The sequence below is a fragment of the Tamandua tetradactyla genome, chromosome 24 (genome assembly GCF_023851605.1).
Source record: "Tamandua tetradactyla isolate mTamTet1 chromosome 24, mTamTet1.pri, whole genome shotgun sequence".
Lineage (NCBI taxonomy): Eukaryota > Metazoa > Chordata > Mammalia > Pilosa > Myrmecophagidae > Tamandua > Tamandua tetradactyla.
Genome location: NC_135350.1, coordinates 5,180,521 through 5,252,609, shown reverse-complemented (window position 1 = coordinate 5,252,609; position 72,089 = coordinate 5,180,521). Strand labels below are relative to the sequence as shown.

The following is a 72,089-nucleotide window of genomic DNA, read 5'->3' as shown; positions in this document are numbered from 1 at the left end:
CCCTCCAAAAAAAATAAGTAAACATCACTCAACTAGCATATCTGTCCCTCCTCAATGTTCCCGCAGTCATTATTTGGATGTGAGCAAAGGGAGGCAAAAGTTAGCAGATTAAGAAAACAGTTTAAACACCATGAATGAGAAGTTTTTATGGGATTTTCCCATGCTTAACAAAATTTTCAACAACTCATAGGTAATATATTCATTCTATATTTTCCAAGAGATGTGAGTGTATTTCTTTCTTTCATAGGGTATATGGATGTGAAAGTGAAGGTGAGGATTGGCTTTTTCAACACATCTAATTTCAAACAGTCAATTTTCTAATCTTTACAAACAGGCAGAGAAGACATCCAAAAAAACTGAAAAATAAACTTAGATTCATGAGGAACAGAGAGAAGAGTGAGTAAATAACTCTTTATAACTGTCTCTTATCAAGCCACTACATCTGTTCCCAAAACAAAATTACAGCCCACCAGACATATGTCTATTGCTTAAATAGTTACTACGTAAATAACAGTGAAAACAGGAATACAGAATGAAGAATGAAATTAAAAGCAAACTGAATATATAAATGATAATATTCAACCAAGAGGAACACACTATAATATAACAAGATAAACAATCTCAGAATATTATTTAAATGAATTTAATTTACTGAGTGGTGAAAATTGTTACCAACCAGCATTTATATATAAAAAAAAAAAATACCTGCAAAGCATAATGCATTGTATTTCTCTTTAGAGTAAGTAAAGATGTGTGGATCTTGTTAAATGTTCCACTATGTAATTTTATATTTACTGAAGATTTCTTCTAACTCATACAACATAATATTTAGATAACCAAGCTGGGGCTTTTATTCTGAACATTTGGAAGCTGCTTCAAAGAGAAATTACTTTCTCAAAGTAAATTGCTGAGAACATATGCTAGCAAAGCAGAAGAAGTACCAAATCAGATTTTACATTTTATGCAAAAAGAGGAATGCATTTAGAGAGTAATCCCTTGAAGTCATTTTTAAAATCCCATTTTACACTCATAGGATTTTGCCTATGGGAAGACATAAGACAAAATATGTCTTCCTTGCAAAAAAACAGTTACGGTAACAATCTTGTCTTAGGCAGATGTTGTTGCAGATGCAGAAGAAGATTTAGAATGTGTTCTGGCTATGCACCTCTGAAATTACTCTCACAGATGAGTAAGCATCCATACCAAATGCACTGTCACCAGCTTTGTATTTCCGTGTAACAGATAATGAAAAACCATCTGTCCATTGCAGTAATTTGCCAAGAGGGCAACCCAGCATGCTATTTGACTTCACTACAGTGAAAAACTAAATAACAAACAGTATTTCTTAATAGAGTTCTTTTTTTTTTGCGATATTTGAAATAAAGCATACTCTGAATAATTGGCAAAAGCCAGTAAAAGGAAATAGAAAATATTCTGATTCATGATGAAAAATGAAATGTTTAATTTCAACCCAAATGAAAAGATGGCATGTTTTGATTAAGCTTTTACCTCTGATATTTATTTATTTATTTTCCTTTATGTCTGTACCATGTGGGTCTATTTTATGCACAGACACACAAACATACACATATGCACACTCACACATTATGTGTTTTATGTGTTTGTATAATAAAAACACAAGCATGATAAAACACATATGATGTATAATATAAAATATATGTATCCACAAATAATCCATTAATTCAGCAGATATTCTTTTGGTACTATTTGTTATCCTTGTTTTTCAGTGTTGTGAGGAATATAGAGAATAATCAAATGTAAGATTTGTATTAAATATTTTTTCATCTTGTATAAATTTAGCTTCAACTCAGATGCTGATATGTACCCTATAGAGGACACAGAAAATATTTTAGAGATGTGAGTAAGTGAATCCCAGATAATGGGGTATCTGTGAGCAGAAATTAGGGAATAAATCAGAGGATAGCTGCACTTTAAATGAACTTAGTATGTGCGATGAGATTAGCAGTATACACTGTTAGAAAGATGGATGGACAATTTGTGCAAAACTGTGAATACTGAGCAAAAACACATGGAAGAATGAGATTCTTCTGTGCTTTTAAAAGTTAGTCAATTACCACTAACTTTATTTTTTACTTTGAAAGATATTACTTCAAAAGATTTTACAAATGCTTTGAAGTAATGCTTTTAACAAAGGTAATACAGATTTTACAAACTGGCTGGTTAATTATGATTCATTTACAATTTTATCAAATTATAATAGAATCATTATTAGCAGATTTTCACAAGATTAGTGATTCAATCTGTTAAAGTAAACTTGCTTACTATTTTAACAAATTCAAGTAGGGACCCAGCAATATGCTATACTTCTATTTATCTGAGAATATCTTAATCTCTCCCTTAATTTTCAAACAAAGTCTTGCTATATATAAAATCTTTGGTTGGCAATTTTGGCTTTCATAACTCTCCTTTTTTTTTTTTTTTTTTCATTTGAAAGTGTGATCAATATATGATAGGATATATTTTTCTTCATGTTTATTCTGGTTTCTCTGGGCTTCTTAGATGTGCATATTCACAGATTTTGCTAAATTTGGGAAGTTTTCTGTCATTAATTTTTGAATATTCCTCTGTCCATTTCTTTCTTCTTCTAAGTCTCCCATAAGGTTTGTCTGGGTATGTTTGATAATCTCCAACAGGTCTCTTAGGCTATTTCTGATTTTCATAATTATTTTATTTTTTTGTTCCTCAGCCTGACTCATTTTAATTGTCTTGTTCATTAATTCTTCACTGATCCTTTCTTCTGCTTGACCCCTTCTGCTCTTGAAATTATCCTGGGAACTTTTCATTTCAGCTATTGTGGACTTAAACTTCAGTAATTCTGTTTGAATCCTTTTTAAAATTTCCATCTCTTTATTGAGTTCTTATATTGTTTACTCACTGTTTTACTGATATCCTTTAATTATTTCTCTGAACTTTCCTTCATATCCTTGAACATATTGTTTTCTGGGTGTCCTTTAGTTCTTTCTCTGTACTTTCCTTCATCTCCTTAACTGTATTGAAGATCATTTTTAAATACTTTGTAAATATGCCCACAGTCTGGATTTCTTTGTTGATATTTTCTGGAATTTTATCCAATTCCTTTGAACAAGCAATGATTTCTTTTTTCTTTGTTTGTCTTGTAATCTTTTTGTGCCCTGAACTCGTATCCAGCTATTGACATATCTCAAATTTTCTTGAGTGTCAGAAGCTAAGAAAATCAAGCAAACCTAAGCACAAAAACACCTTTCACAGATTTTGCAAATTGGTTTCGCATTGGCTGGTGCTCTCTGTCAGACTTCAGTCCTCATATAAAGAAGATCAGCCCAAAATGAGTGCAGAGGATCAGTTCTAAATGCATGAGCAGTGAAGTGTGTTCCCTGCCTTCTCTTGGCCAGTGTCTTGTCCTGGGCGTGTGTTTCCTAGGCACAGGTGTTCCCCTGTTTATAGGAAATGTAATGGCCCTTTTCTCCCCAGACCCCAGACCTTCTCCCTATCCAGAGCTCCTCTGCAGGACTTAAAGCAGGCAAGCTTTTACCCCGGCCACCCAACTCGATTGTTTCTAGCTCTGCTTTTGCTGTCTCATCCTACTATTGCCTAGAGGGAAAACTGTGAGAGGAGGAGCTCACCAGAGGTGAATTTCCAAGGTCAGTCTTTTCCAGTCAAAACACGACCACAAAGGGACTACTGGCTGGCTTTTATTTGCCATGGGGGGGGGGGAGTGGCCAGGAAGGGCACTAGGGGTGTCTCCCACAGCTCCCCAAACTACAGTTTCTTATTTCTGCATCTGCCCAGTGCAAGCAGCCCTTCATCTGTCCTGTGGAATTCTGAGGACGTGTACAAGTTGAAGTCGCTCCATTTTCCTTGTCCAAGACTGGGTGGAACATTAACCACCCTCTTAGGTGGCACCCAGCGATTTGAAGTAGCCGATCAAAAGTAGTGATCAGCCATCAGACTGTATGCTCCCAATCTTGGAGAACCGTGTTTTTATGTCCCACTCTGGCACAAGCAAGCTGGGCCAGTGTCTTACTGATGTTTCGTGAGGTTGGGGCGATAAGCATCAGTTGCCGTGGAGTGCAAATCACTGGTATTTACAAAAATTTGTCTACCTTTTCCTCTTGCTCTTCCTCTAATACTGCACAATATTCGCCAGGAATTGGGAACTTTGAAATATTTGATTCAGATAGTTCTTGCCTATTTAACAGTTGTCCTGGTAGAAAGACATTGTTCCCTAAAGGTGGCTGAAATGAGCATTTTGTTCGCACACACTGGGGATTTTCTAACAATTAATAACAGCCGACCAATTCCACAATCATGAAAATATCAGTGTCTCTATATTTTTTGAGCAAACGTGCTACTATTTATGTCTGTATAGCCCCTTCCACCTGTACTTCATGCCAACCCACTGGAGATGAGAGTCTTAATAATTTTGGTACTAACAACATATCAGGTATTAACACACACCACTTAGCCTCCACAATGTGATAGTTATTGACACCTGGCTGGCAAGTGATCGTATGTAATGATCTCATCCTGAGCATAAACTTTCGGGAGCATTTCAGATGCCAAATGTCTTAGTTTGGGTCCTGCCAGACACAGACCCTATGATGAAGATTTAAGTGTATGTATTGTATTTGGGAAGTAGTTATAGTAATCACCAATAGGTGACTGGAGAAATAAAAAAGATAAAACAAAGTAAATTAATTCAAGATATGCTAATAAGCATGTACTAAGTGATGTATAATATGCCGTAGTCCTTCTTCTTATGGACATGGGATAAAGGATATTTTTATCTTTAAATAAAGGATACAAATAAAGATACAGAATATCTTTATCTGTATCTTTATCCAAGCAGAGATAAAGGATAAATACCTTGTTTTAAGTATTTATATGATAGATATACAATAAAGCAAGAAAAATCACAAATATAAATAATTAGAAAAAGTATCTCAGCTTACAAAAGACTTTACAATAAATTTATTAGACAATAGTATTAGGCATAAGACATCACAGTTTATATTTTCTTTCCCAAGCAGAGCATTACAGTACTTAATTAATCAGCTGAGTAGAAAAATCATTGAAAATCACATCATTATTCACTTTGAGTTTTAGAATATTTATATTATTATTCAACTGTTAAAAGCCTTCTTTATTATCTACAAATTTAAAACATATTTTCAGGTATAAACTGTTTTATTTACTATAATATTTTCACCAGGTTTATTGCAATAAATATTGATTTAACTTATTTTATCTGAGTAAAATATATAAAATGTATATTACATTCTTTGTCCAAACGTTACTTCAGAATATATAAACCAAGACAAAAAATTTAACAGTGTGGTTACTTTTCCATATTTCAATGTGAAATCTAAATTTATAATAAGGACTTTAAATATTGACCCTAACTGAAGCCCAATTCATCTGTGTTTAAACTTGTTTTATGTGGTTATGTTTGAAACAGTTGCTTTCAGTAGCAATTAATTTGAATGAATGGCAAGAAACAGTTCCTTATGAGACCTGGTTATCAGATCCTTACCATTTCAAAGCAAATGTTTTTCACACACAGAAAATGAAGTTCCACAAGGGAGGTTATGGATTAAATAGGTGTAACAAGATTGACTGGATCCTTTTCTTTGTTTTCTGTTATCGTCCATTAAGTAGAATTATAGTGGAAGTGACAAGTATGAAACACTTGCCATGTTTCTCCTTGTTAAATTTCACCTTGAAAGCAGAATGAGTTAATAAATTAGCGCAGGTACAGACAACCAAAGCTCTACTTTGGGGATAGTCATTAGCCAATCGTAAAGCAATAATCATCCAATCAACCACAACGATTGTAATTGTTGAACAGGAGTGCCTAGAAATAGTGATCAAATTGGAAAATGTGGTTTTGCTAAGACTGATTTCATACTACAGGGAAGAAAAAAGAACTCCCTAATACAAATCTTGAAGATTTTGTATTCTTGAGTTTCCCTGATAATTCAGACCTGTTTCCCATATTCCAGTCACTTCCCCGAATCTTGGTGAACCAGATATCAAGCTCCTTTTAGATTACAAGCCTAACCCTACATACAAATAAATCTTACCTAATTTATATTGAGTATAACAACATTACTAAAATTCATAAAAATTGGGCAAAATTAAGAAAGACAGTAGTTTTTTTTTTTTTTTAAACACTCTTCCTAATAAAACTTTTAGTCACTACCATGAGGTGTACCTTGCTGACCCCTCACTTGTTTATATTCCTTTTTGACCTACTCTCTCTTTCCATCTTTGTTTTATTATCTTCCCTTTCTTTCCATCACAGGGAAAAAAGAATCGTATTTTCTTCCCCCCTCACTATTTGTCTTATACATCAGTTTAGCCATTCTTGTCTCTTTCCTTGACTGTTATATTGTCTTAAATCCTCAGGTCTTACCTCCTGTTTTAGTTTCCTAGGACTTCCATAACAAATTACCACAAACTTGATGGCTTGAAACAGCAGAAATTTATTCTCTTGAAGTTCTCAATTCTGGAGGGCAGAGCATATGTCAGGTCAAGGTGTTTGCAGGGCTCCCTCTGAAGATTCTGGAGAAGAATCCTTCCTTGTCTCTTCCACTTGCTGGTGAGTCCAGGTTTTCCTTTGCTTCTGACTCTGTAACTCCAATCTTTGCTTTCATCTTCTGGTGGACTTCTTTGTCCCTGAGTATTCTTCTGTTCTGTCTCTTGTAATGACAACAGGCATTGGATTTAGGGCTCATACTGATATTGCAAGATGATATCATCTTAAGATGCCTAACAATTATATCTGCAAAGATTTTTTTCCACAAAGGGTCATATTCACGGGTTTGCAGTGTTAGCACACAGACATATCTTTTGGAGGCCCATCATTCAACCTACTACATTTCTTTTTTCGAGTGAATATTCAAGGAAGGCTTCAAAGGTGATTTCCTCCCAAAGAAGGACCTATATGCCAGCACCAGATTCATAATACTCTCTCTCTCTCTCTTCCTGGCTAGGCAGAGGAAGGAATACTATTACCAGAATGAGGCAGCAAGTCCTGTGGCGGTTGCTGAGAGGTAATGTGCCCATGGCTGCTAAACCAAAGAGTCTCCAGTGTTTATATAAATGGCAATGAAGACCGTGCTGGTGGATTCAGAGCTTTAAGTGAACCAAAGAAAACCAGCAGAAGTTCATTTGGTCAACTGTTCAAGAAGTGAACTCCTCTTATTTGAATTTGACTTCTGCCACAGCTTGACTTTGCTGGAAATGGGAAAGCTCAGTAGTAACTGAACTTTGAGACTACAGGACAAATGTAGCGGCATGCATGGGGGGAAAAGAAAGATCTATGGGCTTGGATGGTGTTTGGAGGCTGGGGGGTACGCAAGGGGGAAATTTGCCCTAAGCCGGAAAAAAATACTCTTGTGTCTGTCACCTCCTGAGAGCTTGTTTCTCAGACCTCTCTGCTCTCCTCTTACTCCCAGTCAGAGAGCTGTTTCTGTCAACCCAAAATGTGCACAACTGTTAGGCACTTAAGTCTGCATACCCATATGGGAAAACAATATCCAAATTTCACCAATGGGGTTTAGAAGGAGTTGCTGGTGGATAAATTAATGTGACCTCGGGGATATACTCTTTGAGACAATCAAATGCATGGCTGTTGCGGCTTCCATAATTGAACGTATGATTGGCATTGACACATTACTTCCTCGCATTTCCTTATAACATAGATGTCAAAGGGGATTGTTTCATTCATGGACTGCTGACCCTGGAGGAAGGGATGGGATTTAGAAACATAAATCTCTCCCCAGACTTATTTCTGGTCTCCTCCCCTCTCTCAGGTGGTCTTTCAGACATGATATACAATCCCAGAATGGAGAAAAGAAAATCACAGAACTTAGGTTTTGAAAACTGTCACGATACTCACTGTTAGTCCAACAGTGCCACCTGCCTGCCACAGCCACAAAGTACATACCTTTTTTTTAAGAAGGCAGCTCTTAACCTCCTTGAGCGCTTGCTGAAGCTGAATGCCTGATGCAGGTACTCCTTGTGGACTCCCCAGCTTGAAAAAATCCAAATTTTGGAATAGGTCACCTCAGGTTTGATGAAAAACAAGGTAAGATGTGAGCAGTTGCGTTGCTAGTCCTATGGAAATGACACATCCAAAAAAGAGCCATCCTGACCCTTGGGCCATCTGTTTCATATGAACATTTTGCAGTTTTCCATTTGCAGGAAATTTTATTACCCATTCCACCTCCCGAAGCAAAGATGCTGGCTCAGTGAGGCCCATGATTGACAGAGGTTCTTTTTACTGCCTTGTTCTGGTTCACTGATGATTTGACTAAGTTGACAGCTGATGATAGTCACTGAGCTGTAGAAGCCGCTGTCCAGCCAGTACTACAGCTTTTGAAGTCTAGCTGTATGACGGGCCTGCCAGTACAATGGGCTTAAATTGAAAGCTTTTGCCTTTGCTTAGACCAGCGAGCTAAGAATGTTTTTTATATTTTTAAAGAAATCCAAAGGACACACACACACGCACAAATAAGAAGAATGTTCAACTTAGATTATATGTGGCCTGCAACACCCAATGTATTTATTAATTTACTATACGGCCCTGCATAGAGAAAGTTTGTTGACTCTCATTTGGTAAGACTTATAAGTAATTTTTTTTAATGGGAATTAAGAATCTTTTTGGCATATTATCTAAAGCTGGACTATGGGGATGGTCACCCAACTCAATAAATTTACTAAAAAACATTGAATCTTACACTTGAAATGGATAAATTGTATGATATATAAATTGTCTTTTAATATAACTGCTTTCAAAATGACAAAATTAAGATACTTCTCTCTGTAATTTAGAAACTAATTCTTACTGCTGATAAGATAGTCTGGATCACCTATGTAGATGCCAATGATATCTGCCCAATTCTCTTAAGACATTGACCAGAGTAAAACTGCCGGTCAAGTCTGAGCCACATAGATGGCTAACATTGTCACTTGAATCCATCATCTAACCAAACATGACAACTCATCCGTAGTCATATATTGGGCACAAAGTAAAGAATATTTCTGATTCAGAACTCACCACTGTCTTTCAGATTTGCATCTCCTACCAGTAAATTTCTTTGTCTCTGAGCCAGGAACCTCTTATCTCCTTTCCACATCCTTGAAACAGTGACAGGCTAACTTACATGTTCGCAGTTAGCAGTCAAACATGCATTACGTGTTTGTAATAGCAGTCAAATTTGAGACCCAGCAACTTTTATATGCGAGCCAGGAATTTGGTGCCCTTTCTGAAGGTTTCTGCCAATTTCAGTAGAAGGGATTATCTATGATTGAACTAAAAATTCCCTCAGAATCTGAGACATTTAGGAGAATTTTGACAAAATTAGGGGCTAAGGAGACACACACACAAAAAAACCACAACAGGACCCCAAAGTAGGCAAACACAATGCGAATGAAAGGAGATAGATGCCAAAGAGTAATACTGTGTGATTTCATCCATATGAAGCTTATGGACCTTCCACCTAATTCACAATATTAGATGTTAAGACCACTATTATACTTGGGTAGGATGTAGAAAGATAATGTAATCTATTTCTTCATATGGCTGGTAGGAACATGCATGCATTCACTTTAAGACAATTCATAGAGTTGTATACTTAAGATTCGAACTTCTCTGTATGAATATAAAGTTAAATTTTAAAAGAATCACAATTAATGCATATTAAATATCCAAATCAATTGCTTAAAAGCAATTGTTGTGTTCTTGCTTATGTTTTTTATTGACCTCTAGCTAAAGTTTCTAAGCAAGCTTATTGAAAAATCATTTTCATATTTTTGAAACTGAAACCGAGTTTGCTGTGAAGAGCACAAATTCACTCACCGTTATTTTCCCTTTATAATTAATGTCTTTTAAAAAGATACTAACTCTGCTAGCCATACACATACCTTGCACCCAGATTATAGTTTCTGATGTCATCACTCAATGAAAGGAACCCATACTCTTTAAAGAAGTGGCTGATTCTAGGACTGAGCAAGATGAGGCATGGCACATCTTTTAGTGCCAGAAAGTAAGGAAGTGTTCAAATTCACACACATTTGTAAAAATACATAATTTGTGTACAAACCTTACCCTCAAGAAGGTGGAGCACAACTCGCTACTCCTGAAGTGTTGCAAAATTCTAGTAACTTTGTTCCAAAAAGTACAGGCTGGAAAGAAGGAATAAAAATAATTTTCTATTGGAAAAAATATGTCAAATAGCAACAGTGATAAGTCAAGATGACAATATGTATCCCTGACATGATCTGATGAAAATGGCACTTTATTTTTGTGGCTTTTCTCCCCAATATTTATAATAACAGTCTAATAAAAAAGTCAGATAAATCTACTTGAGGAACATTCTAAAAAATACATAACCAGTAATTCTAAAAACTGTCAAAGTTATCAAAAACAAGGAAAGGCTGAAAAACTGTGGCAGTCTGGATAACTGCAAGGACACATGATGCCTAAATATAATGTGGTGTCATGTTTGGGATCCTGGACAGAAAATGGACATTTGGTGAAAAACAAGGAAATCTGAAGATGGCATTGACTTTTGTTAATAATACATCAATATTGGTTCAACAAGGGTGACAAATACACCAGACTAATGTAGATGGGTATAGTGTATAGGGGAATGTTCTATATGTGCAATTTTTCTGTAAATCTAAAATTTTTTAAAATAAATTTATTAAAATTCCATCATGCAAGTTACCTCCAGCTAGTGACTAGGGACAAGCCTGTAATATATAAATTCACTGCATGCTAGTATTCAAATAACCAAAATATAAATTGGCACTTAGGTACTAATAATAGGTGTATGTGGATTGTAAATAAAGAATGGTATAATGAGAATAAAGGTGAAAGCATTTTTGAAATAATAAAAGTGCATGTGAGAACATAAGTTAAGGAAAAATGTAAAATGATTAAAAGGAAATGAAATGCTTTTTTGTGGAAATATCATTTTCGGAAAACCTTTTCATTTCATTCACAATTTCAGGTTAACTGATACTATTTAAGCCTAATCAGCCAACATGACAGATAAATCAAAGAAAACTTGCAGAATGGTTAAAATAATTTAAACAAGATTATGCTATCAGTTAATATATGTGTGTGTTCACATGTATTTCATCATCAAGTAATTAGACAAAGCAAAATCCATCCTTGTACTTTAATCCTCTATGACTAAAACATACTTCTAGTTACTTCAATGTTGCTTTCTAGGGTTTCAAATTGCTTTCTCTGAACTATATATGAGGTAGAAGTGCATTGTTCCACACCCATTCACTCAAGATAGATTCCCTTTGAACTTATATTTTTTAAATTAATTTCATGTATTCAGGTAGCTAAGTTTGTAAAAGACAATGTTTTTGAACTATGTGCTTTATTTAAATATGTCAAATATTCGCACTTCGTGTATACTGAGACAAATAAATCAGGGTTACTGGTATAGAACACATAGAAAATGCATTCCAATAATGGACTTCAAATATTAATTCTGCCCTTCTTATAAATGTAGTTTCTCAATTGAGTTGTAACTGTAAAGTTTTAGTCCACTCAACACTGATATAATCTGAAACATGGGTTGACTGTTGATCACATGAAGATAGCTCCCCTTCGGGCCAAACAATGTGAGTGGGTTGGGTACATGCTAAACAGGAGGGACCATTGTGTGCTTATCATAAAAATAAGAGAGAAAAATGAAGAGGGAGACAGAAACACAGAGAGTGAGAAATCAGGAAACACAGGATGTGAGAATATTGTATTAAAAACTATGTCACAAAAATGGCCTGGTGCAAGTGCTAAAGACACGGAAACCGAAAAATAAAGTAAAATGCGGGCAAGGTGGACAGGAGAGTAGCTAAAGAGAAAACACCAGGAAAGCTGAGGTGTTGCTTCTATGTACAGCTCTTTATGTGAACATTAATCGGCAATGTGTAAACCCAGTTTGGGCATCTTCTGAAATTTACTTGGTTCATCTTAAACTCATGTTAATTCGAAATCTCATTTGTAACTGAAAAAAGAGAATCAATATATTTGATGCATATTTGAGTGTCATATTTAAATTATATTCTTAGATTTCATAATGGCATTCATTTTTATGCAGAAATATTACTTCTAATTGCTAGTAATTGTTGATTGATACATGCTAATAATATCAATAAAAAGTCTATTCTTGTTCCTACTGTTTGAAAACCCCAAACCTTTTTTATGTGCATTTGTATATCACTTTTAAAACTACAAACTACCTAAATTATGTGATTTATTTCTTATGTATTACAATGTGGGCAGGTAAAGAACTTCGTCGTGAAAGGGTGGATCTTTGTCCAAAGTCATAAAGATATTAAGAGTTTGAGTCCACAGATTCTGACTTCCACGTCACAGACCTGTCTACATCAATGTTTTTTCCTTAAAATTAACTCTAATAGGGAAATCAAATACAAATAATTCTTTGTGGAAAAAAATCTGTGCTAGTTTATCTTGGTGGCTATTTTAATAATTTTTAGAGAATTGCCTAGTTACTCAGTTTGCCTCACATAGCATTCCCTTAAAGTTAAATGTACTTTTCATAAATATTATATAATGTCTCTTATACTACACTATATATTGTATTAATGAGCTCTGTAATCCTGCAACTTTGCTTCTTTTTAACCCTAGTAATGACCTTATTACTTATATCTATATTAATAGAAGGATGTATTACTTGTAATTATCTGCATATGAACCATTTAAACTTAGGAAATACATGATGTCTTTAAAATATTGCCTTAATGCTGGCTTCTACGTTTTTTTCTTACTAGTTAATTATGCAGCTATAGTAGTTAACCTTTGGATTGGTTTTCAATGACTTTTTATTGGAGTGACTACATAATTATCATTTAGAGATGTTTCTGCATATATTCCTTTGGACTCAACAAAGTACTTGTTTATCTGTGTTGTTGTCGGGATAATTCTTTTTTTCAAAGAAGACATAAAGTAAGTAAACTTATACTAGTAGCTTCCAACCAGTCATCTGTAATAAAAGTGCTGAAATAAAGCTACTGATATTTCTTACAAAATTGCTATCATTTTAATTTAATATTTTATACTCTGTTCAATTATATCTAATTGTAATGATTGGTATGAGACACGATAAATAATAATGGACAAAGGATACTTTTATGATATCATTAATCATGAAATTAGGATGTCAGATTTTTAGATATCCAATTCCTTAAATTGTTTTATATGAGATATAGGACTCTAAACTTTGTTCACACGTAGAAAGTCTTGTCATTTATGTATCTCATGACTCCACTTTTATTCACAATAAAATACATATTTACTTGTAGAGTTTTCAGGCTCTTTGGCTGCAACTATATCTTACTTAAGGTCATTTTTTCCATCTAGTAATCAACTTTGACTTTACCCCTTACTAAAATTGTTTGCTGTTTCTACTCATATTTGCCATGCCATATTTTCCTTCCATGCATACGGTAGGCTCTTTTTGTGAATAAAATATATTCTTCAGTGTTTTTAAAAAACTTTAACTTCTTTGTGAGACCAAAGGTAGAGATTTTTATTTGGTGCAAAATTTATATTTTCGGTAACGTACTATCTAACTTAATTTCTATGTTAAACTTGTTCAAACACTGTAATTACTTGGAATCTTGGAGAGGGAGTGAGATCTTGGTTCACACACGTTGTTGTGATGCCCTGATACATCTCAGAGTATTCTGGGCAGAAGATAAAAAAAGTACCTGCAAATTTACCTTGAGAGACTAGGGAAAAAGTGAGAAATATTGAACTTCCCCACTTGGGGAAGCCCTGGTATTCTCACAAGCATTGGGGACTGCCAATCTGATGACCAGGTCCTCACTCTTGGGCTTGCCCTTATGGAACTTACTCATGCAAAAGAGAAGCTCGGCCTACTTATGAATATGCCTAAGAATCACCAGCCAAGAACTTCCTTTGTTGCTCAGGAGTGGTCTATCTCTTTAAGCCAACCCTGCAGGTGAGTTCACTGTCCTCCCTGCTATGTGGACATCACTCCCAGGAGAGTCAATCTCCCTGGCAACGTGGGACAGAACTCCTGCGGATGAATGGGGACCCAGCATCATGGGATTGAGCAAGTCTTCTGGACCAAAATGGAGAAGAAAAATGAAAGAAAATAAAGTTTCAAGGGCTGAACAATTTCAAATAGAGTCAAGAGGTTCTTCTGGAAGTTATTCTTACGAAATATACAGATATCCCTTTTCAATTTTTAGTGTATTGGAGTAGATAGAGAGAAATACCTGAAACTTCTGAACTGTAATACAATAACCTTGATTCTTGAAGATGACTGAATAAATAACTATAGAGCTTTTAAGATATGACCATGGGATTGTGAAAACCTTGCGTCTGATGCTCCCTTTATCCAGTGTATGGAAAGATGAGTAAGAAAATAAAGATGAAAAATAAATAAGCAATAGGAGGCATGAGGATATGTGATGTTTTGGATGTTCTTTTTATTTTAATTTTTATTCTTATTCATACTTTTCTGAAGTAATAAAAATGTTAAAAATACATCTGATGTTACTCTATGGAGCATTATGTTCTTTACACTCTTCTAAAGTTGTATATTGTCTGTTGTCAAAGCACAATCAACATTACATGTATAGAAACACATTGCTAACAGGACCAGTTTAGAGACATAAAGCTGAAACAAGCATGAATTAATGAGAATCAAAGGCGAAGGCAGCACAAATTCAAAAATTGAAACAGAAGCAAATGTTCTCATGCAGTCAGATTCCTAGCCACCAGATATATCCAAACAGGACAAAGAGGGTTGCCTGGCAATAAGAGTTTAGCAATCTATTAAGCATGTTTTTAATCACTGTCAGTAAACGTATTAAATCAGTAATGATGTGAAAAAACTACACTCCATTTATTTCTGAAGAGTTAGCCCATCTTTTAGAATCACATATTAATGCTTTTATCTAGGTCTAATTTTGCCATTGAAATTAAAATGAAATTGAGGCAGACTGTTTTTATATGTGAACAATTTTTTTGGGGGGATGGGGTGCATGGTCGGGGAATCGAACCCAGGTCCCCTGCATGGAAGGCGGGTATTTTAACCACTGACCTACCGGTGCACCCAAGCAATATTTTAAATAAAAGCAATACCACCATTAAATAAAAAATCAAAGGCCATGTGAAAATATAATTGACCAAGGCCTTCCTATTAACATAAGATTATTTGGGCATGAATTGTAGTTCTGGGGTTCCAAGTAGCCAAGGGAAATTTGCATGTTCCCCACAGAACTGGTAAAGATCCTGAAGTAATCCATCCTATATTATACACATTATACATTAGAAATGCATAGAAAAGTATCTGCAACATTCCAGTAACAGAAAATACTCTGCAGCTTTCTCTGTACCTCATTCTTCCTCTTTCCTGAGCCTCAAAAATAAATTTGATTCAGAAAGATTCAACTGAACCTTCGTTCTCCTCCTCTCTCTCTCCTGGGCAATTGGTTTACTTTTCATAGGAATGATACATGAATTAGTTCCACTGAACCAATTCAAATAGTCTTGCCAAACAAATCTTAATTTTTAAAAATTTTTTTGGTGGCAAACAAATGTTAGTCTCTATGCCTTTTGTGCTTTCATAAAACACTTTTCTCAATGTATTGTAATCATTTCCTTAATTATCTACCTTTCCATTAACCTGTGTTCTTTGTGGAAAAGAACAATGTATTCATTTAAAAAATTCTCAGTATTTTACATAGTACCTAGTACATAATAGATGAAAATAACAAAATTGTTAAATGAATCTGTGGATATATCCCCGTGAGTTCTTACATATATTCTCTTAAATTTCTTATTTTATAACTCTATTACGGGCAAACATTTAAAAATCCAGTATTTAAGCTTTTATTTCAATTATCTGTGGTCATATTTAATTCAACAGATAATCAGTAAATATCCATTATGCAAGCATAGAATTATATTGCAATGTAAATGTTATTAGGATATTATTTTACCTTAAATTAGCTAAATATGGGAAGAATATGAATAGAATACTAATAAAAGGTTGAAAGTCTTACAATAGAGTAATAAATGAAATAAAAATTTAAAATATTTTAGATATTTTTCTAAATGGTATCCAAAATGAAATTTAAAATGCCAGTGCAGAGTGAGAACGACCTCTGGACCAACCAAAGAAAGCATACCACTGCATCCCTGTGTCCAGCGCCTATGTCCCACCGTCGTCGCCACCCTGCACAAGAGGAAGGGTAAAGGGGATTCTAAAGGAGATTAAACCAAGGTAAAAGACAAACCACAGAGAAGATCCGCTGCAAGGTTATGTGCTAAACGTGCTCCTCCAAAGCCAGAACGCAAGCCTAAAAAGGCCCCTGCAAAGAAGGGAGAGAAGGTATCCAAAGGGAAATAAAGGAAAACTGATAGTGGCAAGGATGGAAATAACCCTGCAGAAACTGAAGATGCCAAAACTTAGGCACAAAAAGCCAAAGATGCTGAGGATGGCAGGTGAAATGTGTGCATTTTTTGTAACGGTGTATGTCTGGTGACTGCACAGTTTAAATAACATTTTGTATCAAATTTTATGAAAATGCAGAATTTTGTTTTACTTTTTTTTAAAGCTATGCTGTTAGTACACAAAATCCTTCATTGTTGTTTTTTGGGGAAGGGGCAATTGTCACTAATAGAATATCTCCAAAGCTGGATTAATAGGAGAGAAAACACCTTTCCCCTCTAGTTTTGAGCAACTTCTTTACTCCCAGGATATTGGATTCCCTGATGTTAATACACATTACCATTTTGGCACAAATGTCTCATGATATGGAAAAACAAAGTTTGTTATGTCCTCTTCTCCCACTCAGCCTTCAGCATAGAGTTGACTCCCTTAAATCTGTTGGGGCCTGATAATGTCAGGCAATCTGGACTTTCCAGTTATGCCCCTGTGATGGCATCCCACAAAAGAGCTTCGAGCCCTTGTTTAGTTCGTGGATCTTCAAACTGATAATTCTGCCATTTTCATTTTATTTCCTGAAAGTCAGGATAAAAGTGGTCAAACAACGTGCTAAATGTGAAAATGTCAACCCTCACTCTAAACTTTCCTTGTTCAGAGCGTCAGGTGAAGACTTCGTTGGGTTCTTTAGTGGCATTCTGATTTTGGTAGTCCATTGAAGAAGGGAGTTTGGAAGTTGTTGTATTCTGTTAATGATTGTCTGCCATATCCTGTCTGAAATACCCTGATTGTTTATGAAAAGTATCTTTAATAAAGCTGGATACAGTTTGGCTTGGGAAAAAAAAAATGCCACTGCAAGAAAAAATGGAGAATGTAAAAGCACTCTATTTCTTAAGCAACAGTTGCCCACTACATGAACACAGAAAAGAGCCATTATTTCTCTTTGTAAATATTGCTGGAACCTACTTATATAGGTTGTCTAGGTGTGATTGTGATGGTAAAAATTACTGCAATAGTGGAAAGAATTCCAGATATTTGATCAAGGTACAACTATATTAAATACATTGAATTTTCAGACTATTGCAATACTATGACTGTTATTATTCTAAAGAGTGTCACTGGAATGTGAAAAGAGAACAGATATGAGTTGAGTCTGGAAAGAAAGGAAAGGCATCTGGCAACTTTTGTTAAGAACTTGTTCAATTAGAATAGATCATATTTAAATAACTGTATTAATCAGCAAACAAAAGACACAAAAGCTTCCTATACCTCTAAATTTATGGTGTGTAATATATGTGTGAGTATGTATGGTTTTGTGTGAAGTTACGGAAGTTCAATTCTCATAGTTTGCATGTGTGTGTTGGTGTGCATACATAAATACATAAACTGTGTGGATTAATATAATAATGTATATATAATGTGTGTGTGTATATGTATACACATACTGGAAATATGATGTGCAGAAAGTACACTTATAGCAATTTAATAAACAAATGATGTTGAAAGCTGCATTAGTTAGGGTTCTCCAGAGAAACAGAATCAACAGGAAACACTCACAAATATGAAATTTATAGAAGTGTCTCACATAACCATGGGAATGCAGAGTCCAAAATTCACAGGGCAGGCTGTGGAACTGACGATTCCGATGGAGAGTCTGGACAAACTCCACAGGAGAAGCTTGCTGGCCAAAGCAGGAAGAGAGCCTGTCTTTTCTGAATCCTCCTTAAAAGGCTTCCTGTGATTAGATTAAGAATCACTCATTGCAGAAGACACTCCCCTTGGCTGATTACAAATGAAATCAGCTGTGGATGAAGCTGACATGATCATGATTTAATTCTATGAAGTGTCCTTATCGCAACAGACAGGCCAGCACCTGCACAACCAGACTAACAGGTACCACCACTTGGCCAAGTTGACACATGAACCTGACAATGACAAAAGCTATATAAAGTATTTTGTTTTTAAAATTATTATGTATTTTAAATTTAAAACTATTACCAAAGTATAGGCCAGCCAGTTCAGCAAGATTTTATATTTGTATGCACAACCAGGATCTTTACACAATACATATTTTATATACATATTTTTTATATAAAACCTAAATACCACCTTAGTTATTTAAACACATTCTTTCATTTATCATGTAAAATGAAAATATAGCTCTCAATTATGATAGATTTTTCACAAAGGAAAATATATTCTAAAATATATTAAAATGTAATTTTCATCTTTTAAATGAATTCTGTCCATGTGAAATCAGTTAAAAAAATTCTAGACACATTCAGAGAAGAAAAAGACATGATTACAAATGGATAGTTTTTCTTCAAGGGAAACTATGCATGAATATTTCGAATTGAAAACAGTTTTTACTATTACAGACTATTTTGACAAAATTCTTACTTAAATGTATTTATTTTCATAAATATTTATCTGGATTTGTTATTTTTGAAAAATTCCTCTAAAATCCAAACTTTTAAACATCAACTACTTATTGACTTTCTTTCCTATACACTATTCTGTTTTGAATTTTAAGTTCAAAGAGTAATAGAGAAATAATGTAAGCAAAAGAGGAGTAGCAAACAACATGAAGTCCTTATTTTCTCTCTCTCTCTTCTTTGTCTTTCCATCAATGCTTTTATTAAGGAAGTTAACCCTTAACTCTTAGAACGACATAGGATAGTAAATTAAAGCAGAAAAATTTTGGTGATGACCTGTTAAAATTAGCTTTGTATGATTAACACTTTTTTTCCTTCCACCTCTTCTCCTTCTCCTGGACCTAACATTTTGGAGACTTCTGGTACATTTTCACATGATTATGCCACCTCTCCAACAATCTGATTCATCTGACTGACAGAGGCTGGGAATAAATCCGTTCAATTTGCCTCATACAGTGTTTAATTACCAATTCTATCAATACAATTTCAAGCAGCAGGATGAGGCCAATCTACAATATTAACCTCAGTCATGCCTCCAGAGTCCCATACACAGCCAACACTGAATAAGTCTCAGGAGATGTAGGCACGTCTTATTTCACACAAGGATGTAGGCTGTGGTTTGTCTATCATCCATGATGATACAAGCAAGGAAGTTTACACTGACCTATTTCTCTTTGATGTCATTGCTAATACTTAGAGGGGTCAAGGCATGGACTGATAAATAAACCCCAACTCTAATAGAGAGACAGACTCATGGGTGAGTCACTCCCATTTCCATATACAAATAAACCAAAGGGGTACAGATCACACCTGTTCAGGATTTGTTATTGAATTTCATTTTTAATCACTATTCTATTGGTTTTGTTAAACCACATGGGCGATGTTACCAAGTAGTTGCATCTTCAATGTCCATATACATAAGAAGCCAAGGCTGCTTATACATCAGAAGCATGTGTATCTGTATCAGTCAGTGTCATGGTTAGGGACACGTGTCAACTTGGCCAAGCTGTGGTACCTGTTTATCTGATTGGGCAAGCGCTGGCTTGTCTGTTGCAATGAAGACATTTCATAGGATTAGGTCACGATCACGTCAGCTGCATCCATAGCTGATTCCATTTGTAATCAGCCAAAGGGGAGTGTCTTCTGCAATTAGTGATGCTAAATGTAATCATGGGAAGCCTTTTAAGGAGGACTCAGAGGAGACAGGTTCCATTCCTGCTTTGGCTGGTGAGCCTCTCCTGTGGAGTTCATCCAGGCCATCCATTGGAGTCATCGGCTTCGCAGCCTGCCCTGTGGATTTTGGACTCGGCGTTCCTACGGTCTCGTGAGACACTTTTATAAATTTTATATTTGCAAGTGTTCCCTGTTGATTCTGTTTCTCTAGAGAACCCTAACTAATACAGTCAGATTGAAATAGATTTGTGCCATTCATTGTATTTCTACACTCTAAAATGGAATCCGTGTTTGTGACTTGCCATTAGTGATGTCATGCACAATAGAATGGGACTGGCTGTGCCAATATGAGTTATTATTTTGTTAGAATTTCCAGTAGCATCTGCTCTGTGTTTGTTTTGCCAGGCTATAGTGCTGGGTCTGGAGGACAAAACGTTAACTATTTCTCTATTCCCTGTACTCATAAGGTACAAAATTCCCTCTCCAGGTACTAGAGATATTGTTCTCCCTTTACGTCCCCCATGGTTTGTTAAGTCAGCAAACTAAGAATCTCTCCCAGGCAAATCACATTTTTCTTGGCATAATAGATAGAAGGGGGAAGTTCAATAAGAAGTCTCAGATTGGTTATGAATTTTAAGGGACCATCAGAAACCTGAAGGTGCATTGGCCCATCACTGTCAACAACCTATGCAAGGAGTAGCTTGACTGTTGGCAATTTTGTTTCTTCCATGAAAGGGAGATAAGCCCTGGTGGGGCACAGCCTACCACTAGAGAGTCACTTGTCATCTCTAGGCTGCAGGAAGAATGATGACTGAGTTATTTGCTTCCCAATAGGTTTTCCAAGGTGTGATGTCAGATCTAGTGATAGGTCAGATTACTTTCCACTGACTGGATCAGATGGGAAAAGGTATTTTTTTCCAGATTGTTACCATACTGAGTCTGAAAAAACATGAGGGAGGAGAAGAAACCAATCTTGACAGGGGGATTGTGAAACCACTTCCCATTGGAAGCACTTTTCTTGACCTAATTTTAGTAATTTCACTTTTTTTCTCTAAGGTCATTTACTGTTTGTCCCTTGTCTTGAGCTTTTTGATGTACCTCATCTTTTACCCATTGATCTGAGAGCCTTGCCTATACCTTCCAATCCACTTCCACCTCATCCTAATTGGTGGGAGTTTTCTGGACTCCTCAAAGGTATTCCATCACCATTCTCAAGGATACCCAAACCAGGGGTCTGCATCATCCATGTGCTAGGCTCCATGGTTCCACTCCATAGGCCATCTTCTGCCTGATGACCCTAAACTTCCATCATGCTGAGAATCGTGTAGAAGGGCTAATGGTATAAAAAGCAGCATAATCCCTTATCAGTAGCTGAAAAGGAGATTTTTGGTCACCTTTCAGGGCTAATCCTCATCTTGATGGATGCACAATTAGATGCACAACAAACCCTGGTATCTCTCCCATCTTTTTCCCCTCCTTGTGCTAGGAATTGGGAGAAAGCTATGTTTCTTTTTTGCAGAACATCTGAGTTCATCCTCCTGAGGGACCAAGTAAGGTGGAAAGCACATCTAGTAAGAGACTTGACAGGACGTAGATGCCAATATTGCGTTTTCAGGTGGTCTTTAAAGTTCTCCAAAATGCCAGCTGCCCATGCATGGTGAGTGATGTGGAAAATACGTCTAATTCTTTGAGTCTGGACCCAACATTGAGTTGATTTTGCAGTAAGGTGGGACCCATGGTCAGAAGAGATGTCACCTGGGTACCTGAAGGGGTGTCAGAGCCAAATTTGCAAGGTATCTCATTTATGTACCGCATCTGCACAACAAACTTGAAAGGCAAGGCCATAACCTGGACTTGTGTTTACTGTGATGAAGGCATAGGACAGACGTTGTGATGGTGGGAGAGGACTATTGTAGTCCACTTTCCATGAATGGCCTGTCTATTCCTTTGGGAATAGTCCCTAAATGTACTTTTCAGGCCTTAGCTTGCAGTTGACATCTCTCACATTGGTAAATAATAGAATGTGCCTCTTTTAATGAGAGAGGTGCACCATAATTCCGGGCTCATACATTCATGGTCTTGAAATGTCCATGTCCATCTAGATGGTGGCTTCATCCAGCTATTTATTTTATAGATGCAAATGAAGGTAAGTTCATCATTGTCATCTGCCAGACATAGCTCATCTTCTGCCTCTACAGCTTTGTCAAAATTATTTTCTAGGTCATTTCAATGATGTTCATCATGATACACGTTCTTGCTATGCATATCACCATGGGTGCATAGATGGTGACTTTCCACTCCACCAATTGTTTCCAAAGGTCCCTCCCTGAAAATAGGGAAACTGTGATTCTCCAATCGCATTACCTACAGAAATCTGACCAGATTGCTAAGCTACTGGTGATTGCCATGCATCAGTGAACAGGTACATGGGGATGTTTGGGTCTGAGTATTCCAAGGATAAGAGAACCATTCACATTTCAGTCTACTGGGTACTTCTTCCAGTGCCAAAGTTATATTCAGTTTTTCCAAGGCAAGGAAATCAGTGGTTGTTACTGAATGGATGCCATATAGGCTTCAACTTGGCCAACCCATTTATAAACCCTCATTGAGCATCTGATGGGGCATCCTTAAGTCAGGGTCCCCGGGATGCCAATGCAGGGAGGTTTCACAACAAGATCGTTGTTAAGAGGGGCCTGTGTTACCCATCATACATATGTGTCACTCCCTGTGGGCCCAGGTGAGCATGATCTTGAATACACCCAGAGGTAGGCTGCTTGGAATGGTTGCTTTTACTTCTTACAGGGCCTGCTCCTCCTCTGTTCCTCAGTTGAGAGCACTCGTTTTCTGTGTCACCCAATATGGGGGTGCCAGGAGGATATCAAGCTGAAGAATATTCTGATGTCAGTATACAAATGCCATGATGTCTGGGACTACTAGCGCCAAAGGGGACAATTCTATATTTAGGCCTATATGCAAGCCAGTATTCTAAAGTTAGCCACCATCTGTTTCTCTTGCCACATTGGACTATTATAGCCAGAGATAGTGGGGCAGAGGAAGTTTCTTTATGAATTCGGTAATGTCCTTCTCCCTACCAGTGAGGTGCTGTTGCCAATGTTGGGCAATGTGGTGAGGAGATGGTAGCACTGAGGATAAGTGGGCAATCACTCATCCAGCAATGAAGAATGAAATTCACTGAAATGGGAGAACATCTCACTGTAATCACTGCTGGGATGAACAGTGGTGCAGGATGTCAACCCTTATAGTGCATTCTCTGGTAGGAAACACAAAAACAAGGGTGGTGAAAGAGCCAAAGGAACCAACACACAGGAAGCAGTAAAATGCCATAGTGATACCCATTTGCAATGCCTGAAACTGCCCCATTTTATTCACTGCCTCCTCAGCTCAGTATCTTCCAGAATGATGATGACCTGTGTACCTGTATGCAAGAGCATCATAAAAGTTTATTCAGTGCCCTCGCTACCTATACTAGGGAATATCATCTTCAGTCCCTGGGGGATGGCCGAGGACCTTGAACCCAACCTTAGGCCATGTTCAATTTACCCAAATTTAGATAAAGTGCCCCCTCTTGGAAACCAGGCTTTTAGTCATGCCAACTAAAGAGGTGAGAGATCTTCTGGGTCCTCCTCTCTTCTACCCATATCTGGGGATTGTGGGAAGGGTTTGGTCAGGAACACATTGTCCTTGTTTATCCCATGCACCTCCTTTAGTTTATTTTTTGCCCAAAGTTCTCCAATGGTGATCCCATCCATGTGTTCCTCAGGAACCCTTGCTCTAGTAGCCATAAGAACATAGCTAAGTGAGTAATGTCCCAGAGAGGAAGAGATGGCTGCTGAACTATCCTGTGGGTCTTATTGCCTGGCTCCTTTGCCAGTTATTACAGGGGACAGCATTCCAATACAGGAAATCTTGCCCCAAGCAGGAAGAGTATTATGAATCCACTCAATCATGCCTCACAGAGGAAGACTTGGAGTGCTGAGGAGAATTAGCTTGTTGCCCGATTCACAAGGCCCTTTCTGATAAAATCTTCAATGACAAAATGGAAACCTGGTGGAGGGTGAAAATCCTTCCATTGATAGTAGAATATCCATGTGCCAACACCCAGTTTTCACCATGTTATGGAGAAGTAGATATGGCCATGTGACTTCCTCCTCATTGCCACAAATTTTAGTAGGAATTCCAGGGAGCTCACTCAAAGTGGGACATGCTTGTTAGAATCCCTAAACCCTCCAGTGAAACAGAGGCTGGGGCCCTAACTTGCCTGCAGCTATACCATCAGCATTTACTGTGCCCTCTCCCACACCACTCCAATTCCTCCATTAACTCCAACTAAGTAAGAGTCTGTTGGAGGTCAGGGTTGGATGTATGATGATCAAGAGTCTTCCTTTCATCTAAGTTGATCAGGATAAAGTCTGGACAGCCATGAAAGGAGATCCTCTCCACTTTTCTATCCATAAATGCCTTTCATATCATATATCCCCTTCTCCATAAAAGCTTGTACTTTTGTTATTACCTCAGATCTCCATCCTAAGTTCTAGTAGTCAGTTGACTAATGACTAACCTCATACTAACCTCAAGATCAGTCTGAGTTGCCTGAGAATAGATATAAAAGGCCATGACCAGGGGAGTGTATGCAAAGTGATGGAAGCCCCAAGCCTATTGATCTCAGCATGGAACCAGCTAGCCAACTCCCTGGTAATCATGGGAGGATTCTTAAAGTCTCACTTTATGGCCATTCTTTCCCCATAAGATGGGAATAGATGCCATAGGTCCACCAGTCAAAGGTTGCTACCTCTGCTCAGGCAGATAAGGTAAGACAACATTTCATTTTAGCCTACAAAGACATGAGTCCTATGATGTCCAAGATGTTCCTTTATAAAGGAATGCAAGAGCAATTAAAAGAATAAGCCAAAAATGATCAGCTCACTCCTTACTTCCCTGCGCTCCTTGCTTGAGGCATCAAAATCTGTGAATCAAGTTGTTATATACTACATTGCCATAATACAGGGTCAGGTACAATGGAAATTTCAGCAAATTATTGCTTTATTAACTACAAAGCACAATGAGTCCAAAAGTGCAGTGCAAGACAGCCAGTTCCCAAGGGAGGCCAAGTGCTCTGGTCAGATTCAGTGGATGGCAGCTCTGCATACTCCAATTTGTGTCAGAGAAAAGAAAGTCATGTACTGCCAGAGAGTAGGTATTTATACTCCAGGGGTAGGGGACCCTGTCACTGAATGAAAATCAAGTATTAGTCAACATCTGTGCAGAGTTTCGTCTGTGATTATTAGCTGGGTATGCTTGTTTTCCTTTTGAGTTTAAGTTGTGGTCACACCACTCCATTCCACCAAATGTCTCTTCCAGTCTACAAGATGGAAACATATTGAAAGATTTGGACACAAAGCAAAGGAAGGTAGTAGGCAAGGGCTGGGATATGGACCTTGAGCCTGTCAATGACTTCTCCAACATTAATTACTATTATTACTGTGTAAAAATGCAAGCAAAATCACTTCATAAATACTTTTCTCATTATGTCAAAATTGATGCCACTTTCAACTTAAAATATACAGTCTCAGAGATTCAACTTTTAAGAATTTAAAATGGCAAAAATAACTGAAAATTAATGAGCTCCTAGAGATGGTGCCTAATTAATAAATATGTCTCGTTTTTAGCATAAAATATAAATTAGAATATGAATATAAAATAAGGTATGATATTAGATGGCCAGTTAAGTTAAAAAAAAGAGGCCTAGAGTGATTACAGATTGGAATTACAAACCTCTGCATTCCTCAAACAGGTTGGTTTTGCAGTTAAATTACATCTATAATATTCGTAATACAAAATGTTGGAAAAAGATATTTCACACCCAGCAACCAGAAAAGAGTTAGCAAGAAGCTAGAATTCACATATATAACAATTAAACAAGACAAAGATGGGCACTATATATTAATAGAAGAGACAACTCATCAAGAAGGCAGCACAGTCATAAATATGTATTCACTGAGCCAGAGAGTCCCAAATTACATGGCACAAACACTGAAAACACTGAAGGAAGAGGTAGACACCACTACAATAATATTTGCAGACTACAATACACCACTCTTATCAATAACTAAAATGTCTGGACCAAGGATCAATAGGGAAACAAAGATCTTCAATAATAGGATAAATGAGCTAGACTTAATAGACATTTATACAACATTGCACCCCAATAGCAGGATACACAGTTTTCTCAAGTGCTCATGGATCACTCATGAGGATAGATCGCATGTTCTGTCACAAAGTGGTTTCAATATATTTAAAAGGATCAAAATTCTACAAAACACTTTCTCAGATCATAGTGGAAATCAATAACAGGTGGAAGACTGGAAAATTCACAAATATACAGAGGATAAACAAGACAATCTTAAACAACTAGCGGGTCAAGGAAGAAATCCCAAGACATATCAGTCAATATCTTGAGGCAAATGAAAATGAAAACATATCATATCAAAACTTATGGGGCATAGTAAGGCAGTGCTGAAAGGAAAATGTATTGGCCTCAATGCTTATATTAAAAAAAAGAATAAAAATTGAAGAAGTAACTGCTCACTTGGAGGAACTAGAGAAAGAAGAGCAAACTAACTTAAAAGCAAACAAAGGAAAGAAGTAACAAAGATTGGAGCAGAAATAAATGAAATTTAGAATATGAAAACAATAAAGAGAATCAACAAAATCAGGAATTGGTTCTTTGAGAAAGCAAAAAATATAGAAGGACCCTTAGCTAGGCTGACAAAGAAAAAAAAAGAGAGAGGATACAAATAAGCAGAATCAGAAATGGGAGTGGGGAAGTAACTATTGACCCTGCAGAAATAAGGGAGATAATGAGAGGATAATAGGGCAATTATATGCTAAAAAACTAGTCAACTTAAATGGACAACTTCCTAGAAAAATATGAACAGCTAAGATTGACTCAAGAAGAAATAGAAGACCTCAACAAACATCACAAGTAAAGAGATTGAATCAGTCATCAAAACCTCCCCAAAAGAAAAGTCCAAGACTTTTGGCCTAACATGTGAATTCTATCAAGCATTCAAGGAAGAATTAGTACCAATTCTGTTCAAACCCTTCAAAAAATTTGAAGAGGAGGGAAAGCTAATTATCTCATTCTATGAAGCCAGCATCACCCAGACAAAGATACTACAAGATACTACAAGAAAAGAACATTTCAGACCAGAGTGGTTCAGCTATTAAGGAAGAAAGTATAGGACCCATGAGAAGAAGCATCAGGAGAACCTTGACATAGAAACCTTTGAAGGGCAAGAAAAGGTTTCAAAGGACACAAATCATGAGTACTCAGAAACTTAGTGAAGTGCAAATTCACAAAAGCTAAGGCAAAAATTAGTCAATAGGACATTATGAACAAATATTATCATTCAAGAGTCCTGTTTGACTCCCTTTTCTTTCCTACATCCATTCCATTAGGAAATCTTCTTGGCTGTATCTTCATATGTTATCACCAAACCAACTTCTTCTCATTTCCACTTGTACCTTCTTGGTCTGAGCCACTATCGTCTCTTACCTAGATAACTGCAATATGCCTCCTAACTCATCTGTCTGCTTTCATCCATGTCTTTTTGGAGCACAAACAATCCTTTTAAAATCTAAGTCAGATCATGTTATTCTTCTGTTTAAAACTTGCAAAAATGTACCATTGAAGTACCATTCTATCATCTCATAGTTTTCCTACTAGTTGCTCCAAAACATTGGAAGCTGGAAGAAATATTAATAGAGTGATTTAACAGCCATACTCATTTTTTAAATTCCATTTTCTCCATTATAAAGTCTCCTTCTCCTGTAATAACTCTCCCACTCTATAGGGATCCTTGGGGAATGTGCATCCCAATCCTTTCATGCTGAGAAAGGGTGTCCACACTGAAGAACAGGGAGATGTAATCAATAGATAATCTGGAGAGGCTGGTCCCTCTGGGTTTCAGAATTTGTCTGAACTAGTAACTCTCTGGGAAGTATATGTTCCAGGAGGGCAAAAAAATAAAATCTTTGTAGAGTCTCAGTTCAAGCCCAAGGTGCTCATAAGAGACAATGAGAGTGATGTTGATTTGGTTTAGCAAACTATGACCATTAGCACTAACTGCCTGTTAACTATTGGCCATAGTATGCATTTTTAGTTTCTCCCTATAACCCTCTACCATTGACTCTTTGTCCACTATCGAACCATTGAAATCGTTCATGTGAGTACTTATTTATAAGTCTGGGATCTGCTTGTTGAAGTGTGCTTTGAAAATTATTTCTTTTCCCTTTCTTTGCTTTGTATATATGTTGCAGTTTACAATAAAAAAGTAAAAAAATAAAAATAATATACCTTTGTATTGATGCAAATATTAAAGAATTTACGATCATCCAAAAGTCCCTATATGACATGTGTACTATCCAAGCCATTCAGCCTCTTACCTTTCTCCTGCTACTCTATCCCTCACTCACTGTTCCGAATTAGTTAAGTTGGAATTTAAATTTCGGTCCAAGTGGAGGTCAGGTGCAACATAGTGGGAAACTGAAACCATAATTCATGAGAAGAGTTTGTTACTCACAGGACCCAGAGAGAGAGACAGAGAGAGACAGGGAGAGAAACAGAGATTCCATGAGAGGTCAATGGCAAGTGTATTTGGCTTGGGGGTCTCAACCAGCAGGTGGGCAGCACATAAGCAGAGCAAGAGGAACTGCTGGGCTTGTGCCTTTATTGTGGTCCAGGGGTGGAAGTTAGTAGATTTCCTGTGGGAGTCAGGATTGGCTAATTTAAATAAAATGGCCGAAAAAGGGAAAGGGACTGGGGGTTTCAATGACGTTAGGGATGTTTAGCTTATCATTCGGGACTAGACAAAGGTCTTCACTGAGGTGTGTGGGTGGTGGTGGTGGTGACTGCAGGTGCAGGCTTGGTCTCTGGGAGAGGTATAAAAAGCTGCTTATTAACTAAGCCAAAGCTCAGTAACTTAACCAAAGTAAGATGGATGCTGAGGCAGCAGGCAAAAAAAAAAAAAAAAAAAAAAAATGTGATAGTTATAACCCTCACCCTGTTGCAGCCAAAGAGTCCAACCTTTTATTTCTCAAATAGTCCATGATGTTTAAACATTTGCAGTGACTACCTATTGCACTCTTCTCCCAGATATTTTCAAGGTTTTCTCCTGTATGATTTTCAAGTTTAACAAAAATGTTGTCTCCTTAATGAGGTCCAGTTAGCCATCCCTTTAAGATGGAAACCTGGTCACACTCTTCATCCCTTTCAATCTGTTCTCCTTTTAATTTTTCTATTGTGCCTATCACATCCTAACATACCACATCATTTATTTTTTATGTTCATTTTTCTCATTTACTTTCTTGTTTTTTTTGTTTGTTTACCTATTTGTTTCGTTCCTTGCTAGAATTTCAGCTCCACAGCAGTGGGTATCTTTGTCTCTTTTCTTCACTGATGTATTCGTACACTACCAGGGAGACTGACACAGAGTAGTCACTAAATGAATATCTGTTGAAGAAATATATGAATGTCAGAAAATAGGAAGGGAGTTATAAAGGATCAGAAAAAAATCAAAACCACTTTGCACAGGAGAATTTAATGTAATAAGCATCTTTGTCATAGTGAAATGCAGTAATCTAGAGCTAGTCTATCTACAATAATGATAACATGTTGAAAAAAATGATCATTTACTTAACTATATGCCACATTGGCATATTAAGCACAAGGAAAATGCATTTTTAATCTCATAGTTATTATATGGACTCAATAAGTTATAGTAGAAAGAATCACCAACAAATCTGCCCTTTAGAAACCTAAAGGGTAGATTAAAGAGATTCACATATATATAATTTATACATTTATGATATCTTGCCATGTGTCACAAACTATGTTAGGTGACTGGAAAAAAAAATGAATGATTAAGTAGTAAATATAGTTCTTACCTCCATAAATTTACAGTACTGTGAGGCAGAAAGTTAATGATAAAAATAAATATAGTTAAATACATTACATGTACTTTTAATACTTAAAAGACAACAACAAGTCTAGGTCAGTCATTTTTATATATTTTTAATATATTTTCCAAAAGAAAGATCATTTGATAGTGCAACATACCAACTAGCTAAATATTGAAAATTAAAATTCCACAATTTCAGTTTTTGCAAACAAGGGCTATACTTTAAAATATGTGTTTCTTTAAGGAACCCAAGATAAACAATTCTCTGTAAAATAAGATAAAAGAATGCAGACACGTATCAATGATTTTACAGCAGCCGTTAAGTTCCTTGGTTGTCCTTTGCACCATCCCAATTTCTAGTGACATATAAGCTTCTTTATTTGAATGGGAGAGTAAATTGTACTGGGGAAACTATAATGTAGAATAAAATTCAGGGAGATATTTTTCAAATCATAGGATTTGAAAATAAGAACATAGGAATCAAGGATATTTTATTCATTTCTCTTATTTTGAATTTTTAGAAGAAAATTTCTATTTTGTATTAAGGAAGAAAAAACGCAATTTTGAAATGTTTAAATGCATACCAGTAGTCTTTGTTTCTTTATAACAACCATCACTAGAAGCTTCCTGGATAAATGTTTCAGGGATGTGCTTTGAAAAGGCTGTTCATAAAATTAAGAGTAAAATCTTCTCTATTCAAGTTCTGATAAGCATCAGGTCTCCATCTATGAAGTTTTCATAATTTCTTTAGACATATTTGTTTTATAATTTCCCTTAGATATTGTTCATGCAATCTGGCTATGAAGTCTATTAAGATAAAAGTGGCTTTCAGTCTCAGATATTTCTAAGAAAATATCTTTAAAAATACATTTGACAACTTAAGTTTATGAATTTTACACTTTCTCAAAATAGTGTGTGATCTCATAATAAATGGTGTAATTTCTTTTCATGCTTTTAAATGAATCCCATAAATTATCCATCATTTAAACATGTAATGCTTTATTATTGTGCATGTAATTTGTTTGAAATCAGTTTTCACAGTTAGCTCAATATAATGCTTTATATTCAATGTCAATTCAAGAAATGTGTTATTTGAAGCCATAATTATCAATTAGCCTGTCTTATGTTTTTTGCATTATTTGAATAATCCGTCATTGACTACAGAAGCCCTATGTCCCAGATTACTAGCAGCTGCATTGATTTTAATGTAAATTGTCACTACAAAAATCAATGCCTCTTACTTCTAATTAAATGAAGGAATAGATTTTGGCTCTGGAAAAAATTGAGAAGTATTGCTCGTATACTTTTCAGAATCCCATTTCAATACCTGTAATGGATTATCTGATTAGCAATAACTAGAGGAAAAAGTTCAAGGAGACTGCTTAGAAAGTAATTTGAGGCATAATAAAATTATTCAACTTTTATCGCCTTCCTTCTCTAGATTGTTTTAGATGACAATGCAATTAGGGAGAACGCTGACAAAATCAGAAATCATTTTAACTAATTGCTTGGCAGAGTTTTGGTCCTAGGTTTGAAAGTCAAAGTGTCAGGATAATCAGAATTCATAAATTTTCCCACTCAATTTGTTCTTCATTTAACTTTGGAAATTAATTACTGCATTTATCTGCAGATTTACTGAGATAATAATTGAAGTGATTTTTGCATCTTACTTTCTTTATCTCAGTAGGTAGGTATAGGACAAGACTCAATTATTTCTAAAGATCCTTGAAGCTTAAGCATTAAAAAATTATAATATTGGAAAATATTAATGTGTAACCTATTGTTTCCTAGGAGAACAAGGTACAGGAATATATTTAGCCAATCATTTCTGAAGAATTGATATTGATGATGGAATCAGTTGATTTTTAACATTTTAATTTTTTGACATTGCCTGCAAGTATAGGGTAGCATAAAAAAATCAAACACTAACAATCAATAAAGCAAGTAGGACATTTAAATCAGACAATTTCCTGTGGATGCAATAATTAAATGTAGTAAGCCTCTTTGTATGTTCACAATGTTGTGTCCGTACAAAATATTCCATTATGTTAAATCACCTCATCCTCAAATCAATCTCTAAGAAATACATTTTAAAAAACAAGACTCTTAGTTCGTTAAAATATTGCTACTAAAATGTGTTGGGATTTCATATTTCGAAAATCTGATATGTAATTTTAATTGTATTCATGATGGGTGCTTTATTTTATTTTATTTTATTTTTAGCATCCAAATTTTATTTTGTTTTTTTATGAAACAAAAATCATAACTTCTTAACTAATTAAAAATGATTTCCGTTTTTAGCTGTAAGGAAAAATATATGCTATTGGTTAAAGATGTAGTGAGGGCAGTGACTAAATCAATGGAGCATGAATGTTTTAAATAAAATTGATATTTCAAAAATGTGAGCTTCATAACTATCAAAATCAGAACATAAATTTTTGACAATTCCATAAGTCATTTCTTTGCTTGAATTTTGACTTCTATTACTTTTTTCCCCTTTTGTCAATCTCCTTATTTTTTGCTTCATCAATAATATAAGTATTTTAAAATAAACTTGAATAGTTTATTTTATTAAATTGTTCAAGCCTATTTAAAATCTATTTTTTCTCTTTTAGTAAATAAAATACATTTAAATTTTTAATAGATAATAAAATGGAAAATTATTTTTTCTTTAAATCAGGATTTCTCAACCTTGGCTTAATTCACATTTGGAGCTGGATAATTATTTCTTCAGGGGTCCATTAAAGGAAACGAGAGTTTATCCTATGCATTGTGGATTATTAACAGCATCCCTTTGCTTTACCCACCAGACATCAGTAGCAGCTCCCACCACAACCACCAGTTGTGAGAAACAAAAAATGCCTCTAGACATTGATAAATAGCTTCTAGGGGTCAAATTGCCACCAACCTATTAACACTGCTTTATAACGGTGGTAATAGGTTGTATAATTGACATTATATATCAATGTCGTTATGTTCCAGAAAAATTTCCCAAAATCACTAAAAGCTAATTTTTTGAAATGCTACAATGTGTGTGTATTGAAATGCTACAATGTGTGTGTATTAATAGAAAATGTATAAAACTGAATAAAAATGTACTTCCATTTCCTGCAAACTATAAAGAAAAATAATTTCTCTATCTCGGTATTACACTATTTACAATATGGCAACACATTAAAAACACTATGTTAATACCAAAAGAACATTGTATAAGTTGTTCCTCTGAGAAACAGATGTTCAAATATCATTAGGAATGTGAGCCATTTAATGTAGTAATGAAGGGAACCCTACAGGTCTTTGGTGGTTCTTGCCTAGCACAGCAAAAATGCAATCTAGTCTCCTATTTGGGTCTGCTAAAATGTAATTAAGATGCATAGGAGTAAACATTTGGTCAGGGAGCCTTTGATCAAGGCCTGGAACTCTGTTAGCTATTCCAATTGACCAGTCTTCTCTTTGTCAGAAAGGTCTACACAGCTGGGAAAGGTTACTGTGGAGTATAGTGCTATTACCCCTACTGGTGACTAGGGAACTTAATTAACAGGGGGCTTTACAAAGATTAACACAGTTTCCCTATTATCAAAGATGCCAACCAGAAGAAATAGTTGCAGGGGCTTTTTCAAATCCACCGTTATTTTTAACATCCTGCAATCTTGGGGATAAGGGGTTAGGATCACTCTGACTACTTCCTGCTGATCATGGGATGTGATGGGGAAGAGGTTTTCAAATGAATAGGAAACTCAATCGATGAAGATATTGCTAATTAGTTTCAACTGTTGTGCTTACTATTTCTTGATGTAGGTGCTTTGTAAATTATAAAACAGCAACATCGACTTCCTTTGGAAGCCTCGGCAGATTCTGGCTAACAAGAAAACTATACATTAAAAGATAAGAAAGATGAGAAGAACAAAAATTATAATAGTCCAGTTTGTGTAATTATTTGGAACCAGGATCCAATTACTGAAGGTGATCAACTAAACGAATCAAAACATTGAAAGTAGCTGTTCTTTCTCTCAAATGGTTAGGTTTTCAACCTTTTTTTTAACATAAAAGATCAGCATTTCAAATTATTCTCTTTATTGTTACATTCATTATAAGAAAAGAAAATGTGATGTCCTGGGGCTGCTAAATTAATGGGCCAATTTTCTGGATTTTCATTAGTAATGTCTGTGGTATTTAGAGTTTCTTGTCAATTTTGGATCTCTGATAGATTTTTTTTTGGACGGGGAAGAGAAGAGACAAAAACTCAAACTTAATCAAAGGAGTTTGATTGGGTGCCCAAGCACAGGTGGGCTGAAGCCTGAGATGGTGACAGCCCCAAGCAGATGAAGTGGTACAGGGTATATAGAATGGTGGCAGGACGTAGGGAAAGGGAGGTGGTAGATTTTCATTGTCTAGCTTGGGTGCTGGAAACTGGCAGGTTCTCATTGCTCCACTTAAAAGTCAGGCTAAGTAAGGAGTTGGTAGATCTTCATTGGTGGAGTTTAAATTTTAAGCACTACCATCGTGTAGGGTTATAACTGCTGGAAGGTGGATGCTGGGTAAGGAGATTTATTGCAAGATTGCAGCCACTGGAGGGCGGAGGTTGGGCAAGGTAGGGGGGTTATCACCAAATTTGCAACTACTGGAGGGCAAGATAGGTCATATGACAGTGGTTTGAGCTGGAGTGGGCTGAGGGGTGTCCTGGAAATCATGGGTGGGGAAGCTTCTTGGAATATTTACTTGGGGTTGGTCACATCATAGGGGAAGGTGTTCTGCCTAGCAACCTCATTGATTTATTCTTACAGCATCTGACTATCAATTCTTTGGAGAAGTGCTATCCATCAAGGTAGTCCAGAGACACTGCTGCACTGGCCACAAAGAGCCATATAGAGGGCACTTATTCAACGTGCATAGTGGCTCCTGGTGGGTGGTATCCCATGCCCACACAATATTGCCTCCAAGCTGGACCTTCAGCTGCTCCTCAGCAAATGATTCCAATGCTCTATCAGGACAGCTGCTTTTTGAATGAATGAAATGTGATATGGCCAGTGAATACTATAATTATATGTCTAGTTCTGTACCTCCTTCACTGAGAGGTTGACTGCCTGGTCGAATGCTATCTTTAGTGGGTGATCAAGGTTATAGATAAGGCACTTCATCAAGCCAAATATGGTGGTTCTGGTTGATGCACTACAGGTAGAGAAGCAAACATATTCAAGAATGAATGTTCATTCCTGTATTAACACACTGATGGACTAGCCGCTAAGGAGTTCATTGGTCTGTTTGAGGAATAGTGGTAATTGGAAGCACAGCATTGGTCACTTTTGCTGGCACATTAGGCATTTCAAAGTTCCATTTGTGTTACTATCATGCCTGTTCTAGAGTGGCAAGTGATGAAGGCTGGCTAACATTAACTCTGAAAATGTTTTGTTTATTTGTACATACAGTTCCTCTTCCATTGTAGAGACTTACTGGCTAGTGTTAATGTGTGATAGAAAATCTTTACAATTTGAACACATTCCCATTTGTCTTCATCTTTGGTGAAACAATTGGATTCCAATAACTTATAGATCTCTTGTGGAATTCATTGGAGCTCCACTTATTACACAAAAGGTACACCCTAAGATATTTTATACCTAAACCTTTTTCAGCCTTGGCCTGCTGCTTAGATAGCTAAGAACCAATAATCTCCTTGAGGCACTATAGTTTGAGATCTGTGAGGCAAACCCCTAATCTCTTGAAAGGGCCCATTGTATGAATGAATATTCTGACTTTTTGATTTTTCAGAAATTTCAGCAAGGTTGGGCTGAACTCTATACCTTTTCTAAGAAGTCATTTTTCAGTTTTAGTGTTTTCTGCCATCTGAGGAAGTAGAGGATTTTCAAAATTGTCAAGTCTTATTTATGTTTTATTGAACACTTCTTCCCTTAATTTATCTTTCTCATCTTGTGTTTTACTGTAAGCAGAAAGAAGGCTGTACTTTCCATACTTTGCTAGTAAACATTTTAACCAAATAGCCAAATTAATACCTCATGAATTCTTCTTTCCATCTAAACATAGAAGATTTTCAATGCTTTCTATTGTTATGTAATAGTAGCCCTCTTTCTTCCAGTTTCCAATAGTATGTTTGTCACTTTCCTTTGAGCCCTTTCCAACAACATCCTTCAATTCCAAATTTCTACTAATAGTCTGTTCAAAGCAATAGCTTTTTAGATATCATGCTTATCAAAATTCTTCCAGCCTCTACCTACTCCCAGTTGCCAAGTCACTCCATATTTTTTAGATATTTCTTATAGCAACCCCCACTATCAGATATCAAAATCCGTATTTGTTATCTATTGTTGTGCAACAAATTACCACAAGCTTAAAGGTTTAACACAGCACACACAAGTATCTCATGATTTCTGTTGAGTCTGGTCATGACTGACTTAGTGTCATGGTCTTTCAGAATATAAGACTGAGCAGTTCCAAGACCAAAGAATACACCAGGCATGGGGTGAGACATGCATTTATTAGGAATTACCCACAGGAAAGGGCCCAGCCCATATTCAATAAGCAGGAAAGAACCTCCATCTTTTTATAAGATAAGCTACAAAGACCTTCTGAAGAAGTATTCCAGTAAAAGGAGGGCAATAACTGTAGACATTTTCATAAGCAATCTCATTAAACTATTATTACTTTTTTAGACAAGACTGTAATAATTTTGTCATTTAGAAACCTTCAGTTAATGGTTGACATTGCTAAGATGAACTTTTGGAAAAACAGAGAAATAAAACCTCTTGCCTTAGAACTCATGTAGCCTTTCTCTAAACTGAGCAATCACTTTTCACAATGACTCACTTCTTGTCATTACATGCTTCTTATTTTTCCATTTTATTACTTATTAACTTATCCTGTGGTAAATTACTAATTTACATTCTTCATATGAGATAATAAGGTCCTTGATTATGCCACTTAAGAATATGCTTGCTCATACTAATTTCAAATCAGAAACAAGTGCTGAATCCTGCTTTGTTGCATATTGTTCTCCTACTTTACCTTTTTTGTTTTACTCAAGGCAATTTTTTATGCACATATGACACAATCTTTAAATTCAGATAGTAAGAAATTAAATCCTACCTTGATACCATAGCATCTGTATGGAAAATGTACTTATCTTTTTAGTAACCTATTCTTTCTTCTATAAAACTGTAATAGTAATAGTTTTGTATGATATAAACCAGCTACCATATATAATATTCTTAGAATCAAACCTAGAACATATATATATACTAAAGGTGCATATTATTAATATTACATGATCATATTTAATTCAAGGACACTAAAGATAATTTAATTTTATATGTATATGATAGATTTATACAGGCTTTGAAAATCATTTATACAAAATTCCGTTCAGGTACAGTGAGCAAAAACCTATGAAGCCATCAAGAAAAACATCTGGAGTAGGGTTCAATTATCATAGCATTTTTGTACATGTGAAATATGGAGAAAAGTGCGGAATCTAATCTAATTGCTGTCATGGTCAGGTTCATGTGTCAACTTGGCCAGATGGTGGTGCCCATTTGTCTGGTTGGGCAAGTGCTGGCCTGTCTGTTGCTATGAGGACATTTTATAGAATTAAATCGTGATCACTTGGGCTGCATCCACGCCTGATTGCATTTGTAATCAGCCAAGAGGAGTGTCTTCTACAATGAGTGATCTTCATCTAATTATTGGAAGGCTTTTGAGGAGGATTCAGAAGCGACAGTCTCTCTTCCTGCTTTGGCCCAGGAGCCGCTACTGTGGAGTTCATCCAGACTCTTCATTGAAATTGTCAGCTTCACAGCCTGCCATGTGGATTTTGGACTCTCCACAGTTATGTGAGACACCTTTATAAATTTTATATCTACAGATACTTCCTGCTGATTCTGTTTCTCTAGAGAACCCTTGCTAATACAATTGCCTAAATAATGTATTCAGTGTACCTTAAGCAACAACTTCCAGCAGCTTGCAAGTTCTCAGTTATTAGAAATGTCAATTTTAACCAATTACAGAAAGGATTCTAATCTGCAGCCATATTAAGAAATGGAGGAACATTGCAATTACTACAAAATGCACTCTCTCTAACATTCATTAAAAAGAACAACTGTAAAATCAAATATAACACTTGAATTTATTTTAGTCACATTATTAAGGTATCTGATTAGTCACCTTCATTCTCATTTCTAAAAAGGCTATTAATAATGTATGGTAAAGTGTTAAAAATAATTCCAAGTGTATGTCCAAAATTGATATTTCATTAATCAAGTAATTTTACCTACAATTATTGTACAAATATATAACATAAGGATGCCAAGGAAAGTCAAGATAGTCATGTCAACAAAAAGAAAACATATATTCAATGTTAGACTACTCCTTAAAACATAGGGTCAGAGAATATTGTTTAATTATTGTAATATTCTTTGAAGAAATTTCCACGTGTGTATTCCTTTTCTTCTTCACATTTTTTCAGTAATTTCTATAGAAAGTGGTTGCAATTCATCATCTCTCTCTGCTTCAAATATTTAAACCTTCAACTGCATAGAGAAGAAAGTTCAAATTCTTTACAATTATTTCCCTGTGTCTAGTTTCGCAGTCTCATTCCACTTCCCTAAACAGAGTATCCTCACTAGAGAGTCACTGAACAAACCACGAGCTCTCTCTTTTTCATATTTTGCAATTTATCTTGTTGTGCATGTGTGTGTGTGTGTGTGTGTATAAAAAAATAAACATTAATTTTGCTTTCAGCCTACCAGGCTTTTTAACAAACTTCTACCCTTCCTTAGACTCACAGGTCAAATGTAAACCATTCATTTATGAAACACCTATTAAGACCTAATGTGTGCCAGACCTAGTGATAAATACTGAAGATCTACACATGTTGGCTATATCAAAAGGCAGCTCCAAATTTACTAACAGAGTCAGAGAACCAAACAAAAATCTCAAGATCTCAAAATCTTGTGCCGAATCTATAAAATATCTATAACAGAAGAATGCAGATATTGCTTAAAGAAACCAGAAAAGGAATATAGGTATTTAGCCTTGGGTTGTCACAGAAGTCTTCCTAGAGAAGGTGAACTGGTTTGAAAGGATGTATGTCCCCTAGAAAAGCCATGTTTTAATCAAAATCCTATTTTATAAAGGCAGAATAATTCCTATTCAATACCGTATGTTTGAAACTGTAATTAGATCATCTCCCTGGAGATGTGATTTAATCAAGAGTGGTTGTTAAGCTGGATTAGGTGACAACATGTCTCCACCCATTTGGGTGTGTCTTGATTAGTTAGTGGAATCCTATAAAAGAGGAAACATTTTGGAGAAGAGAGATTCAGAGAGAGGAGAGCAGAACGACATAGCCATGAGAGGCAGAGTCCACCAGCCAGCGACCTTTGGAGATGAAGAAGGAAAATGCCTCCCGAAGAGCTTTATGAAACAGGAAGCCAGGAGAGGAAGCTAGCAGATGATGCCGTGTTTGCCATGTGCTCTTCCAGATGAGCGAGGAACCCTGACCGTGTTCACCATGTGCCCTTCCATTTGAGAGAGAAACCCTGAGCTTCATCGGCCTTCTTGAATCAAGGTATCTTTCTCTGGATGCCTTAGATTGAACATTTCTATAGACTTGCTTTAACTGGGACATTTTCTCAGCCTTAGAACTGTAAACTAGCAATCTAGTAAATTCTCCTTTTCAAAAGCCATCCCATTTCTGGTATATTGCATTTTGGTAGCTAGCAAACTAGAACAGAAGAGTTTACAGCTACTGTATAGAGGAAGAAAGTTTTACTCTAAGAAAAATACATATACTACATGGCACCTTTGGATTTCAACAATTTCTCTTAAATTCTAACTGTGCCCTCTAAAGGGATCATTTTTATGCATATTTGTGTCACCATCACCTGGTGTAGAGAAGATAGAAATCAAATACATTTATAAGTAAATATTTTCTGAGTTGGACTCTGTTAGTTATTTGATAAATGAACAATGAATTCTTAATTTGGTTGTCACTTTCAATTTAGAACTCAATCTTCCTTCCTCTCCTAACCTGTCAAAGTTTGGCAATAGAAATTCATAAAGGCAAATAGCAATCTCTAAGTATTATGGTTTTCCTTTATATATTTTCTCATGATGGGTGAACTTCCACAACCCTATCTTCCCATGGCATATTGTCCTAGTTTAAAGTTTACAAGTAAGTTACCATAATTCGTTATGCCCAGACCAAAAAGAATTGATAAATTAAATACTATTCATTCATAAACTCTTAAGAAGTTACCTATACACTGGGTCACAAGTTACCAGTCAGGAAGTATAGATTGAACATTTGCCCTATACCTCCTAATCTTTAGATTCATGACAAGAGAGTTTCTAACTGTTGATTTCACCTCCATGGCAGTAACTGTAGATAATAATAACTTATCTTCTAGACTGGCTTGTATATCCTAGGACCTAAATTAAAATTCTCTCATGGTAAAGGAAAATAGAGTCAGGCCTGGGAGTCCTCTAAAACCACTATCCTTTAAAGGTCTAACTGCTTTTGTTGTACCATTTGTGGGGTTTTTTTTCAATATTAAGTGAAATCCTATCTACTAGCAGTGGCAGAAGTTCATTGTAATTCATTTCCTAATTTTTTATTTTTTTCAACCAATCATGGTATGTGCTTTCTGTCCTCTGTTGCTAAAAGGCAAAACTCAAGGGTCTTCGAAAATGGTAAATCTCTTGTTTTCCCATCTTACTGACCCACCGTGAGTGTGGACACCACGAGGTTAATTCAGAGAGGATGCTTAGAATTTATTGAACAGGGTGAAACCTTAGTGGGAACAATCAGAGCTTGCCAGATGAGACAGTGACCCTGAGAAGTATTCAGAGATGATTGATGAGAGAACACAATTTTCACACAAAAATGACATCTTGATCAAAGTTCATGGATTATAGGCAGGATCAGTCTTTGGAAAAAAAGAAAGATATAGCATCCTTCTAATTTTTGCTCGTCCACATGCTTAGTCATTCATTTCCTGTCCCTTTCAGCCCCTGGTTTCCTCTGAATTGAGTATTTCTTTCTCATATACTCAATAGCTTTTCATTTAGTTATTTATTTGTCAAGCTTTTAAATAAGTCAGGCTCTGTGGATTCTATACTACTGATGAGTGGTCACCAGGGGAGTAAAAGGAATTCAAAGACTGATATACAGAAGTAAATTAAAGGGAACAAATTAGTTTTCAGATTGCAGCAGGATAGCATCACCTTCCTATTACAATGAGATAATAAAGCAGTCCTTATCCCTTCAAGCAGAAGTAGGGATGTCAAATGGGGATCTAAGGTAAGACTTTAAAGGGATATGGCCCTGAAGGCAGAGTCTTGCAAACCAGAGCAGCAGCAGCAGCTCATAGTTAGCATCTCACCCGCCTTCACTTGCTGTTCTATCAAAGCACCTTTCTCCTTCTCCAAGCACAGGTATGGTATTCCCCACAACTTATTATATTTCTCTCTCTCTCTCTCTCTCTCTCTCTCTTTCCTTCCTTCCTTCCTTCCTTCCTTCCTTCCTTCCTTCCTTCCTTCCTTCCTTTCCTTTCCTTTCCTTTCTTTTCTTTCTTTCTCCTTCCCTCTCTCCCTTCCTCCTTCTTTCCTTCCTCCCTTCCTTCCTCCCTTTGGAGGTTTGGTTTGAATAGTTTGTATCTTGACTTATCGACTTCAAAACTTGCTTAACTTTTAAGTCCTATCAAATTAACATGCCCTAGGGAGTCTCTCTTAGCAGTAAAGCTGGAAGATTTGTACTATCAGGACTGGCACCTACCTTTACTTAACAAACAAATGGTAGTCAGTGGCCTATAAATTTTGTGTTTTACTGTTGCTACTCAAGAGCAGTTTCTAGGACATCTCTTTTTCTGAACTCACATATTACTAAATAGTTTCAGTTCTTCAATGTTAAAACAGCTCTGAAGATCATGTCCTACAATAATTTACAATGAAGCCAGGGCATGGTCTATATATTTCAGTATTATATTACAGAAATAGAGCTCAAATATTATTCCTACTGCTTACTTACTATAATATTACAATTTATTGTTGGCCCCCAATTTTTTAAAGTATCCTTGATTTTGAAATAGATTTATGATTTTAATTGAATTTGCAGATTAAGGTGGTGACTTGGAACAAAAATTCTGAGTCCTGTCTGGGAAATACAACCTTTTTGGGGATGTACCATATATTTTAGGTTCTAGGTATCGTCCTGTTCAAGAAGCATTGTTAAACTGTCAGATAATAAGAAGACAGAAATATACTATAAAAGTCATTATAAGAGATTTAGCTTCTAACTCCCAGGAACATATATCATATCTCTTTTACTTCTCTCCCTTATTTTTACATGTTCTCGCTAACCTTTCCTTCCTATCAATCTCCTGCAAATATTCCCTCTCCACCCAAATCCACTGAGTTTTCTTTTATCTTTTCACCTCTTTTGTAGCCTTTTTAAATAAGTACGAAACATCATGCATGATATATTTTCTGTTCTCTTTGTCTTACTTCCTTTTCATCTCTCCTTATGTTCAGGTTCTAAACTATAAAATTTGGAGACTAATATAAGCAGTATTCATTATATTCACAGATCCAAGGGCTTTGGAAATAATTCTGTTTATTACAACTATAGGGTCAATTATGATATCTTTTTGAACACTAATGTTTAAAAGTATGAACTTTCTTGCCTGATATATTTATACTTGAGGTCAAGCTCTTCCTGAACTCAAGTATAAAAAGTATACTGACCTCAAGTATAAAAAGGCTCTTCCATTTATCATCTATATGAAATTGTGCCCAATACTGAAATAATAGTACAAATCTCATAGGGTTACTGAAAAGATTAAATTACACAATTATTTAAACTGCAGACTCCACTTCTAGAGCAGAGTAAGCATGCAAGAAACTCTATGACACACTTTAGTAAACAGTATTATTGTTTGACTATGATACACAATGGTGAAGTCAGGTTTTGCATATATATTTTTATTCACCCTTCCTGAAGATCTTCATTTCTTCACAGTACATAACCCTCTCTCTCCTGTGTTTTTCTTTCAGCCTTCGGAATTCCCTTTGGTAAATCTTTTCAGGCAGGTCTTTTGTTGAGGAATGCTTTCAGTGTCTATTTATCTGTGACTATTTTAAACTCCCTCTCATTTCTGAAATTATGTTTTGCTGGATAAGAATTTTTGATTGGCAGGTTTTCTCTTTCAGTACCTTTAATATATCATACTACTGCCTTCTCCCCTCCTTAGTTTCTGATGAGAAATTGGCACTTAGTCTTACTGAGGATCTCTTGTTTGCCATAAATTACTTTTCTCTTGTTACTTTCAGAATTCTCTCTTTGTCTTTGTTATTTGATATTCTGATTAGTATGTGTCTTGGAAGTTCTAATAGAATTTATTCTATTTAGAGTTTGTTGCTCTTCTCGAACATGTATATTTATGTCTTTCATAATAGTTGGCGAAATTTCAGCCATTTTTACCTCAAATATTCTTTCCTCCCCTTTTCCCTTCTGTTCTCCTTCTGGGACATACATTATGCGCATTTGCATGCTTCGTGCTGTCACACAAATCTCTGAGACACTGCTCAGTTTTCTACATTCTTTTTTCTATTTGTGCTTCTGACTGGATTATTTCAGTTTTCCTGTCTTCTAGTTCCGAGTCTTTCTTCTGCCTGCTCAATCGCTGTTATATGCCTCTAATGTATTTCCTTTGTGTGTGTGTGTGAGTGTGTGTGTGTGTTTGTATGCTGTACGACAGGGTCACGTTTCAATAGATTTCCATGTGAGTATTCCACTATTGCAGCACCATTTGTTGAATTTTTGTTTGTTAGTTTTGCTTGTTTGGTTGTTTTTGGGGAAGTGCATGGACCAGGAATCGAACCCGGGTCTCCTGTATGGCAGGTGAGAATTCTAGCGCTGAACTACACTTGCATCCCCCAAATTTGTTTTTAATCTCTATTATTGTACCTTTACCCCATAATTTCTGATATGTTTCCTTTTATACTTTCAACTTCTTTATTTTCACACGTCTTCGTAATATCTTTTAGCCCGATGTCCATATTTCCCTTCTTGTCCCTGAATTGATTTAGGAAAAATGTGTTAGAACTTCTTTGAGTTTTCCAAATTGTTTGTCTCCTCTGAAGTTTTGATATGTTACCTTGAGCAAGCCATAACCTCCTGATTCTTAGTATAGCTTATACTTTTTTGCTGATGTCTGTGCATCTGATTATCTTAGTAAGTTAACACTAAGTTTTCTCCCTGTTGTGTAAGATTTTATTGCTGATCGCTCTTATGTTAAGATTCTTTTCTGATATTTCGTGGAACTTATCCCGAGAAGCCCATGTTTAACTGTTCAGGTTTGCAGCTCTTCTTCACCTCCCCAAATATGTGGCAACTTTTTTTTTTTGCATTTTTTAAAAAAAATTGTATTAATTAAAAAAAAAATTACAGGAAAGAAACACAAACATTCCCAATATGTGATCATTCCATTCTACATATATAATCAGTAATTCACAATGTCATCACATAGCTGCAGATTCATCATCATGATCATTTGTTAGAACATTTGCATCAATTCAGAAAAAGAAACAAAAAGGCAACAGAAAAATGAAATGAAAACAGAAAAAAAACATACACACCATACCCTTTACTCCTCCCTTTCATTGATCACTAACATTTCAACCTAAATTTTATTTTAACATTTGTTCCCCCTATTATTTATTTTTATTCCATATGTTCTACTCATCTGTTGACAAGGTAGATAAAAGGAGCATAAGACACGAGGTTTTCACAATCACACAGTCACACTGTGAAAGCTACACCATTATACAATCATCATCAAGAAACCTGGCTACTGGAACACAGCGCTACATTTTCAGGCAGTTCCCTCCAGCCTCTCCATTTCCTCTTAGATAACAAGGTGATATCTACTTAATGCATAAGAATAACCTCCAGGATAACCTATCGACTCTGTTTGGAATCTTTCAGCCATTGATACTTTGTTTCATTTCACTCTTCCCCCTTTTGGGGGGAATCCCTTGATGCTGGGTCTCAGCTCATTCTAGGGTTTTTCTTAATCCCTTGATGCTGAGTCCGAATTCATTCTCAGATTTCTGTCTTACATTGCCAGGAAGTTCCACATCCCTGGGAGTCATGTCCCACATAGTCAGGGGGAGGGTCGTGAGTTTGCTTGTTGTGTTGACTGGAGAGAGAGGCCACATCTGAGCAACAAAAGAGGTTCTCTTGGGGGTGACTCTTAGGCCTAATTTTAAGTAAGCTTGACTTATCCTTTGTGGGGTTAAGTTTCATATGAACAAACCCCAACACTGGGGACTCAGCCTATAGCTTTGGTTGTCCACACTGCTTGTGATAATATCAAGAATTCAACTTGGGGAGGTTGAATTTTCCCCCTTTCTCACCATTCCCCAAAGGGGACTTTGCAAATAATTTTCTGCTCACTGATCAAATCACTCTGGGATTCATTGGGGCATCACTCTGGACAAACCAACAAAATCTCATGTCTTATCCAAGGTTCCATGTACTTATGTTGTTCAACCAAGCTAACTATATAAGTTATATTAGGAAATGCAGTAGTCAAAATATAAATTTTGTACCACATAAACATTTTTTGCTTTAGTCTCACACATAAGTTGAAATTTTAAAATATTAATTACCATCTATTTTCAGCACACTGCAATAATGACATTCCTTTGTTCTTCTTCATGCAAAAACATTTTTTTTTAATTTGTACATTTAGTCACTGTCATTATACACTCTAGGCAATCCTAGATTATACCATCTCAATCATTGTCGTCTATCTTTCCTTCTGATTTCATTTGTGCCCCCAGCCCTCCTCCCTAAATCATTCTCACATTCAGCATCATTCAGTGTTTTAACATAATTGCATTACAGTTAGTTAGTATTGTGCTGTCCATTTCTGAGTTTTTACATTCAGCCCTGTTGTACAATCTGTATCCCTTCAGCTCCAATTACCCAATATCTTACCCTATTTTTATCTCCTGATCCCCTCTGTTACCAACAAAATTCTCCAAGTTTATTCACTAATGTCAGTTCATATCAGTAAGACCATACAGTATTTGTCCTTTTGTTTCTGGCTAATCTTATTCAGCATAATGTTCTTAAGGTCCATCCATGTTGTTACATACTTCATAACTGTATTCTGTCTTACAGCTGCATAATATTCCATCATATGTATATACCACAGTTTGTTTAGCCACCCGTCTGTTGATGGACATTTTGGCTGCTTCCATCTCTAGGTAATTGTAAATAATGCTGCTATAAACATTGGTGTGCAAATGTCCATTTGTGTCCTTGCCCTCATGTCCTTTGAGTAGACATAGCATATAGATGGGTTTTATTCCTTAATCCATTCTGCTAGTCCATGTCCCCCGATTGGGAAGCTTAATCCATCAACATCAGTGTTCTTACTGCCCGGGCTTTTTGCCTTTTGGCTTTTATATGTCCTTCTAATTTTCCTTCTTTTTACCTTTACTCATGGTCTTCCTTTCTACCTCTCTACACCTCTCTCTTCTGCCTTCATATCTGTCTCTAGTGCTCCCTTTAGTCATTCTTGCAGAGCTGGTCACTTGGTCACGAATTCTCTCAGTGATTTTTTGTCTGAATATGTTTTAATTTCTCCCTCATTTTTGAAGGACAATTTTGCTGGATATAGAATTCTTGGTTGGCAGTTTTTATCTTTTAGTAATTTAAATATATCATCCCACTGTCTTCTTGCCTCCATGGTTTCTGCTGAGAAATCTATGCATAGTCTTATTGGGCTTTTCTTGTATGTGATGGATTGCTTTTCTCTTGCTGCTTTCAAGATTCTTTCTTTCTCTTTGACCTCTGACATTCTGATTAGTAAATATCTTGGAGTACATTTATTTGGATCTATTCTCTTTGGGGTAAGCTGCACTTCTTGGATCTGAAATTTTAAGTCCTTCATAAGAGTTGGGAAATTTTCAGTGATAATTTCCTCCATTAGCTTTTCTCCTCCTTTTCTCTTCTCTTCTCCTTCTGGGACACCCTCAACATGTATTTTCATATGCTTCTTGTTGTTATTCAATTCCCTGAGTCCCCGCTCATATTCTTCCATTTTTCCCTATATTTTATTTTTCTTGCCGGATTTCAGATGTTCCATCCCCCAGTTCAGAGATCTTATGTTCTGTCCCTTGAAATCTATCATTGTAGGTTTCCCTTGTTTTTTTTTTATCTCTTCTACCTTGCCTTTCATTCCCATAAGTTCTGTGATTTGCTTTCTCAGACTTTCAATTTATTCTTTTTGTTCATTCCTTGCCTTCTTTATATCCTCCCTCAATTCATTGATTTGGTTTTTTGATGAGGTTTTCCATGTGTGTTCGTATATTCTGAATTAGTTGTTTTACCTCCTGTATCTCATTTGAATTGTTGGTTTGTTCCTTTGACTGGGCCATATCTTCAATTTTCCTGATGTGGTTTGTTATATTTTGCTGGTGTCTAGGCATTTAATTACCTTAATTAGTTTATTCTGGAAATTGCTTGCACTTCTTTTCCCTAGGGTTTTCTTGCTGGATGAGTTTGTTGTCTATCTGTTCTTCGACATTCAGTTCAGCTTTTTCTGGACCTCTGGCTTAGGTTTTGTTTAACAGAGGAGAATTTTTCAGTTCTTATTTTCTTGTTTCTTGCCCTGCTTGTATGGTGCCTCCCCCCCACCACCCTTAGAAGGGTCTACTTAGGTATTATAGGCCCCAGCCAGATTTTCCCAGACCAAACTGGCCTCCTATCAGGAGGAAAGAGTCACCTGCATTGGTTTTTCCCTGAGGGTGAGACCCAGCAGTTTGACAGACTTTCCTGTGAAGTCTCTGGACTCTGTTTTTCTTATCCTGCCCAGTATGTGGTGCTTGTCTGCCTGCAGGTCCCACCAGAATAAGATGATGCGGTACCTTTAACTTTGGCTGGGGGGTGTGGTGGAGACAGAAGAGAGGATGTAGGCTGGTTTTAATGGCTTCAAATTACCAAGCCCTGGTGTCTGAATTCCTTGAGAAAGGGATTCCCCCAGAGTTGGGCTTCACCCCTCCCCTGGGGAAGGCACAGGCTCCAGACAAGCTCTCAAACGAGTTTGTTTCTGCCTGTGCCTGGGGCAGTTGCAGCCTGAGGATGTGGCACACTTTTAAGGTTACAATTTTTGGGCAATTGTTTCACCTCCATGAGAAAGCTTCCTTTCCTCTGTTACTTTTCCAACACTCTTGACCTTTTTTTGTTTTGGTTTTTGTGCTGAAATTTCTCCCCAGATCCTATGATTTGTTTACATTCTCTTCTGGATTCAGTGTCATTTTACCTTATACTTTACTGTTCTGGAACCCATCCTATTTTATAGAGTTCAGTTTATTCACTTTTTTTTGTTTTCTTATGAAGCTTTTCTGCCTCTATTTTCTTCCTCATTAAAGTATCACACTCCAGGCCATGGGGTGGTCGATCTACAAAGATGGGTCAACCCAGAAATATCTGTTATGCATTTAAGGTGCCCAGCCAACAAAATCTCTATTGAGTGTGCACAACACTTGCCAAAAGTTTTGTTGTGGTCCTTCTCTATAAATGCTAGTTTCCTCTGGGGGCTCTTTTGTAGGCAGCATTCATCAACTGCTTGTTTTCTACCCTGGCTGTCTGTTGACTTGGGTCCCTGTGCCTGCATGTGTGTGGGGTTCGAGCTTATTGCTGTGACTGGCTCAATGGTCTCTATCCATGGCAGGAGGGAACGAGGCTGTGCTGTCTGAATTCAGCATTTGTGGTGTCCTTCTCCAGTCTCTACTATCTTTCACTGTTTCAAACAAGTGAAATTTGTCTTTTTATTAGTTGATTCTGAGAGAATTTTAAAGGCAATGTCTTACATCCTGTTGTTGATGACATTGCTTTAAATGTTTTATTCTTAATAGTTTTGGGGATGTTTGCCTTAATTAGACTTTTTTTTCATTTGCTTTAGTTTTAGCTATGGGTATTCAGAAAAACATGCTGAAGTACTTCCCAAAATGATATGTGTTAATTGTTGTTTTCTTATTCAACAAGATTTAAGCATGATAATTGGAAGGATTTTTTTTGTGTGTATTAAGCTTGAGAGAAACACTAAAGTGTGACATATATGACCTTCATATCCTACATCTCTTGATTTTTGTGACTGTGCTGGATAATTTTTATGGTCTCTAACCTGATTTGATATGAGAAAAGATGATCAATTGCTTTTAAATAAATCACTAAGTAATATCAAAACAGCCTCATCTTATCACTGCTTTCTTCTGTTTTCATCATGCACAAGCTAAACAGTATGTTTTCTCTCTATTTAAATATTTATTGCCTCAGTTTACATGTTAGATTTTAGTTTAAACATCATGTAGATGAGTTGAATGGTGCAAATTTTAATTACATGTACACATTAAAGAAAATCATTTTCTCCTCAATATTTACTCATAGATCAATTCAGCCCACATTGCTGAACTGTTGAGAATGCTTTTACAATCAATCTTCCTTCATTTCTAAATATTGCTCCAGGCTAAAGATTGATTTTAAATCCTTCCCCAATTTAGATTGCACTTCAGAAGGTAAATTTATTCCTGTCAATCCCTTTTCAACTACTTATGCCAATTTTGTGTGCATAGTAAAATGTCCATCATATCATATTCAATTAGTTTTTCACTAGAAATGTTTTCGTTAACCCTTTGTAGAAGTGTGATGCTCTGTATGGCTGTATGGACAATGCTCTGAACTATTAGCTTTTTTAAATGTAAAAACTGCTAAAATGAAAAGTAATTTACCTATCGAGTAAGGAAATTTGGAAGAGTGTTCGTATATTTGGGCTCTCCATTGTAGAAAACAAATATGCTAAATATTATACTAACAAAATGCTATCAAACCTTGTTTAATATTTCTTTTGAACTTTCATTTTGTCATATTTACTTGCTGCTTCATAGCAAATGAAAACCCTCTTTTGGCTGGGGTTGGAGAATTAAGGTCTGGTTAAGAGTTGAACCAAGAGCTTCCAGCTGACCAAACAGTGGAGTAAACACTTCAGGATGCCCTTCCCCAATATAATCTTTTTGAAAGATTAGCAAATTCTGGCAGAGTCATTTTCTCAAACTAGGAAAAACAGTTAAAGGTTCACAATAATTTGACAACTGCTGAGTCAAGAAAATGGAACTTGAAACACAGTAGGCAAAGCTTATGGAGCCCATACAGCTCCTCCCACACCCTACTCTATTCCAGTGTGTAGCCAACCTGTGCACCCATTGTGGGTTCCTGGATTCCAAGTGGATCAGTATAAACCTCATATGCATACTGGGGTACCTATATGTTGCTGCCAATCTATCAGGTGGAGGACTGAAGTTACTGAACTGGAAGATTTATCTCAGTTTCATCATTCTGAAACTTGTCCTCAGAATAAAGCAGCTTTCAAACATTACCTGCATTAAGCATACAGTGCAGCACCCAGGATGGGATGAAAATCTATTTCATAGGGAATAGAGGGACCATTCAAATGCTATAAATGGGGGAATTCATAAGACCACAAGCCAAGGACAAGAGCAGCCTACACACAGAGTCAGATAAGATAGAGAGGACCCTGCACTTCCTACTTGCCTCAGACTGTCTTAATAGGAAGGCAAAGCTCTAAAGAAGGACACCAGCCAAAGTAGAGTCAGTTTGCAAAGACTTTCACATTGATTTGTTTGTTTTTGTTAGCTCTTGGCACTCAGGAAAATAACTGTCATATCAATGACTGGATGCAAACATAAGTGACAGCTCAGGTTCTAAATCCAAGGGGTAACACATTAAAATACACAGTGTGGAACACAATATTATAAGACAAACAAAGAAACAAGAAATGATGGCCCATTAAAAGGTATGAGGTAAAAATCCAGAAATCATCAATGAAGAGGATCAGACTTTGGACATACTGGAAAAAAGATTAAAAATAAATGAATAAAAAAATCCTCAGTATGCCCAAGGACATAAGGGAAAACTAGAGAAATAAATAAAGGATATCAAGAAGACAATGAATGAACAGTATGAGAATCTCAATGAAGAGATAGGAATTATTTTTAAAAGAACCAAGCAGAAATACTGAAGTTGAAAATGACAATAACTGAAATGGAAAATTGCCCAGAGGGTTCAGCATCAGATTGGGGTTGACAGAGAAAGAATCAGTGATCTTGAAGACAAGAAAAGTGAAGTGATTTAGGATGAAAAAGTGAACAGAGGCTAAGAGACCTGTGGGACACCAGCAAGCATGCCAGTATAGACGTCATGAGAGCTCAGAAGGCAAAGAGAGAGAGGAAGAGCAAAAGGAATATTCAAAGAAAGAGTGGCAGGAAACTTCCTAAATTTAACAGAATACATGACTATGGATATTTAAGAAGCCCAAATAACCATATTTGAGTTCATCCTGCATAAACTCAAAAGGGAACATACATGAGCACAAACTAATGAAACTGTCAAATGCCAAAGATAAGGAAAGAATCCTGAAAGCCACAAGAGAAAAGCAAAATGATATGCACGAGGTAATTCCAATAAGATTAAGATTCCAATTTCGCATAAGACTATGGGAGCTAGAAAGCAGTGCAACAAAATATTCAAAGTGATGAAAGAAAATAATTGTCAACCAATAATTTTATATCCAGTAATATTTTCTTTCGAAAATGAGGGAAAGATTAAGACGCTCCAAGATAATGAAAAAAGGAGGGAGTTCATTACCATTGGATTGATCCTACGAGCAATGACAAAGAGAGCTCTGCAGATGGAAAGGAAAGAACAAAGCCAGTGGATCGAAATGGGATAAAGAAATTAAGACTTCTGGTAAAGGTAATCATTTGGGTGCTTATCAATGCCTGTAATATTGTATTGTATTCTTTGGTATGCAATTTCATTTTTTACTTCTTACAGATTCTAAAATGCAATGAATAAAAAGTAATGATGCATTTATGGTTTTAGGCATACAATGTAATTTGTAAAAAGTATAACAAAAAAGTGGGGGGACAGAGGGTCATAAGAACAGTGTATGTTAGACTGGAACCAAATCAAATGTGGTTCTAATAGATTTATGAGGTTAAATTTTAGTCCCATGGTAATCACAAAGAAAATATATGAAAAAGTAATATCTGGAAAGAAATGAGAAGAAAAAATGATATAATGAAAAATCAAATAAATGTGAATGTTGGTATTAAGGAAAGAATTAAAAGATAAAAAATGTATAAGACTTACAAAGCAAAATAGTAAAGTGGCGGAAGAAAGTCCTACATTATCAATAGTTATTACAAACATATTTAGATTAAATAGTCCAGCCAAAAGCCAGAAATTGGCAGAATAAATGAACATGGCATGACACAATGTTACACTGTTTACATCAGACCACCTTAAATTCAAAGATACAAGTATGTTGAAAATGAAAGAATGGAAGAATATGTCATGCAAATAGTAAATAAAAGATACTTGAGCTAACTATACTAATATAAGATAAAAAAGGCAATATGTAAAAAATAATCCAAGGGACAAAGAAACTTAATATATTCTGAAAAATGAGCCAATTCACCAAGAGAACATAGCAATTTTAAACATATATGCACCTAATGGCAGAGCCCCTAAAATGTATGAAGCAAATATTTGCATAGTTGAAGGAAGAAATGGATGGTTCAACATAAATAGCAGGAAGACTTCAATACACCACTTTCAATAATGGATAGAACATCCTAACAGAAGATAAATAAGGAAATAGAAGAATTGGATAATGCTGTAACCAACTAGACTTCATAGACTTACCTAAAACATTACCCAACTGCAGCAAGATACCCATTCTTCTCTAGTCCACCTGCATTATTCTCTAGGATAGATGCTACGTCTCTAGGATAGGTCAGAAAGCAAGGGTTGCTGAATTTTTAAATATTAGAATCATAGATTTGTAATTTCAGTAACCACAATGGAATGAACTAGAAATCAATAACTGAGTAAGAATAGGAAAACTCACACATACATAGAAATTAAACAGTATATTCTTAAACAACCAGTGGATTGAAGAAGATACCAGAAAGGAAATTAGGAAATATCTTGAAGTGAGAATATGAAAGAACAACATATCACAATGTATCAAATGCAGGAGAGGCAGTTCTGAGAGGGTATTTTTAGCTTTAAATTTTGAATATTAAAAAAAAAAGACCTGAAATAAAAACCAATCTTGGAGTGTTTAGGAAAAGTAGAAACCAAATTGAGCAGGTGGATGAATTAGCAAAGATAATTAGCTCAGAGATACATGAAATGGAGAATGAAAAGTTAAAAGTATGAAAGAAAACAAAACTTTGTTTTTTGAAACCATCAAAAATCGACATTTCATAAACTTTAGGAAGAAAGAAAAGGAAAAGAAGCAAGGGGACACAAATGACCTACAGTGACTCAAGAAAAATAGAATATTTCAACAGACCAATAACTAATAATGATATTGAGTCACTAATCTAAAACCTCCCAGCAAAGAAAAGTTCAAGAGCAGATTGCTTCATTGATTAATTTTACCAAATGTTCCAAGAGGAATTAAGACTAGTCTTACTCAAATTCTTCCAAAAAAAAGAAAAGAACATGAGGAAACACTCTACAACTCATTCTATGAAAAACAATATTACCTTAATACCAAAATCAGATAAAGATAATACGAGAAAAGAAAAGATAGATTGCTAGTTCATGAATGTAAAATTATCAACAAGATTCTAGCAAGCTGAATCCAATAGCATATTAAAAGAATTATACACCATGATCAAATGGGATTCATCCCATATATGCAGAAATGGTTCAACAAAAGAAAATCAAATTTATTTATTATACCAGGGTAAAGAAAAAGAGAAAACAAACCAACCAATGATAATCTCAATTGATGAATAAAAGACATTTGACAAAATCCAGCATCTCTATTAGATAAATATACTCAGAAAACCAGAAACAAAAGGAAATTTCCTCAACATGATAAGGGGCAGATACAAAAAACCCCACAGCTCTTATGACACTCAATGATGAAAGACTGAAATTCTTCCCTCTAAGATGAGTAACAAAACAGGGAGGCCCACAGTCACAAATATCACTAGACATAGTACTGGAAATTCTAACCATAGCAATTAGGCAATGAAAAGAAATAAAAAGCCTTCAAAATGGGAAGGAAGTAAAACTTTCGCTGTTTGTAAATGATGAAATTTTATCTGTAGGAAATCTTGAAAAAAAAAGTCCAAAACAAAGCTACTAGAGTTAATAAATGTATTCAGGTAAGTGGCAGGGTACAGAATAGACATGCAAATATGTGGTTCTATACACTAGTAATGAGCAACCCAAAGAGGAAATTTAAAAAATAATTCTATTTAAAATAACAACTAAAAGAAACATACTTCAGTATAAATGTAGCCAAGGATTCGATGAGCATATATACTGAAAACTATAAAATTTTGCTGAAAGAAATCAAAGATCTAAATAAATGGCAGGGAACTCCTTGATCTTGGATTAGAAAACTAAATATCATTAAAGCATCAGTTTTACCAAAAGCAACTTACAGATTCATGAAATCCTAATTTAAATTCCAAATCTTTTCTGCAGAAATGGAAAAGCCAATCATCAAATTTAACCAGAAGGACAAGAAGCTACAAATTGCAAAATTATGTTGACCAAGAAAAAAGTTGGAAGACTCATATTTCCCAAGTTTAAAATTTATTATAAATCCACAGTAATCAAAATAAGCATGATACTAGCACAAAAACAGACATATGGACCAATGAAATTGAACTGAGAGTTTAGACATAACATCCATAGATAACTGACTTTTTGACGAGTGTTTTAAGCCCACTCAATTGGGAAAAAAATCTCTCTTCTACAAACAGTTCTGGGAAGACCAGTTATCAATATGCAAAAGGATGAAGATGGACCCCTATCCTGCACTATATACAAAATTCAACTCAAAATGGATCAAAGGCATATGAGAACCAAACTATGAAACTCTTAGAGGAAAATACATGGAAGCATCTTTAGGACCTTATGTTAGGCAATGGTTTCTTAGACTTTACACCAAATGCATGAAAAACAAAAGAAAAAAAATAATAAATGGGACCTCATCAAAATTAAAAACTTTTAAGCACCAGAAGACTCCATTCTCTTGGAAAGAATGAAACAGAAAGAAAACAAACAAAATGGGAGAATGTATTTGGGAACCATATATCCTGTAAAGTTTTTTAGCAATCTTATTGAGAAATATATGTTCAAATATCAAAAGTCATCCAAAGTGTACGATCAGTGGTTAGAGTATCATCATATAGCTGTGCATTCATCATCACAATCTTGCAAGTTTCTATATTTAGAACATTTAAAGACATCCTAAAACTCAAAAGTAGAACCCAATTTAAAAAGGTCAAAATATTTCAATAGACACTTCTACAAAGAATATATACAAATGCCCAATAACACCTTGAAGAGATGCTCAACTTCATTAACCATTAGGGAAATGAAACTCAAAACCACAATGAGATATGATGTCACAGCTACTAGAATATCTATTTTTCACCTGATGTGGAAAATGGAAATACTTTTTTATTGGTGGTGGGAGCAGTTCCTGTATGTAGTAGACAGTTTGGCTGTTCTTCAGAGAGTGAAACACAGATTTACCATTGGAATGGCAATCCTACTTCTAGACATATACTTCTGGATACCTACCAGTGACTCAATCAGATATTCACACACTGATGTTCATAGTAGCATTCATTATTCACAGTCGCTAAAAGATGGAGGCAATGGAGTGTCTATAAACTATGAATGGAAATACAGAATTGGTATATACATACAACAGGATATTCTTCAACGGCTAAAATAATTTCTATTTAGGGGAATGGAAATGTTTTGGTAATGGATAGTGGTGATGGTAGTACAACATTATGAGTCTAATTAATAGCACTTGGATTACATACCTGAATGCAGTTAAGAGGGGGGAACTTCTAGATTGTATATATTTTATTAAAATAAAAACTTAAAACCATAACCCTTCTACGACAGCCCCATAATATCTCACTTAAGGTGATTCTCACAGGGATATTACTTTCCCAGTCCACTGGCTAAAGTTGTCCCTCTACTACAGTCACTATATTTTATTATTTCATTGCACTTTTGTTTAATTTTTTCATAGCACTAATCCCTAAATGAAGATTTATTATTAAAAAAAAAGTTGAACTGAGAGAGCTGAATGAACTGCTAGATATCAAAAGTAGACAATTTAAACGACAAGCCAAAATATAAGTAACCATGAAGTCTTTAGTCACGTACTGCAGTCCTGAAATTCTGCAAAGAAGATGTTACCTGAGAAAAAAGTGCCTGCTCCCCTTGATCCATTCCCCCCCCCCCCAAGGAGCTGTACTGCCAAGTGAGGGTCAGATGGACGCCTATAGCAGTGGGGTTGTCTCGCTGCCAAAGGAGCCACATACAAAAGGCTTCTGTGGTTTTATGTACCAGGGACTGGGGTAAGGGAAGCCTTGGAGCTAATAAGTCAAAAATAATGAGTAATGTCTTCAAGTTCTTTTAGTCTCCTCCTTACCCCAAGAGGGGGTGTCTCAGCAGAGCTCCCTGAAGAAGGCGTGGGGGCAGGAATGCAGATGGTAAGAAGCCAGGTGGCTTCCTTGACTGCAACTCCCTTCATAGACTGCAGGACATCGTCTGTGTGCCGAGTCTGTGTGAGGACAGCTTACCATGAGGCTTGCCAGGTAAAGCCTTTCTCAATGCCTGAGGTTGGAACTAAAAAATCCCATGCAGGGTTTTGACCAGGAAATGAATTCCTCAGGTCTTGGTGACGCAGTCCAGAGATCTGAATCTAGATTCTGGATACAGACTCAGCTCTAGATACACACATACTAAAGAAGTCACTTTCTAAAATTTTAATGCCCATTAAATTTTAGCCCTCTATATGTACTTAGTGTTATTAATATTTTGAATCATTTAATAGTGTGTGCAGCTTAAAAACATATTTTTTTTGCAGGTGGAACATGCCCAGTAGAATCCCATTGCTTGCAACTGTCATGCTGATGCCAATTTTTCCTATCAGTATTTTGAAACGTTTGGATTTCAGATTTTTATGGCATGGTGGAATGATTAGTTCCAAGAAAGGAGAATATAAACAAAAGCACCAGTTATGACTGTGTATAATAAAAGCTAATGGCTTATGATAATTTCAAACTTGGATAATGTTTCAATACAATGTTTGTTACTTCCTGGAAGAACTTGCTTTTCACATTTAATGTACTTCTGTAATTTAATTGAGAAAATCTTATGTATCACTAAGGTTGAATAAGTGTTTAATTATCTGAATGACAGAATTTAATGCATGAGATAATTGCGGTATTGCCAGCTATCTTCCCTGTATAGAAATGACTAGAAGAATGATTTTAATATCTTTATACTTATGGAATGATATTTCATAATTCCAAATAATTTTAAAAATTGCATGTATTTTTAAATTTCCATAAGTTTATGATGGTTGTATGCATAATTTCTGGGTTAAAAATTTCCCAACAGCTTGTAAATAATTTGATGGAAAGGAGGGAAGGGAGGGAAGTACAGAGGGAGGAAAGAAGAGAAGGTGGGAAGGGAAGGAGTAGGGAGGAGAGATAAAGAGTGTCAGAGAAATTGAGAAAGAAATTATTTTGTCTGTAAGAGCAAATGCAATTTACGAGTTATAAATAAATACAAGTTTCTAGTATTGAGCTTATTACTGAAGAAAAGTCTGTGTGATATAATTGGAAACAGATTGTATACAAAGAAACTGCACCTGAGTTCTATTAAGGCAATGCAAGCAATATACTGTGTAATGCTTGCCCATTTAATGTCCCATTTACATATTTTTATTATTTTAATTACTTTTTCTGCTTTTAAATCGTATCTTCTTTTGTCTTATTTGCTTATCATTAAAAAATTAAACTATCTCCAAGCTTAGATGTTTTCCCATTATATGAGGTTAGATTTTATCTAGAGATCCGTACCAGATAAAAACTTTTATGAAGAAAACTGATATTTATTTTTTTAGTTAATATTTCTTTAGATATATGAGTATGTATTTTTTTTTTTTAACATGGGCAGGCACCGGTAATCGAACCCAGGTCCTCTGGCATAGAAGGCAAGCATTCTTGCCTGCTGAGCCACTGTGGCTGGCCCGAGTATGTATGTTTTAAGTAGGGGAAAGAGTTAGTGGGCTTGATTGATAATTTAGTCCATCAAAGCAGATATGTAATATAATAAAAAGACTGGGTATTAAAAAATCTTATCTCTGTAGTTCTAACACAGAAGGATATAGTGGTGTTGATATATAAATGAGTACATGGGACTTTTCTCTGTTTTAGGCTATATTTCTAATTATTATCATCGTTTGTGTTTACCAGAGATAATAATGCACAGCTATACGAAAAGACAAGAGTTGTTGTAAAACTGTGAGAAAAAGAGCTGCTGTTTGTACATGAATAGAATTTATGAAAAGAGATGGAATGCACCCTGCCATGGTAAAAATCAAAGATATGTGATGAAAATACTTGTGCAGGGGACCACATTGAGCATACTATGAAGTATTCAAAGGTGGTTTGGGCTTTGGGCAAAGCAATGGATGCTTCTATCTTACACAAAAGAATAATAATGAGGACAAAATATTTTTGTTTGTGGTACAAAATTTCCCCAATAATACCAAGAAAACTGTCCTAATTGTGCCGTGGTTAAAACCCCTTTCCTGCTGGCACTCCTGGTGCAGGAAAGTTCTCCAGTAGTTTGAAAGGTGAGAATTCTCTTATTCCTTATTTTTTCTTGGGTAACATTCAAGCTGCCTTTCGTCCAGTCTTTGCAAGCCACTCTCATTTAATTAATTTATTTATTTTATTTTTATTGTTTTTTGCATGGGCAGGCTCCAGGAAATGAGCCCAGGTCTCTAGCAACTCATTTAATATAAACTCTCTTTTGTACATATTATTTGTAATTCTTCTGAAGTGTTACAAACTTCCTTATATCACAATTACTGATTGGTCTAGCTCCATAATTTATTATGAGTCCCACTGGTGTGGGACTTTAAGTATAAAAGAGCTTCTACTGGACAATTTGCTACAAATGTATTTGGACAAGGCTGTATTCTAGGGATTATAAACATTATATAATAGAGAACAGGGTAGATGATAGAGAGTAGGTGGCCATCAGAAAGATCAGAAAACAGAAACAACAAAGTGGAAGGGAGGTCTACAACCCAGTACTTAAGTGGCAGGCAATGTTTTCTGGAAAAAAAAAAGATATTTATTTTAAGAACTGAAGAATCAGTGAGGGCTATTCTGGTGAGAACTGCAAAATCAAAGTGAAATGTAAGGAAAAGAGTTTCAAACTTAAGAATAGCTATGTGAATGGAATTATAGGCTTAAGACCCTAAAAACTGGATAAAGTTATATGACCTGACTGTAGATACGAGGTTGAATAAGAAGACAGGATTTAGGAAAAGATATGTAAATTTATTTCTCACATGCTTATACTTATTTCTATCTATCATCATCATCTATCATTACCTATCATATATCTACAGAAGTAGAGGAAGCTGAGATATATATTTAGTAATTAAATGATGAGTGACACAACTGAGTTTGAAACTCAGAATAATCCCATCAGTTAGATGGTAAAAAAACAGCAAAGGAAAATGAGGGAAAAAACCCTTTAATATATCAATTTGCTGAATGGCGCATTTGCTCATTGTTCTAGTTTGTTAGCTGCCGGAACGCAATATACCAGAAATGGAATGGCTTTTAAAAGGGGAATTTAATAAATTACTCATTTACAGTTCTAAGGCCGAGAAAATGTCCCAATTAAAACAAGTCTAGAGAAATGTCCAATCTAAGGCACCCAGTGAAAGACACCTTGGTTCAAGAAGGCTGATGAAGTTCAAGGTTTCTCCTTCAAGTAAGAAGGACATGGTGAACACAGTCAGTTTCTCTCTCATCTGAAAGGGCATGTGGAAATCATGGCATCATCTGCTTGCATTCTCTCCTGGCTTCCTCTTTCATGAAGCTCCCCGGGAGACATTTTCCTTCTTCATCTTCAAAGGTCGCTGGCTGGTGGACTCTACTTGTCGTGGCTATGTCACTCTGCTCTGCTCTCTCTGAATCTCTCTTCTCCAAAATGTTTCCTCTTTTATAGGACTCCAATAAACCAATCAAGACCCACCCAAATGGGCGGAGACATGTCATCACCTAATCCAGTTTAACAACCACTCTTGCCTAAATCACATCATCCAAGGAGATGATCTGATTACAGTTTCAAACATACAGTATTGAATAGGGATTCTTCTACCTTTATGAAATGGGATTTTGATTAAAGCATGGCTTTTCTAGGGGGCGTACTTCCTTTCAAACCAGCACACTCATTCACACTCAGATATGGCTATGCAATTCACAGAGACTAGTACAAATTAAAATACGGAGTTCTGACCAGGGACAAAGAAGTCAGTCCTTGCCACTGGCCACCATCTCAACCCACATGCCCAGGTAACCTCTGAGAGAATGCAACGTCCAGGCCAGGACATGCTCAATACCTACCTCTGTGTTGAGGTCGCTGTTGGTTTGTATGCTGTGGAGCTGCCAGCCCAGACTGCAGTTGCCATGAACTTGTCCTGTACAAGAAGCCATAGACGTGGACCTAATGCTGACCCTCCCCGGACTGTGCCCAGGGCCCCAAGGCAATGACAGAATGTGGGCCCACTTGCCCGTCGTGAATTTGTCATCACCCTGGGTGGGACAGTAGTAGTTTGGGGGAAGGGATGAGGTTAAATGGGGTTGGGACATCATTGGGAGGGGAACGGGTGGCTGAGACCCCATCTTATGGTGATGGGGAGGAGTGGGATGTGGTATCCTGCATGAGCCGAATGCCAAGCTCCTGATGAATGAATCATTTGCTTATCAGGGTTCACTTACAAAATAAATCACTTCATTTCACTTACAAAATTTAGAGATTAAAATTAAGGATTTCAAAACTGTAATGACAGATCATTTAATGCCAAGTATGAGGCCATTTTGAATGAGGGGTCCTGTGTGACTGCATGGGCTTCAACCCTTTGAAGCAGGGTTCCTCTTTATAGTTACCATCTTTTATGGTGTTTTGGATATATCAATAAACCTAACTCTTGTCAAGTGTATTTTAATTATAAATTTAATATTTCACTCCTTGTTGATGATAAAAAATATGTACTGGCAAAGTACATAACTTTTTTCTATAAACTAATTCTCCCTTTGAAATTTGATTCGTAAGTGGTTTATGCAGAAAATACATATTCTTCTATCACAGTCACGAATAAATGATTTGTATTATAAGTTACTTTCGTGATTTATTTTCAAATTAATAGATTTTGAAATATCCTAGCTTGGCCCCTCCATTTAATTATGCATCATTTTCAAAAAATGCATTGCTCATTCTAATTTATTTATGGAATATGAATTTTCATACTACTTCAATTATATTCTTTAAGAACTTAGGAATTATACATTTAGATACAGAGACTTATATCATATGAAAATGTTGTTACTTGTTACCTTAAACTATTTTTCCTTGGTGAAGGTGCTCATGACAAATTCAAGAATAATTATAAATATTATCTTTTATTAAGCTTAGATTTTGTATTTCTAAATACATTTGGAGTTTTGAAAGTATAACTGAGTGCTAATTTTTATCAACAAATATTCTTTAGCCCATAAATATTCCTTAGGAAAACATAGGTTAATATTGTAACTTTAAAATAATTTAGAGTATTAATCGCTCTTAAACCTCGAATTTCTGTGAAATTATTATTTATGAAGAAGGATTTAAAATTCCTTCTATAAGAGTTTCAAGAGTAGTATATTGTAAGGTGTGAAAATTCTGATCTTTTTAATATTCTTCCTATGTGATTAGCTATAAAGGTCCTAAGAGATATTATCTGGAATCTGTAGTTAATGTTATATGGAGTGAGACTACTAACCCAGTTTTAATGATGTAAAACTTTATATGGAGTATCTACATATGTAGTAACCAGTGCACAAGCGTATATCATGCTGACACCACAAAACAGAGCGACGGCCAGAGCGTGAAACTGGAAAAACAAATTGAATGAGCTACTTAAAAAAAAGTTTGAGTTAAATAACAAAATAACTGCAGTAGGTACTTTAGGCACCACTGAGCTATGTTTGATGTATCAATGTGTCCTAGGAATCAAGGAAAAGGCAGATATGGAGTTTCTAGTACTTAATCCTCTATTATGACTTTAGTCGTAGATGGGAAATAGTATACTCACCAAAATTCACGAGAAATTACTACAGGAGTGTTCAAAAATGGACACATGGATTTATTATTATTCTGAAGTAATGAATTACACATTTATAAGAACGACAATACTAATACTATCTGTCTAGAATTTGGAAGGTGCACTTTCATTTTAGGTGGATGTTTTTCCAGCAAACATATGAGTGAGCAATTATCTTCTGAAAAGTGAGAAACTGAGAGGCAATCAACATATTTAAAATGCGGATAATCACATGGTGGGAAAAAAACACTTTTGTCATGGTACCTTGTATAATTTTATTTTTATCTATCTACTTATATATATTTGAACATTTTTAAAAATTAGGATCATTAGGAATTAAAATTACTTTTAAAAAGTCTTAGATTTTTAATGGAGCTATAAAATATTTCAGTTTTAATTCTTTTAAAGAATGAAATATGGCTTTAATCCAAATTCGTTACAGGTCCAGAGGTCCAGGAGACATATATATGTGTATCACAATTCTGTGTATATCCCAATATAAAGCATGTGGAATTTAAGAGCCAGTTAAGAACATCACATTCTGCTATTAACATGAAGTTTGAACTAACTATCAGGAATTGATATAGACAAACTTCAATTGCTTCTAAGATGTGATTTAGGAAAAATATATCCACTGTTTTGTTCATGGTATTAGCAACTTGCATATATACATAATGAATTAAAATCAGCATAATTTAAGGATAAGCCCAAATAAAGAATGTGCTCTGATAATTTTCGTCAATTAGCTCTAGGCAAGTTTGTAATGAAATGATATAATGAAAGTGATATAATGAAATAAATGGGAATAAGGGAAAATGAAAAAGATAATATGAGTTTCAAGTTTAACTGGAAATTACATGATCAGCTTGATTTTTGTTCCCTCCTAAAGGAACAACAGGGTGGCTCATAATCAAAATATGGTCTTCAGTTCAAGGCATTTCTCGATATAAATGTCAAAACACATGCACCCCCACACACCCACACACAGAACACATTTAGCATCTTAAAACACGCACAGCTACATGCACCACAAATTTAGCATCTTAAATAATGCACATTTATTATCTCATTTTCTATGGATTTGGAGACCAGACACGACCACAAGGCTGCAATCAAAGGCTTTCCTGGGGAAGAATTTGCCTGCAGACTCATTCAATTTTGGGGCCGAATTCATTTGCTTGTGGCTCGTTGTACGAGGTCCCTCTATTTTTTCCGTTGATGGCTGTGTGCAGGCTTCAGATTCTAAAGTTAGCCTGTACCTCCTTGCCACATGAGCTGCTTCAATCTGGCCTCTAATTTCATAAAAGCTCTAAGGAGACCATTTGGTTCTTGTCTATTCTTATGGAGTTTTTATAACATAATTCAATCAAAGAAAGCCTATTACATTTAAAGTGGTATAACCTAACCAAACCTCATCTTGGGAGGTCATCACATCATCTCTTCCATACTCTATGGGTTTGAGCCAGTGACAGGTCTACCCACATTCAAGGGGTTACACACCCATGCAAAAACCTCCAGTAAGGAAATCATTAGATTGATTTGGTGTCTGTGTACCATACGTTATAGAAAAATTGCTAGAAACTTAAGCTAAGGAGAACATCTTAAATGCTGCCAAAGTAAAAGGACATGTTACATACAGGGGAACAATAATACAAATGAACATGACTTTTTTAATCTGAAAAAATTAAAATCAGAAGACTTTTTTAAGGTGCTAATATAAAAATGTATCTTCTCAAGAGAATGTATGCTCACAGTCAAGTGAGCTGAGTGAAAGATGAGAAAAGAGACCGTTACAAGCAAACAGGCAAGAAAAGATAACATTTTTAAGTAAGGTAGCTGCAGTAAGATGAAGGTAAGTGGTTGAATTGGGGATGTAATAATAATGATATAAATATTAACAATAGTAAAAAAGTGATAGTTGACATTTATTGAGCTATTACTATTCTAAGGGCATACTTTTAACAATTACTTTTGATACTTATAGCAAATATTGTGTTATCCTCATTTTACAAACAAGGACATTCATTGATTTGTAAAGTAGGGAAGAAAGTTTTGAATATAGGAAGTATTTCACAACTGTTGATTATTACTGCTAAATAATTGTGTAAGAGTGGTATGTGAAGGAAAGACGAATCAGGAACAGCTATTAGGCTTTTGGATTGAGCAACTAGGTAGAGAGTGGGGCTATCTTCTTAATTGTCGGATGTAATTTCGGCCCTGTTCCTCTAGCTCTCTGCCTAGCAACATATTCAAGCTATCCCATTGGATCTTTCTGCTCTCAGCTCATCCAATCCCTCACTGCCACCCCTTAGCCTCCTCACCAATCACGCAGCGCGCCTCCCCTGGCCCCTCCCTATTGCCGCCTCGCCACTATATAAAGCTCTGTACTTCCGCTAATAAACGTTCCGGTGCACGACGCCTTGCCAGCCTCATCAGTTCCCGCGACTCGTCTCGCGCGCCCTCCAGACCTTCGAGCCCCCGGAACCGGTTGGCTACCGAGTTCCCCCGTCTCGCTGCGAGGAAGACCCCAGGCGGGAGCTAGGGAAAGCTCCCGCATTAATTGCTATTATTTGGTTGAAATAAGATTATTAAATATGGTGTTTCATATATATTCAGGAATATTTTTCAGTTTTCAAGAACTCTCTTCATCTTTACGTAGTTTCTGTTAATCTCATATGGAATTTATTTACTTTTTTTCACAATGTTAATTATCTTTATGTTCATTTTAAGTGCAACTGTCTCCATTAAAAGAAAAAATTAAGAAGGCTTCACTATGCTCAGGAATTAAGATCATCCAAACCATACATCCTATAAAATGTGCATATTTTATTTATAATTATAGCATGCTATTTATAGATTAATGTATAGTATATTACTTTATAATTTTAATGTGCATTAGATATTTTTGTCTTGTTAATTAGACTGTAATCTCCCTGAGGCCAGGGAAAGTAACAATTTTTTTTTAGCTTTATAATGGTTTCAATAATGCTGAAGATACAGTAAGCTGTTAGTAATGCTGATTGCTTTTTTTTTTTCCATTTTAATGTCTATGTAATTTGCCTACTGTTTAAAAGGATAACCCCAGCTACTTTTGTTTTCCTTAGAAAGAAACATGGGAATATCACGCCTGCATCCCTATTGTCAAATTTCAGATTATGAATAATACTATTCAGTGCCTCTAGAGTTCACTTCTTACTGGGAATGCTGGATAAAGACAAAGATATCCAACATGAAGACTTTGTACTAAGCACCCTCTGAAGAATTAGCATGTCTTCTCTCTTCATAAACCTAAGGAAACTGCTGAGGGAAAAATACTCTAATATTCCAATAACTCCTCCCGTACTCCTTTGCAGTATTTTTTCCACTTTTCACAACAAAAAATAGAAACTATTTCCAACTTTTTGAATCTTGTCAGTACTTGATTTTGGCAGAATGATGTGATTTGATGTTTGAGGCCAGGACTCAGGGGACTTTGTGCTTTTTTTTATCACTGCATTTTTGGAGCCCTGAACTGTGAAGAAGCAGCACCTGGTCTAGCGTTGGATGGCAGACCGTGTGAATGAAAAAGAATTTCTTTAGCCAATGGCCTGGACCAACTGATAGGAATATGTCACTGCCCTGATCAAAGGATTAGGCTCTAAGTGCCAGAGCTCATTGTTTATTCATGTAACAATGATAAGGCCAGAATTTTTAATGTATTTTACTTGTGTTAATTCTTTTATGAATAGAATTTTTATAATAGTTTGCATGCATTTGAGAGAAATGAAATTGTCTCATAAGATTCCTATCAGAAAAAAAATTACTAGAAGTGCTTAAAGCAGAAAGTACAGCAGAATAGTGCAGCTGATAAAAATTATTAAAGTAAATTTTCATGCAGTACATTATTTGACTATAATTTGATGAGTATTTTCCTCTGCAAAGACCTCAAGATAATATTAGCAATAATAGATATTTCAAATTTAGTTTTAATAATTTATTTGTAATGTGGATACTTTTAATATAATAAATATGATATGAAATATTAAAATCATAACTAGGTATATAGAAAAATGCCATTTTTTCCCAGTATAATAGATTATGATATAAAAGTATTAAAAGTCATAATGGGTATAAGGATGAATGTTGGTTTTTTTCCCAATATATGCAGACATCAGAATTTAAATTAAAAATGTATACATGGATATAGCTTATTTTCTTGACATAAAATTGATAAAGATCAATTGCTGAGAATTTGAAAAATTTCACAAGTTACAATGAAAAAAGAAAAAAATAAATGTCTATATTAATCAATCAGAAATCAAAGCTATCATTTAACCTTTCCTGATAGTCTTATGCATTTGAGTGAGGGTATGTATATAACAGCTTCCATACTATTTCCATATTTTTTCCATTTAGTCATACAGAATGAACATTTCCAAAGCATTAAATATTTCCAAAAATAATATTAATTATTAATATATTAATGGCATCATTTATGCATAACCATTTTCTTAAATTATATTTAAGTTATTGCTCTTGTTCACGATGATAAAGCTATCTTACACTCCATTACACATACCTCTTTCTTCATTTCTCAGATTATTTCTTAAGGAGAGTTTCATACTATAACTTCTATCAATAATATAAAGCACAACTAGTACTGTTCTCTATAGCTAGACACTTTCATAAATAACATTTTGCTTAATTATCATACAAATCCTATGGGGAAGCTTTATTTTCTGTATGTATGGAGATCCTTTGTTTTTAAAACAGGAGTTAAGTAGTTTTATTAAAGTTACACAATCTTTTTTCATTAGGTTTCAATGTGTAATAAAATTTAGGAGGTGTACTGTATTAGTTAGGGTTCTCTAGAGAAACAGAATCAACAGGGAACACTTGCAAATATAAAATTTATGAAAGTGTCTCACGTGACCGTAGGAACGCAGAGTCCAAAATCCACAGGGCAGGCTGCGAAGCCGATGACTCCAATGGATGGCCTGGATGAACTCCACAGGAGAGGCTCTCCAGCCAAAGCAGGAATGGAACCTGTCTCCTCTGAGTCCTCCTTAAAAGGGTTCCCATGATTAGATTTAGCATCACTAATTGCAGAAGACACTCCCCTTTGGCTGATTACAAATGGAATCAGTTGCGGATGCAGCTGACGTGATCATGACCTAATCCTATGAAATGTCCTCATTGCAACAGACAGGCCAGCGCTTGCCCAATCAGATAAACAGGTACCACAACTTGGCCAAGTTGACACCTGTCCCTAACTATGACATATACCAAAGTGAATATTTGATATTTATTTGATTTAAAATTCAAAGCCTAGAGGGCAGGTCACGGTGACTCAGTGGCAGAGTTCTCACCTGCCAAGCCGGAGACCGGGCTCGATTCCCAGTGCCTGCCCATGCAAAAAAAAATTCAACTTAGAGCAATGTGTTTTTTATTCTCTCAAAACTGTAGAGACAACGGCAAATCAACTGCAAATAGGAAATAATACATTTTATCAACCATTAATAATTCACCATGATTATACATCTCATAATTTATGTTAGATATTTGCAAATTACTCACACAAAGAATTTCATAATAATAAAGTGGAAATCCCTAATTGTGTAAACTCACTGTTAACAGCCATTATCTGGCAAATTTTCTCGTACTTCACTTATTTCTACCTTAATTTCAGTAATAGAATTTTGAGAGAAACTAACCCCAGACATCATGTGAAAATATTTTAAATTTCAAAACTATGTTGCTTTTCTTCCAAATATTTTGAAGTAAACTGAATTCTTAAGAATTTAATTAAAATATTTATAAATTGCATTTTAATACAGAGTTGTGATAACTTGTGAAATCAAAGAGGACAACCCTGATATGTAAAGTTACCTTAATATTTAAAATCAGCATAACTTGGAATGTGGTAAATACATTTTGTACGATGGGTTAATGGATTAAAAGGCTAAAATCAAGTTTATAGATGAATGGCTTATATGTATCATCAGTGAGAACAGTACCTATCCCTAGTTGCTATGTCAGATATATTACCAAATTGGAAATTGTTTCTGCTCACCTCATTAATCACCCCATCACAGGAACACTTTCCATTTTATGTTCCTTTTTCCTGATTTTACATACCTGATGGTATAGTTCTTTTATGTTTTTCTAAGCCCTCCCCCATCAAAAATGAATATCTGAAAAATGACTACAGATCATGAGCAGGGGCTGTCGCATACTAGATCACATGAGTGTATTGTTAAATTTACAGGAGTTTTGCAAGCAGATAGTTGATGATGGCTATTATCAAAATGTAAATTATAAAACTTGCAATTAAATACACTATATTGAAAACAAAGGGAGTTAATACCCAAAATCATCACTTCCAAATTATTTTACTGTATTTTTACTATTACCTCTGCTCTTGAGTTTATTTATATGTATTGTGCTTATATGGTAGAATAACTATTTCATGAGTACTAGTTCACATTTCTCCTCAACTTTGTGTTCAATTATTTCATGCTAATATATTGAAATCAACCACCGTGAAGGTATTTACATCTCAGAAATTGATTAACGCTACAATTGAGAATATAGGACTTTTTTTCAGGATGGCCACTTTTTGAACATGTTAACAGCATTCCACTAACTACAGATAAGAGTGTCTGAAGGTATTGTGAGGTTATGCTTTCATAGCATCTTTAAAAGGGAAATTTAGAATGAAACGAATAACTGGAAGTAGAATAATCTGTATCACAATTCTTGGATGAAGGCTGAGACTTTGGCGGAATTCCTGTACCTCCTAACTCACACTCTTGGTTCAGTCAACCTGTCTAGCCACTGAAAATGATGCCTCATGACTCATGGTTTATCTTATCTTTTCTGTTTGTAATCTTGCATTGTAGCCACAGGAGATATGCATGAATCAACATCTGTGTGTATACATTTCAGTTGGGAAAACGAATTCAATTAAGAAATGTAAATATAGAATAAGAACCACATTTCTCCTTTTAGATATATAATGAATATTAATTAAACACAAGGAATGCAAAGCAAATCACTTAAACATAAAAGAATTTTTTCTTGGTATTCTGGCTGAAATGCATTGGTCTTTATTAACAGTAAGATGGATCTACAACCTGGTGAACTAAAGAAAAGTTTTGTCAACTTACCAGTGAGTTCAAAGGTCACATTTAAGATATAGCTTGACTCTACTCTGTACTGTATCAATAACAGTAAATATCTATGTCTTTTACTATTAAATATAGAAATGCATTGTCTCCTTTTATTATTTTTTACTCCACTTAAAAGTTTAAAAATTATCTTTCAAAGGACCAGAACTTGAGAAAATAGTTTTTGATAATTGAAAAACTTTATAAAGCAAGCATATGGAAGATACAGTGGAAGTTATAACAATAAGTATATTATCACTATAGCAGAATAAAATTTAGAATAAATCTGTTACTTGATATAACCTTGTTCTTAATTTCTAAATTCAGTCTCTCATATGCAAAGCGAGTTTTCACCTTTCTCAAACTAATTGTCACTTACGTTCACCTTCTTATTTTTAGCATTGTCAGCTGAGAAACAACAAACTAAGCTGAAAGACTATGAAGGCATTTATTTGGGGTCTTAAATTTTCAATTCAGTGTCAGAGATTCAGGTAGCAGCCTGAATTATATCCCATCTTTGCATTTTGAAGCAAGAGTTTTTTTAAGAAAAAGATTACACAAGTTGTGTGTGGTTGATGGATATTTGGGGTACTCTAATTGTCCTTCAGGTTAGATAGTTGACTGAGTTCTTAATCTTATGGCTTCTTTATGGACTAAATGTTCTTGGGGTTTTGAGGAACATTGTTGGTTGAGGCTTTGCATATTTTGGCAGTTTGTGGTATCTGCCGAGATATCTGAGTAAGAGTAACCTCTCTACTCCATTTAAAATCACTTAGCCATAATAACTCTATATTGTTTTATTTCTTTTAACAGCATTAAGGTAAGAAAAACATGCTGGTCAATATATTTTATATGGATGGCTCCTCTGTAATCAATTAGGAAATGGTTAGATTCCTTATAATGAACCTCTTACTTTTTGTTGTGGCAAAGTGTGGTAGGTATGTTCCAAGAAGACCACAAATAATTCCCTGCCTGGTTGTCTTAGTGTCATTTCATAATCTCCTCTCCTTTAGGGACTGTAACATGCTTTTAATGATTATAGTGTATCAGATATAATGGAATTTCACCTCTGAAATTTGGTTGTAATTCTCCTTGGATAATTGCTCTCTTTGTCTTAGGTTACTTGACCTGGAGGAGGCAGCCAACTGTCCCATCTTAGCACAGCCCTCTGGAGAGGCTCAGGTGCATTAGTTTGGGAGTGAATATTCTGATCTTAGAAGCAGCTCTTCCCTAAGAGAAGCTGGGTGATGACTGCATCCCTCACTGACATCTTGACAGCAACCTCATGAAAGACTCTGAGCCAGCTAAGCTATCCCAGATTTCTGACCCATTTGAATTGAAAGATAAAAAATGTTTACATTTCTATGCTGCTACATTTAAGGGTGATTTGCTATACAGCAATAGATGCCTCATTTAAAGACGCAACTAGTTCTTCACCAAACCCACTTTCTTGTTCTCCTTCCAGGCCATTGTAGCCATGCAATTAGGTTTAGTTTTTTTTGCATGGGAAAGCACCTTGAACTCAGGTCTCCAGCAAGGCAGGCGAGAATTCTCCCACTGAGCCTCTGTCACACCATCCTATAATTAGATTTTAACCAAATGGGCAAACATAATGTACTTTTCTAGATATTGACATGGAATCTTTCAATTTATCTCTAAAATTCATTTTCCAGCTGGATGTGAACACCTAGGAGTTAAAAGCCATAAGTTGAAGAAGTCAGAGCTCCCATTACCTTGAGTTGCTAAACAACTTCAGGAAGCAATGCATCTATAATGTGCTGGTTTGCTTTTGAGAAAGAAATAATCCTTCTGTTTTTAAATTTGGTGACAAAGAGGATTTCAGAGTGAATTTCACGAGAATTCTTCTCTAGGTTACCTGGAAATTACTGACCTAGGAATGGAGCTTCCACCCCATAAAGAAAGGCTACCTTAAATTCAATTTCCCATAGAACCAGTGGTTTATCTCCCCTCAAAGAAAAAGTCTATGTACAATTTCAGCTTGCATCCAATGACTCAGCTCCAAGGAAACAGGAATTCTTAGCAATTCATGTAAATAATTGGCTTCAATATCCAAGTGAATTGAATAGCTGTTCACTCACAGGTCAATAGCCAATCTCAAACTACAATATAGTAGAATATAATATGGGGGGGCACTCACCTAGAACACAGTTTCACAGGGCAATCCAGCCTAACACTGGCTCAAACTCTCTTCTCTGCAAGATACCAAGAGAAAGACAGACACGTGCCACAGAGACTTCTGCTCAGGATCACCAGCCTGTACCTAACAACACAGTTGTGTTTCCTTGACACACTCACCAAGGGTTTAGTGTTTATATGTAAGGATATCTGCCATTATCTTAAATAGTGCATTTTTTTTTTTTTTTTTTTTTTTTTTTTTAAAGAGAGAGGGAGGAAGGGAAGGAAAGACAGAGAGAAGGAAGGAAGGATGGAAGGAAGGAAGGGAAACATTTTTAAACATTTTCTTGTTTTATTGTATTTTGTTTGTTCGTTTGTTTTTTACATG

The 72,089-nt window shown here is 35.7% G+C and overlaps 1 long non-coding RNA gene across 2 annotated transcripts; it reads left to right on the top strand.

The window, feature by feature from the left end:
- The first annotated feature begins 20,456 nt into the window (after positions 1-20,456).
- On the top strand, positions 20,457-57,269 carry LOC143668480 (uncharacterized). 2 transcript variants are annotated; one of them, XR_013168462.1, is made up of 4 exons: positions 20,457-20,568; positions 21,621-21,758; positions 22,322-22,523; positions 57,111-57,269. It is a non-coding gene; the product is annotated as an uncharacterized LOC143668480 (long non-coding RNA). The 2 variants fall into 2 exon arrangements; XR_013168463.1 differs by lacking the exon at positions 22,322-22,523.
- Positions 57,270-72,089: the final 14,820 nt, after the last annotated feature.